Genomic DNA, 72,089 nt, shown 5'->3' with positions numbered 1-72,089 from the left:
AGCCTTGTCTCTGAGCTCTGAAGTTCTTTCTTCTACTTGTTCTAGACTGTTGTTGACACTTTGCAGTGCATTTTATATTTCTCTAAGTGTGTCTTTCATTTCCATATGTTCTGATTGTTTCTTATGATATCTATTTCTCTGGAAAATTCTTTATCAATAGCCTGTAATTTTTTTTTTAATTCTTTAAGTTGGTTTTTACCCTTCTCTGGTATATCCTTGAGTAGCTTAATGATCAACCTTCTGAATTTTTTTATCTAGCAATTCAGAGATTTCTTCCTGATTTGGATCAATTTCTAGTGAGCTAGTGTGATCTTTTGGGGGTTTTATAGAACCTTGTTTTGTCATTTTACCAGAATTACTTTTCTGGTTCCTTCTCATGTGGGTAGACTGTTTTGGTGGAAATATCTGGAATTCACAGCCTGATGTTCAGATTCTTTTGTCCGAACAGATCTTTTGGGATGATCCGTGGATGTGGTGCTCTCCCCCTTCTCCTTGGGATGGGGCTTCTTGAGTGCCATACTGCACTGATTGTTATTGCTCTTCTGGGTCTAGTCACCCAGTAGGGTTACCAGGCTCTGGGCTGGTGCTGGGGAATGTCTCCAAAGAGTCCTGTGATGTGATCCATCTTCAGGTCTCTGAGCCATGGATACCAGCACCTGCTCTGGTGGAGGTGGTAGGGAAATGAAGCAGACTCAGTAAGAGTCCTTGGTTGTAGATATGTTCAATGTGCTGGCTTTCTCAAATGCTGGTTATGCTATCAATGAAATTGTCCCATGGACAGACTCTGGACCTCTAGTTAGCCAGGATGTTGCAGAAAATGAATTAGCTGTCATTTTCTCCTTCCTTCGAGCAGGGTTATTCTGTCATGAGTTGCAGTAATGCCCTGAGTCCGTTGGCCTCCAGCCAAGAGGTAGCACTTTCAAGACTGCACCAGCTACAACAGTAGAAGGGGGATATAAGCTTGCCCTAAGTTGGCCAGTGTAAGTATTCAGGTTTCTCATGCAAGGGGCAGGGCCATAAAGTTCCCAAGAATTTATGTCTTTTGTGATTGGCTACCAGGGTAGGTAGAGAAAGACCATCAGGTGGGGGCAGGGTTAGGCAAGTCTGACTCAGACTCTCCTTGGGCAGGGCTTGCTGCAGCCACTACAGAGAATGGTGTTGGGAGGAGGGTGGTTCTTGGGCCAATGGGGTATGTTTCAAACAAGATTATGGCTGCCTCTCTCTCTAGGGAAGTTGGGGAAAGCCAGTAGCAATAGGCCTCACTCAGCTGAGATGCAGTGAGCAAGGCCGGTCTCACTCTTGCCATGCCCTGCTAACAGTGGCAAGTGCAGGCAGCCTGCACACCTTAAGGCATTTTTCCCTTACCAGTTGAGCGTTCCTAAAGGAAGGTCATATACCAGTTAAACTCCACCATTTTACCTCTTAAGGCACATGCTTGAGCCCACTTGCCCAACTCCTGAGACCTTATCAGGAAGCTGCTGATCACCAGTTTTAGGTGTTTTCTATTTATTGGGAGATTGCCTTTCCCTGGAGCTGGCTGTGACCTATTATTATTTTAGAAAGACAGTTTAACAACCATCTGACCATTGCCTGATGGTTGCCTGACATTCCTGGTTATGGGGTGGGGGCCTCTCTTGGCCTGCTTTTGCCTGCCTAATTTTCTTTCTAGAATCACTAAGAGTTTTGCGAGGGAATAATAAAGATAACCATCAGAATGGTATTTACCCTCAGTGGTGGGAGTGGAGATGAGGATTCCTATGGGGTAGGACACTGGCAGCGCGGAGAAAGCTGTTTATTATTCCATATACCTCGCAGTGTTGCGGGGGAGGGGTTGGCTTGCATGATATACTACCTAATTTTAAAAAGCAACTAAAAAAAGATGCTTTGTTTCTGGAATTTCTAGAGCATAAAGCATATGGACACATCTGTTTGGTATACTGAAGACATAATGCTTGCTTTGACTGGGAAAATCACAATAACTTGTTCTTGAACGTCACTTGCCATTTTCAAAAGTATCACCAGGTTGTTGTTAAATGGTAGTGTGAACTTGGAGTTGCCAGATATTCAGATCTTTACAAGAAAAGCTGGATATAAAAATTATTACATGTATGCAAGTAATTTAACTATTTGGAAACTGTAAATGAATCAATACAATAAAAGAATACAAATGATACAGTAAATGAATCAAACAAAAGCCATCCATTTGTAAGCTGCCAGGCTATGACCTCCATTCTAGACTCACAATCTCTTGGAGGCAGTCTTAGACCTCGAGTGAACAGGGTCATTCCTTGGAGATAGGACACGAGCTCTTCAGCATATTCCACAACTCCCTGTTCTTCTCACATCCTGTGATCTTCATTATTCTACATTTTCTGCCTGGCCCCAGAAGATGGCTGTTTGTAAACCAACCCCTCTTCCACATTCTATGACATTGATAGGAACCTATCTGCATTTCTCTCAATTCACCATCAGAGGGCAGGCATGGAAAACAAAAGATAAAAAAAAAACCATAGATTTTGCAACTACTGGTACTTTCAGAGAAAGGAATCCAGGGATCAACTATAAAAGTCATTTTGTGTTTTTCTGAGTTTAGAAGTATTCTGTAAACATAAAGTATGAGGGTGGGAGTATTCATGCTTTGCTATAGCTGACCTCTATAAGATTCTGCTCTAAGAATCAGAGCTTGGCATTGCTTAGGGGCCTAGCTCAGGACAACCAGGAACACCAGCTTATTTCAGAAATTCTTAAAAATAAGAGATTCCATACATTCTCTCATAGTCACACTTTTCTGCTGAACACATCTGTCAAAGGCAATCTCTTTGATAATCATACATTCTTTGGGGAGAGGCTATGGAGCAGAGCAGGGATAAGCCAGCCTCTGCCAGTGGGCAGTAGGCAATTTACAGTGTGCAGTGGCTGGAAAATGTTTACCAACCAGCTCTCAAAACAAACAAATGAAACAGCTCTGACTTGTAGCATTTGCCAATTTTTATAGTGCAAATACTCCTTCCTTGGCCGACTTTAAGCTGCCAGTATGGTGTCACTGAAGAAACACACAGTTGGGAATGTACACAATGGGCTCTTGCCAGCCACCACAAGCCCGCTTCACCACACCACTGACTCCCAGCCCCCAGCTCCATTTCAAAGTTACGGTCGAAGCAGGCCCATCCCTAATACCTGCAGGGTTTCGAATATGGGTACAAAGGGTGACCCACATACTCTATGTCTAGCTATCTAGGGTATAAATCAAACTAACAAACTGTTCGCTAAAATACATCTTATCCTGTCACTTTGACAAATATACCTTCATAACTACCTGGAAGGCCAGGTTTAAATTTAGAATTCTATGCCTGAACATGGTTACACAGAAGAAGCCATCTCTGGCCCTCCATCTCAGGCTAATTCCGCTTCTCTTCCCACACTCCACACACACAAGCCCTAGCCCTTGCTACCAAGCTCTAACCACACCCTATGCAATCATCTGCCCCTTGGCCATTTCTTAGGCCTAGGTGTGAGCAGTACAGCAGAATGGGCTGAGGGAAAAGGCCACACTCACCTAAAAGTGGACTGGTGGTTATTTGAGTGCCCGAAGCATGGAGGTGGGGGTTAGACTCCAAATGGGCATGTCCTCATTGTTCTGAGGATTCCTCATTCTATGGGGAGTGCAAAACCACACCAAGACCAACAGGGAACTTTTAAAGTACAGGACTCAGGGTAGAGTCCTTTCTCTCCTACTCCTGAGAGTGACTACTGTGCAAAAGTCTCTCCTCTATCAGGATCTTCTGATAAACATCCCTTGAGGCTTCTGAAATTCCAATCACTCAGACAGAGTATGCACTAGGTACTACAATGTGCTGCTTCTGAGCTAAGAGTAAAGGAAGGAAAAGATTGTTTCTGCCTCAACAGTTTGTTTTTTGTTTTTGTTTTTGTTTTTTTGAGATGGAGTCTCACTCTGTCACCTAGGCTGGAGTGCATTGGCATAATCTCGGCTCACTGCAGCCTCTGCCTACCAGGTTCAAGTGAGTCTCCTGCCTCAGCCTCCTGAGTAGCTAGGATTACAGGCACCCACCACCATGCCTGGCTAATTTTTGTATTTTTAGTAGAGACAGGTTTCACTATGTTAGCCAGGCTGGTCTCGAATCCCTAACCTCAGGTGATCCACCCACCTCAGCCTCCCAAAACTGGGAATACAGGCACGAGCCACCGCACTCGGGCTCTGCCTCAACATTTCCAAAAGGTTAGCCCATTATATTTGGGTCTTCACTTGTACTTTAGAGCAGGGGTCAGCAAACCAGGACCCACAGGCCAAATCCTGCCCACCTGTGTTTGTACAGCCATGACTTTAGAATGGTTTAGACATTTTGAAAGCGCTAATGAAAAAAAATCAAAAGAAGTATAATATTTCTGGATATGAGAAAATTATACAAATTCTAATTTCATTGTCCATAAAGAAAATTGTATTGGAACACAGCCCTGTTGGTTTACCTATTGTCTCTGGCTACAATGGCTGTTGACCGGTTGTGATGGAGAATCTGTGGTCCACAAAGCCTAAAATATTTACTCTCTCACCCACAAGAAAGTTTCCCAACCTGTACTGTAGAGTTAAGTTTCTTTCCTATGATCATACAAAGAAGCTTGATGGTATGTAGCGTAAGAAGGATGTGAGCCCCTGAGAAGGAAGGCCTGGGAGAGCACAAGGAAAGGTGGAAACCAGAATTTGGGACTGGACAAATTGCAGAACTTTGCCTCCTGAGAAAAGGGCTTGGGCATGTAAGGAAAGAAAGAGGAAGGAAAAATGGGCTTGGGACCCTGTCACACTTTATCAACACACAGGCCAGTCTTTGCCTTCGTTTCCCCCATTACAGTAATCCCATAAATAGTCTCCATTTGATTGGAACTTTAAATCTCCACTGTGGAAATCACCATAGTGCCTTTGCTGCGTTATTAATTAACTTTGGGGTTGAATGGCATTGGGGGCTCATCATTAAAACATCTAGAGCAGCTCTGCCTAGTATAAAGGTAATGAGAGCCAGCTAAATATGCCTACATTTTCTAATAGCTTCATTTTCAACAGTAAATAGAAACTGGCAATATAAATGAAGTATTTTACTTACTCCAATATATCCAAAATATTATCATTTCAATATGTAATCAATATAAAAATGACCGAGATAGTCTATATTTTTTTTTTTACACTAAGTTTTTAAACCTGGTAAATACTTTATACTTACAGCACATCTGTTTGGAAAATCTCACACTAAATTTTCACCAGTCATACTTGATCTGTATTCATATTTCCTAAAAGTAATGGTTGAAAAAGTAGATTACGGATCCTTTTCACAAGATGGTGCAGAAAGCGAGAAGCAAACTCCTGCCCCTCTTAAAGCCAAAGCCAAAGAGAAGACTTTGAAAAACAAGAAGGCAGTGTTGAAAGTTGTCCACAACCACAAAAAACAAGAAGATCCACACGTCACCCACCTTCCGGCGGCCCAAGACACTGCCAGTCCGGAGGCAGCCCAATATCCTCAGAAGAGCGCCCCCAGGAGAAACAGGCTTGACCACTATATGCTATCATCAAGTTTCCTCTTGAGTCCCCCATGAGGAAGACAGAAGACAACACACCTGTGATCATTTGGATGTTAACGCCAGCAAGCACCAGATCAAACAGGCTGTGTGACACTGATAGGGCCATAGTCAACACCCTGATTCAGCCTGAAGGAGAGAAGGCATACGTTCAACTGGCTCCTGATTACAAGAGTGTGGATGTTGTCAACAAAATTGGGATTATCTAAACGGAGCCCAGCTGGCTCATTCTAAATATATGTATATCTGTTCACCAGAAAAAAAAAAAGAAAAAGTAGATTACATACTCAAAATATTCTAAACATACTTAAGTATTTTCTAATATTGAATGAAGTTTCAGTTTTTAAATGTAAATTTAAATTTATTATCATTAATATTAAATAAAATTAAAAATTCAATTTAGTTGTTAAAGCCACATGCCGTTAGTGACTACCATATTAGACAGAGTGTCTCCAGATAAATTCATGGAAACTGAACTTCCAAGCATTGTTCTCTTTTACTACGTTCTGTCAACAACAGGACACTACTTAATATTTACAGGGCACTTATTCCCTGCCTTTAAGCTCTTCAAGTCACAAGGAACTGGCATAAGAATAGACATGTACAGTCATGTGTCACTTAGCAATAAGAATCCCTTCTGAGAAATGTGTTGTTAGGTGATTTTGTCATTGTGCAAACATCATAGACTATACTTCCACAAACCTAGATGGTACAGCCTACTAAATACCTAGGCTATATGGTACAGCCTATTATTCCAGGGACACAAACCTGCACAGCAAGTTATCCTGCTGAATACTGCAGACAATTACAGTACAGTGATAAGCATTTGTGTATAAAAATATATCTAAACTTGGAAAAGATAAAGAAAAAATACAGGACAAAAGATTTTAAAAGTGTGACACCTGGATAGGGCACGTACCATGAATGGAGTTCGCAGGACTGGAGTTGCTCTGGGTGAGTCAGTGAGTGAGTCGTGAGTGAATATGAAGGCCTAGAACATTACTGTATATTATTGTAGACTCTATAAAGACTGTACTCTTAGGCTATTCTAAATTTATTGAAAAACATTTTTCTTTCTTCAATAATAAATTAACCCTAGCTTACTATAACTTTTTTACTTTATAAACTTTTTTTTTTTAGTGACAGGGTTTCAACATGTTAGCCAGGATGGTCTCAATCTCCTGACCTCGTGATCTGCCCACCTCAGCCTCCCAAAGTGCTGGGACTACAGGCATGAGCCACCATGCCTGGCCAACTTTTTAATTTTTTTTAATTTTTTGACTCTGGTCATAACAGTTTAAAACGCAAACACACCGTATAGCCATGCAAAAATATTTTTCTTTCTTTATATCTTTATAAGCATTTTTTTTTTTTACTTTTTAATCTTTTTGTTAAAAAATAAGACACAAACAAACTCACTACTCTGGGCCTACAGAAGGTCAGGATCATCAATACCATTGTCTTCTACCTCCACATCTTGTCCCACAGGAAGGTCTTCAGGGGCAAAAACATGCATGGAGCTGTTACCTATAATAAGAAAGCCTTCTTCTGGCTGAGCAGGTGGCTCACACCTGTAATCCCAGCACTTTAGGAGGCTGAGGACAGCAGAACACTTGAGGTCAGGAATTTGAGACCATCCTGGACAACATGGTGAAACCCTGTCTCTACTTAAAACACAAAAAAATTAGCTAGGCACAGTGGTGCATGCCTGCGATCCTAGCTGCTCTGATGGCTAAGGTGGGAGAATTGCTTGAACCAGGGAGGTGGAGGTTGCAGTGAGCTGAGATCGCACCACTACACACCAGTCTGGGTGACAGAGCGAGAATCCGTGTCTAAATAAATAAATAAATAAATAGAATGCCTTCTTCCATAATATCTCCTGAAGGACTTGTATGAGACTGTTTTACAGTTAAAATTTTTTATTAGTAGAAAAATCACATTCTAAAATAACAGTAAAAATTATAGCAAAGTAAATACATAACCCAGTGACAGCCATTTTTATCATCAAGTATTATGTCCTCTGCATAACTGTATGTGCTACACTGTTGTAGGACTGGCAGAGCAGCCACAAATGTGTGAGTAGTTCATTGTGCTACAATGTTAGGATGGCTACAGGGTCACTAGGCAATAGGAAATTTTCAGCTCCATTATAATCTTATGGAACCACCTTAGTATGTACGGTCCGTTGTTGACTGAAACATCACTATGTGGCATAAGACTTACATACCTCATCAAGCTAAGAAGTTTACTTTTTAATCTAAGAACGATGGGAACTCATTGATGAGTTTCAGATTACCAGGTAAATCTGGTTTATGCTTCAAAAGGATCCCTCTGGGTGAAGGAAGGAAGGGAATGAGACAAGAGTGTAAGCAGAGAGGCTGGTTAAGTGGCTCTGGCAGTCATCCAGGCTCACTGTAACTTTTTTACTTTATAAACGTTTTAATTGTTTTAACTTTTTGACTCCTTTGTAATTGCACTTAGTTTAAAACACAAACACTTTATATAACCATACAAAAATATTTTCTTTCTTTATATCTTTATAAGCTTTTTTTTTTTTTTTTTACCTTTTTGTTAAAAAATAAGACACAAACAATAGGGTGGAGACAGTGGAGATGGTGAAAACTGGATAACGAAAATCTGCTTGGGAAGTGGAGAACACAATACTTGCATAGAGAAGCAGAAGTGAGAGAAAAATCAAAGATGAACTCTGAGGTCTTTTCCATGAGCCTGTGGTAGTTCCATTTACTGAGATGGAGAAGACAGAAGGCAAGCAGGCTGGAGTGGGAGCAGGAGGGAATCAAAAGTTTAGTTAAGAGAACATCAAGTTTGAGGCACTAAAAGGTCATCTCCGGTAGGCAGCTGCATATTCAAACCTGAGGCTCAGCCAGGAGGTAGAGGTTGGAGATGTCAGTTCGGGAGTTTGAGGGACAATTTTACAGGTCAAGTTGCCTGGGCTAGAGTCCCCAGTTAATCAAATATTAATCTAGGTGTTGCTGTGAAAATAATTCATTGCCGTGACTAAAGCTCATAATCAGTTGACTTTAAGTAAGGGAGATTATCCTGATTCAATCAATTGCAAGACCTTAGAAGTGGAACTAAGGCTTCCCTGAGAAGTTTTGCCTACGAATGGCAGTTCACCCCATGCCTAAGAATTGCTCCTCCTGACAGCCTGTGCTTTGTAAGAATCACATAAGAAATGCCTTGCAATACCTCTCTTAATATATATTCTTGCTTGCCCTTTCTCTGGTTGAACTCTGTCTGATATAGGAGTCCTCAATAAATACATAATACAGATGACATCTTATGCCAGGCTTGTCCAGCTTGGTCTGAGGGCTGCATGCCACCCAGAACGGCTTTGAATGAAGCCCAAAACAAATTTGTAAGTTTTTGTAAAACATTATGGGATTTTTTTTGCAATTGTTTTTAGCTCATCAGCTATTATCACTAGTGTTACTGTGTCCTACTTGCGGCCCAAGACTATTCTTCTTCCAGTGTGTTCCTGAGAAGCCAAAAGATTGCGTGCTCCTGTCTTATACCATGAGACTGTGAGACCTCCCAGGAAAAGAAAACAGAAGGGCCAGGGACAGAGCCCAGATGTGCCAACACTTAGAGGTCAGTTAAAGAGAAAAAGAAACTGAGAAGGAATAACCAATGGTGTGGGAGAAAACCCTTCTGAGTGTTTATTAGGTTTGGCAATACAGAAGTCATTGGCAAACTTAGCAAGAATGACCATTTCTGCAGAATAGCAAGACCAGAAGCCATACCCCTCACATGCCTTCATCTTTGAATCTTCACAGCAACCCTTAAAGCTAAGTTATCATTAACCACCTATAATGTTCAATATTAAGCGTGATGTTGAAGGCTGAAGCTCTGGAGCCCTGAGTGCCTGAGTTCAAAGCTTGTCCCCTCTGCCTACTGACTGTGTTACCTGGCACATTATTTAACCAGTCTGTACATCAGTTTCTCACCTGTAAAATGAAGATACTGATAAACCCTCCTTCATATCATTGCTTTGAGAACTGTATGACATACAGAAAGCCCATAGAAAGCTCCCTACATAGTAACTATCTACCTTATAACTCCCTTTGTACAGATGAAGAAACTGAGGCTCTCAGACCTATCTGTAGATTCCAAACTCATAGCAAGGGCAGAAATATGTCACCCTGTTGGTCTCTAGGACTTCACAGCCTTAGTTAGAATTCGAAGCATCATTCCCAGTCAGGGGGCAGTGGCTCAGAATCAGGTTCCTTTGAGAGAGAGAAGTTTCTTCCAGAGGATAAGTAACCCAAGCGAGCAGCAGGACCCAATAAACAAGTAGGACCCTTCTGGTACTTTTTGGTCCCTCACGTCCCCAGAGACTGAGCTGGTCATTTGCAGATAACATACACACACCTTAACCGTATAATATGAACATCACATCAAGTAGATAAAAAAACTAAACACCTACATACAGTAACCTGGGGGTTTGTCTCATGTTTCTGAACATGGTTATCATCTTCCCAACCTATTCATTCAACTTCTCTAAGTTCTCACTGTCAATCTAAGCAAGAAAGAGACTCTCTAAAAGAAGAGGTATTTATTTGGGAATAGAGAATTGCAATAGGAATCAGCATGCCATGATAAACTATGCCTGTATTCAGGGAGGGAAAGGAAGACAAAGATTTTTAAAGAATGAGAAGGATTACATAATTGCTTTGAAATGATTATCTTTGGCTACAAAGATCAATAACAAGGTTGAAAGCAGTCAGGTTAGACAGGCAGCTGCTGGGCAAACATCTTTGTAGGAGATTTCGCAGAACGGCCCTTGTGCCAGGTTGTGGTTTTTGTAGTCTTTTGCGAGTTTCTGTTAAAGGCATACAAGCATGAAAACCCTCACTTCATGGCTTTCCCCAGCTATATTTGTTAGCGCTTTCTTAACAAGACTGACTCCATTTTGATTCTGAAAACTTTCACACCACATTTCTCTTCAGCCTGGCAATTTCTTACCTTTATCAAGGTTATTCATTCTTTGTGAATGTTCCAATTATTTCCAGGATACTAAAAAATAAATTACAGCAGGCAAACATAATTACTATGAATAAACTCTTTAGGAAAGCAATAGGATGTTCTATATCCAGAATCAAAATCATGTTTGCCTATTGTGTTTACATCAAGCTAAATCATGTTTACCTTTTACCTATCAAATTCCATTTCTGGGAATTTATTGTGAGACAATAATTCAAGAGAAGGAAAGGAAGCAATAAGCATAAAGATGTGTTATTCAGTTAGATTTTCATGTTTCTGCAGCAATTTGAAAATTATTTTCTCTCTAATGTAAAATTTTTTACATCTCAAACTATGTCTGGACTTATCACATAACAGAAACTATACAAAAAAAATATGCATGCAAAGTGAAAGGAAATAACAAAGAACACTGTTTTGGGCCATCTTCTCTCAATGATAGCTTTGTTACCTTAGATGAGAACTTCATCTCTCTAAAACCCAGTTTTCTCATCCGTAATATGAGGCATATTTTAATACTAATCAATATCCATTAAGTATTTTTGTTTGTTTGTTTTGAGACAGAGACTTGCTCTGTCACCAGGCTAGAGTGCAGTGGCACGATCTCAGCTCACTGCAACCTCCACCTCCCAGGTTCAAGCAATTCTCCTGCCTCAGCGTCCCAAGTAGCTGGGACTATAGGCACGCACCACTACACCCAGCTAATTTTTGTATTTTTAGTAGAGACGGGATTTCATCATGTTGGCCAAGATGGTCTGGATCTCTTGACCTTGTGATCCGCCTGCCTTGGCCTCCCAAAGTACTGGGATTACAGGCGTATACCACCTCACTTGGCCCCATTAAGCATTTTCTATGTGCCAGGCACTATGTGTGCCAAGTGTTTAATTCTTCAGTGATCCTGTAAATGACTCTTATCTTCTTTTTCCAGATAAGGAAATTAAAGCTCAGATATGTCATGTGAAGCGACATATCCAAGATCACACAGTAAAGAGGAAGTCAGGTGCAGCGGCTCACACTTGTAATCCTAGCACTTTGGGAGGCCGAGGCAGGTGGATCACCTGAGGCCAGGAGTTGAAGACCAGCCTGGTCAACATGGGGAAACCCCATCTCTACCAAAAACACAAAAAATTAACCAGGCATGGTGGCTCATGCCTGTAATCCTAGCTATTCAGGAGGCTGAGGCAGGAGAATCACTTGAACTCGAGAGATGGAGGTTGCAGTGAACCGAGATAGCGCCACTGCACTCCAGCCCGGGTGACAGAGCGAGACCCTGTCTCAAATAAATAAATAAATAAATAGAAACCATATTAGTGCAATTAGGAGAACAGAAACCACTCTAGATATTTTAAACAAAGAGAAATACATACCATGAATTGGTTATAAACGTGTTGGAAGGAGAAAAACAAAAAAAGTCTCCAAACGATTAGCAATTACAGAAAGTCACTACTAACCCTGGGACTGAAGAGGGAAAATTCTGTCACCCGGAGCCCAAAAACATTGTGCCTCTGAGGCCGCCATATCCAGGCATCTACACCCGTGAGTCACAGCCTTTGCCTCCACACCCCAACCCCTGGAGGCCCTACTCCCATTCTGTGACTCCTAAAGGCATTACCAGAAACTGGGAATAAATGGCTTCTGCCTTTCTCTCACCTGCCAGTCTCCCGTCAGTGCCTCCTGTTGGAAGAGTCTACAGAATAAGCTGGAAAGGATTCTGGGAAATGTAGCTTGCAGGCTTTCAGCCTAGGGGCGTATAGACGGGCAACCTGATTGAGGACAGACATACCCAACTCATAGGCCTTTAGACAAAGTGATCAGAAAGAAAAAAGGAGCAGCAATGTGGGGGGAAAAGGAAGTTTTGAAACTCACGGGATTACTGTAAACATTTATTACCTTCTATCCAGTCATTGGCTGAACCGCCCATTACTAATCCATGGGATTATGTGGGGCTGTATCACCTATTCCACATGGGAGGACAAACCACCCAAACACATCAATCCCTATTTCCTGTTCCCTTGAGCAGTGATTGGTTCACTGGCAGGTATGCGATCTAAGCAGGACTATTCACAGCCAGTTTTAGGAAATGCTGGGGATAAAAAGTATCTCTTACTTTAAGAGATTATGAGCCATAAGAATCCTATAAGCTTGAAGCTGCTGGATCATATTCCTGCCGTGGAAAGAGTGCCTCATTAGGAAAAAATGTCAGCCTTTTTAGCCACTGTTTCAAGTACGGGTTAGTGTTGGACCTCAAATAAATTAAAAACCCTAAAACAGCTGCTTCTGCCTCTCTCTAAAATTTTACCTTCAAAACTTTCTCATGTGAAGTGTTGCTAATTTAGTTTGCCTCAATCTAACCCTACAGAGTGGAATTTTTCTTCACCCTAAATGCAGATTCAACAAGTTCAGTGATTTCCTTGCATAACCTTCTAGAGTTTCACTCAAGAGCTCCCCTCACAATATGAGTCGCTGCACTGTGACCCTATAATTATGTGCTTTGGGAACATCTGTAAATAATTACTTTGGATGGGGTTCAAGCAACCTCCTACTGAGTCCTGTTGTATACAGAAAGGTGTCTGTGTGATGTGCCAGTATGTTTGTTTGCTTAGTGATAACAGGGGTCACCAAAGCCTGAATAAAACCTAGAAACCACAGCCTCTCGCCCAACCACTAGGTGAAAATTAGGACACCTTGTATGCAACCAAATATTTTTGGAGTATCCTATGTCTGCAGTTTTTGATATGGTATTCATATAACTGGAACTCTTTCTGTTGCAGATAACAAAAACCCAAATCAAACCAGTTTAAGCACAAAGGGGAATTTGTTATCCGTTGTAAATGAACATTTGAGGAAATCCTGAGGTGTGATTAGATTCAGGTGGTCAACTTCCCCTAGCAGAAATCTCAGTCTCTCTCTCTCTCTCTCTCTCTCTCTCTCTCTCTCTCTCTCTCTATCTATCTATCTTAGAAGCCCCTATCTTCTTTTCTTCTTTATTTCTGAAGTCACTGTGTTGCAATTTTGTTCAAGCATCTCAGGCAAGCACGGGCCTGGTACTTGGTCAGAGCACACCCACAGAGTGATGTGCCATTCAGGAATTTATTCAAGCAAGAGGTGAAAAAAATGCAAGGGACATAGGTGGTGGCCTACCAAGGATGGCGCCACAGGAGCCATCTGCCCCAGCAGGAAGGGAACTTTTATCATCGACATTGTTTGGAATCACTTGCACTGATGATAATAAAGGGCATGCTGACTTTTGGTTAGGTTTATTGTTTTCTAAAGTTATCCACAGGCAATGCTCTCTTAATTCCTGCACTCAGTCTGTGGTTCCCACTACACTGTCTTTGACTGCACCACTATATACAGGAGTCCCTCCTCTCCCTCAGTACACCTACTGGAGGAGATTATCATCAACCACTGCTTTACCTACCACCTCCTGGCTAGTGGCTTCTGAACCTCTCTCTCTCTTCCTCAATGGGATCCTCCAGCTGTCTAAAGCACATTTCCATTTAAACATCCCACTATGTCTGATAATGGACTCTACCTCAGCTTCTCCCACTGTGATTCAGATCTCAGAAGATGCCTCTATATAACAAGCCACGAAGAGAGCTGTCAGGAATGTGTGAGATGCATCCTCATCTTTAAAACAAGTCCAAGGGCCTCCCTCAAACTGCTCCTGTTAGGGGCTTCTCAGAGACAAGGCTCTCTGCTGAATATGCTGTGGGGCTGACTGAATGTGACCTGGCACTGACATCAAGTTATTTATTCACAAAACCCCTTTGCAAATATCCAAGACACATGGAGCTTAAGTTTCCCTCACTGCTTCTCTGACAAGAAAATGAACAGAGCGCATCGTGTTCCTCACTTCTCGCCCTTTGTTCCTGCCTAGACTCTTGCCTTCCTGCTAATATGCAATATCCAGGCCTGGAGGATTCATTCAAGAATGCCTGCAGAGTTTCCCTAGAGGCCTCCTATGTATAGCTGGGAGGCCCTGAGGCCCATCCGGGGCAGTTGAGGCAGGACCTGGAGGTAGGAGAGCACCATGGTGTTCAATCACATCTGAAATCTCTCTCCATCCTGACCCCTAGATACCGGAATTTCAATAGAATTATTTTAAATTTGTTTCCACAGTCCCCCACCTCCAACCCACAACCCTAACAAGAGTACTTTGTGCATGATATTAATTAAAATATCTGCCAAATGCCCAACAGTTTCTTTCATATTTACACACTGGCCTATTCCTTCCAACTACACTTTGAAAATCGGAGGTTATTTCCCCCACTTTAGAGAACAGGAAATAAGTCTCAAAAAGATTTGTAAGACTTGGATGAGATCCCACAGCTGGTGACGGCGGGAACCAGGACCCAGAGGTGGATCTGGTACTCCAAGATCTCATGCTATCCTCATGGGCAAGGAGCACTGTCACCACCCTGCATGCAGCTACTCCATTCACAAACACCTCCCGACTCGGCTTGTCCCAGTAATCAAATTACCATCCCTGGAGAACCATCGCTTTGAGTAACAGAGTTGAGTTGTTATACACTGGCTGGTATGAATTCCTTTATCAGATTACCTCCTGAGACTACAGAACCAGGGATGTGAGCCTCTTGCTGAGGAGAAAAGGAAGACACAGGCAGCCTGCCATGCATGGAAAGAGGAGACTTGCAAAGAGCACCCCAATGAAGGCTGAGCCCCTTAGGGCACAGGAATTCCTGCAACAGTACAAGGACCAGCAAAAGAACGGTATGTTTACCTTCTGGCTTGTCTAAATCTCTACCCTCAAAGAGAGTCAAAATTAGGTGCAGGCATGACCCCCCACCCCTGCTCTGTCTGCATTTACCCGCCTGCAATCTTAAGGCCAACTGTGCTCAGCAGAAGGACAAACTTGAGGAAGGACAAAAGAGATCATGTTTGAGATTGTAACTTACACTGGTGTTCTTCCCTAAAGCCACTGGCCCATCTGATTCTGTCATGATGCTAGAGAAACATCAGCTCAAACCATGTTTTTGGCCATTCATTTATTCATCTGTATATGCCCTGAGCACTCCATGCTGGCTTCACCATCCAAAGCCTCCAGGCCATCACTGACTTCCCAGCTCCAGTTCCCTAGTGCTCAGACAGCCCTAGCCTCTTCCTAAAATACCGAACTCCTTGGTTAATTTGACCACAGATTAAAGTTGCTTAACCTAGGACCCAATGACTCTTGGAAGCAATCAGTGGAACATTTGTACATTTTTATTTATGACAATGAGGTTTTCTGGGAACAGCACCTTCCTTGGTTTCATCAATTACCCACAAAGTGACCAATTGCTTAGGTCATTACCACAGCAGTGTTGCAATATTATTCTTCTGCAGGGGCTTCCAACAATACACAGTGTATGACAGAATGCAACCCTTTAAGTTTGCAATGATGGGTACTATAAAAAGAATGGGTGCATAAATAAACCAACCCTTTAGTTTTGACCTTATAATAAGTTCATTTTTCAAATAAGGATTAATTTTATTCACATTTGGTAACAAGAAGTTGGAGCTGTCAACACAGGCGTTTATACATGTCATGAAAACTCTAAAATAGCCTTTGTAGCCAGCCACTAGATTCCATAAAACCAATGCCTTAATGGTACCATTTTTCCCTTATTGCAAAAACAGCCTCCACATTGATAAACATGTTGTCAACTGTGGCAAAGAAATGTAGGGTTTTTTTTTAAATAGTAACACTGCTGTTTTGTAGGAAGAACTGTTTATGTTTTCAGATTAATATTAGATTGGTCTATTTTAAGTAGAATTTTGAAGGGTGAAAGCCTGTTTTTCTCTGCAGAAGTAAGATTAATCCACACTGTTTTAAAGAAATGAATCCAATCTGGTGTGACAGCTTTCCTGCTGTGTGCTAGCAGCACTAAGGGTTTTAACAGTTAATTTGGAAACCCAACAAAATCACAGCAAGCAAAATAACATTCAACACTTTATATGCAGAGAAAATTGTGATATTATCTGTACTTAATTCTGCTTTGCCCATGTCTCTTCACTTTTCTTTCTTCCCTGATAGTTTTCTGAGCTCAGAGCAGGGAATCTACTCTCGGCCAGCTTCCCAAAAGTGCTTGATATCCTGAATAACCATCAAGTAATTATTGAGTGACTACTATATACCTTGATTTGCATTGGGTGGGTTATTAGAGGTACTTTAGGAAAGACAGTACTTATCTCCAGGGAATTGGTGACAAACATGAAATAAATAGAAAGCAATGTAATTTCATATCTAATTAAGCACTAAATTGTGAAGTGTTGACTCAAAGGGCTATTTAAATTTAGAGAACAGAGACGGTTTGATTCTTGGGGCAGATTTGAAGTAAAGGTAAAAATTAGGTTAGATATTGAAAGAAGATGGTAATGATAACAGTAAAACCAGTACCATTAACAGAAAATAAAGTACCCATTTTTACAACCTACTATATGGCAGCAACCACTTTGCATGAATAATCTCATTTATTCTTCAGAACAACCCGTTTCACAGATGAGGGAACAAGCTCAGAGAGGTTAACAACCTTGGTCAATGAGGAATTAGATTTGTCCGCAACATAAACACATCATGTTATTTCCAGCACGCTACACACACCACCTCCCCAAGATGTGGACAACAGCACTCTTCCTCTTCTCTTGATGAAAACTGTCTTTTAATAATTTGGAATTGTATAACTAAATAAAATTCAAGAAGAGCAAGACCCTGGCTGCACCTAGACTTGCAAATGGTACACTTGGTTTGTTAGCTGAGTTGGCGAAGATTGGTTCATTCACTTGGTTCAAAGTGTGCCCTAAATCCCCTAAGGCAGGTGTCCCCAAACTACGGCCCGCAGGCTGCATGCAGCCCCCTGAGGCCATTTATCCGGCCCCCCGCCGCACTTCAGGAAGGGGCACCTCTTTCATCGGTGGTCAGTGAGAGGAGCACAGTATGTGGCGGCCCTCCAACGGTCTGAGGGACAGTGAACTGGCCCCCTGTGTAAAAAGTTTGGGGACACCTGCCCTAAGGAGTGGAGTGAGAAGTAGGGGAATAGAAAGAAAACTAGAAACTAGAAACAAAATTGGGAGGTCAAAAGGAAAGTCCTGACTCCCAAAGTAGGAAGAGGCAAGGAAATGTTCAGCTTTCTAAGAGACCTGACCTATGCTAAGAACTCCAGGTAAAGAAAAGGGACCCCAATGACATCAGATGGACGTCTGGAAAGCCCAGTCTACATGCCATTATAGGTAGGATCACAGGTCATACAGTCTAGTTTCTCTATAGTGTATGTGATATCCAGCCTCCAAGATGGCCCCAATGACCCCCACTTCCTGGATTCAGACTTTTAGGTTATAAAAGACTTCTAAGGCTTTTGCTCGCTCTCGCTCTCACTCTCTCCCCTCCCCTCTCTTTCTCTTTCTCTCTCCTCCTCTCTCTCGCTCTCTCTCTCTCTCTCTCTTCTCTCCTCTCTCTCTCTCTCTCTCTTCCTCCTATCTCCCACACTAGCAGACACCAGCCAGCTACCATGTTATAAGCAGCCCTATGAAGAGGTCACGTGGTAAGAAACTGAAGCTTGTCAACAACCACACATGGGAGCTTAGAAGCAGATTCTCCAACCTGAGCTAATTCTTAAGACAACTGGCCCAGGTTTCACCTTAAATACAACCTCATGAGAGACCCTGAGCCAGAACAACCCAGCTAAGCTGCTTCTGAATTTCTGACCTCAGAAATTGTAGGAGATACTAAGTGTTTGTTGTACTAACCTACTAAATTTTTTACTTGATCTTAGTATGCTAATATAGGGTAGGATGGGCCTAAACCAGGCATCCCCAAACTTTTTACACGGGGGGCCAGTTCACTGTCCCTCAGACCATCGGAGGGCCGTCACATACTGTGCTCCTCTCACTGACCACCAATGAAAGAGGTGCCCCTTCCAGACGTGCGGAGGGGGGCGGATAAATGGCCTCAGGGGGCCGCATGCAGCCCGCGGGCCGTAGTTTGGGGACGCCTGGCCTAAACAATCGGAGCTGCTCTTGACAAATACAGCTCAGTGGAAGAAAATGAGCTATGTGAGTCTCTTTCTCATGCTCCTGTTTCATGATTCTACAGAGGCTATTCCTTCTGTCTGGGGCATCTTCCTCTGCCTGTCTACCTGTCTGCCTTGCAGGTGTGGCCTCAAACATTATGTCCTGTAGAAGTCTCCTCTGATCTCTCCTCAGCTGCGTAGTTCCTCTGTCTTCTAGGATCCCTCTGCTCCTCTCCACACCAGGCTTTGTTTTATCACAGTCATGATTCGTTAAGTCCCGTTTGCTTGTCTATCCACCCCACAAAACGGTGAGCAACACGAGGGCAGGGCTAATCCCAGCATCTAGCTAGGTACCTGGCATGTAGTAGGTGCCCAGCAAAGTGCAGGTGGATTTTCAGGAGCTCAGAGCCAAGGAAAGCTCTTGGAGAAGAAAAGCAACTGCAAAGCAAAGGACTACTAGCTAGAAGAGTAAGAGAATTTGGGGGCTATACAGAGAAGGAACTTCCGCTCAGAAAATCCAGGGTCCAGCACAGGGATCAAGGCACACAGGCCACCTGCCTCAGGACAGAAACCCAGTTCAGGCTGAGGAGGGTGACTTGGGGCCCATAGCCATACATGAGATCAGGAAGTTAGCTCTGGACAGGACGCAGCATCCAGCCAGGATGTTACGCCAACTCAATCGACCTTGACCTAGAAGCCAAGCTATATTTAATTAGGAGCCAGACAGAGCTGCCATAAGGGAAAGGAGCCCGGGGCCAGGTGTACGCTCAGCAGGGTCAGCTAGTCTAATCTGTGACTAGGCTTTGGTTAATCATAAACTAGGTTTCTAGAAGACACTCAGGTATAAGGCAAGGGAGAAGGAGATCAGCGCACAGTTTTCCATGTGTTTCCTTTTTAAGATTTAATTTGGGAAAACTTGGTTCAAACTCAGAGAAAAAGGATATTTTTCACATCTTCATCAAGACACATGGAGAGGGAAGGAGAGGATCAAAATTCTCTTGGATTCTAGTACCTCCCTTTTTAACCTGGAACTGCACAAATACCCTAAAAAAAACAGATATGTCAGGTCATTATCACCAGCAGTGGCCATAGCAGCAGCACACTAGTAGTCTGAAATCAAAGTTTGACGGTGAGTTTATCATGGTTGCATCTGTCAGTCCAAGGTAGGGAGACTGTCCAAATGGGATATGCCCTGTTATTATCAATCACTTCCTCCAGCAAGTCAACCTCCCCTCTCCATCATGATTAACCCAGCCGAACTCTAATCACCACCTGCAAACCTCAGAACTTATGTACATTTATATCCCTCACCAGGCTCCATTTGTAGAAAATAGGTTTGTATTTATACACTGTTTTAGCTAGAGCATTTTGGGAACAAGAGAATCTCAACTGTAAATATTTTCCTGTTTGTCACTTGTTTTTTCACTTTGCACATGGTATTTCTTTGCCATACAAGAAATTGTCATTTCTATAATCAGACTAATTAATCTTTTATTTCATGCTATCTAGGTTTTGTGTCATGTTTAAATAACCCTTCCTCATCCTAAAATTATATATTTTTAGAGTCTCTCATGTTTTCTTCTAAATTTTTTATGGGTTCATTTTTAAAATCAACTTTATTAAGGTATAAATTACAGGTAATAAAATGCACCTGTTTCAAGTATACACTCCAGTGAGTTTTGACAAATATATATAGCCAAGTAATGCATTGTAAGTTAGAGCATTCCCATCTGCTTAACAAATCTCCATTCCTTGCTGGGCACTGTGGCTCATGCCTGTAATCCCAGCACTTTGGGAGGCTGAGGCAGGTAGATCACTTGAGGTCAGGAGCTGGAGACCAGTGTGGCCAACATGGAGAAACCCCGTCTCTACTAAAAATGCAGAAATTAGCATCCGCAACCATTACAGGCGGATGCCTGTAATCCCAGCTACTCAGGAGGCTGAGGCTGGAGAATGGCTTGAATCTAGAGGCGGAGGTTGCAGTGAGCTGAGATTTGCACCATTGCACTCCAGCCTGGGCAACAAAAGCAAAACTCCATCTCAAAAAAATGAAAACAAGTCTCTATCCCTATATACTCAATCCCCACCCAAACCTCACTGCCAGGCAACCGTGGATCTGCTTTCTCTCCTTTTAGATTCCTTTTGCTTATTCTAGAATGTCTTACAGAATTGTACAATATGTGTTTTGTATCTGGCTTCTTTCACTAAACCTAATGTCAGTGAGGTTCATCTATGTTAGTGTATGTATCGTCTTTCTTTGTTATTGTTGAGTAGTATTTCATTGTATGGATAAACTACAATTTACTTGTCCCTTCACTTGTTGGATATTTCCCAGTTTGGGATTATTATGAATAAATCTACTTGGCTTCACTTTGTTTTGTTTTGTTTTCTGATGGCTTACTTTTTTAGTAGACTTTATTTTTTAGGTCAGTTTTAGGCTCACAGAATAACTGATAAGAAAGTAGAGTTCCCACATATGCCCCACCCCCACATGTGTATAGCTACCCCACTATCAACATTCCTCCTGCACCACAGTTGAATATTGTTAAAATCTGTGAACGTTTAGTGACACGTTATTGTCACTCAGAGTTCATAGTTTGCATTGGGGTTTACTCTTGGTGTTGTAAATTCTGTGGATTTTGACACATATATAATGACATGTAGCCACCATTATAGATTCATACAGAACAGTTTCACTGCCTTAAAAATCCTCTCTGCTCTTGCAAAACAAACAACCAACAGAGTAAATAGACAGCCTACAAAACAGGAGAGAATATCTGCAAACTATGCATCCAACAAAGGTCTAATATCCAGAATCTATAAGGAACTTGAATTAACAAAGAAACAAACCAAAAAAAAAACAATCTCACTAAAAACCGAGCAAAGGATGTGAACGGACACTTCTGAAAAGAAGACATACAAGCTGCCACCAAACATATGAAAAAATGCTCGGCATTGCTAATCATCAGAGATGCAAATCAAAACCACAAAGAGACACCTCACACCAGTCAGAATGGCTACTATTAAAAAGCCAACAAATAACAGATGTTGGCCAGGTTGCAGAGAAAAGGTAGTCCTTATACACTGTTGGTGAGAATATAAACTAGTTGAGCCACTGGGGAAAGCAGTTTGGAGACTTCTTAAAGAACCTAAAACAGAACCACCATTTGGCCCAGCAATCCCACTACTGGGTATAGACCCAAGGAAAAAATTTATTCTATCAAAAAGATACAGGCACTTGTATGTTCATTGCATGCTATTTACAATATCAAAGACATGGAATCAACCCAAGTGCCTATCAAGAGTGGACTAGATCAGGAAAATGTGGTACATATACATCACGGCATAGTATGCACCCATAAAAAAGAACAAAATCATGTCTTTTGCAGCAACATGGATGCAGCTGGAAGCTACTATTCTAAATAAATTCATACATAAACAAAACAAAATAACACATATTCTCACTTATAAATGGCAGCTAAACATTGGGGACACACTGACACAAAGATAGAACAATCGGCACTGCGGACTCCAAAAGGGGAGAGCGAGAGAGAAGAGCGAGTGTGGAAAACTACCTATGTTCACCATTAGGATGAACACCATTAGGATGACAGGATTAACAGAAGCCCAAGCCTCAGCGTCATGCAACATATTCATGTAACAAATGTGTACGTGTACCCCCTGAATCTAAAATTCAAACAAAATTAAGTATCTAGCAGGATACAGTGGCTCACGCCTATAATCCTAACACTTTGGGAGGCTGAGGCAGGTGGATCACCTGAGGTCAGGAAATTCAAAACCAGCCTGGCCAACATAGTGAAACCTTGTCTCTACTAAAAATACATAAAATAAGCTGGGTGTGGTGGTGGGCACTTGTAATCCCAGCTACTAGGAAGGCTGAAGCAGGAGAATCGCTAGAACCCGGGAGGCAGAGGTTACAGTGAGCTGAGATAGCACCACTGCATTCCAGGCTGGGGAGCAAGAACAAAACTCCATCTCAAAAAAAAAAAAAAAAACAGAAGAAGAAAAGAAAGAAATTAAGTATCTAAGACACAACATATCTCATCCATAAAAGAAATCCTGTGTTCTCTGCCGTCCCCCTTTGTTCTCCCCAGCTCCTAGCAACTGCTGATCTTTTTACTGTCTTCATAGTTTTGCCTTTCCAAGAATGTCATACAGTTGGAATTACCTAGTATGTAGTCTTTTCAGATTGGCTTCTTTCCTTGTTTCTTCATGGCTTGATAGTGGATATATTTTGCTGCTGAATAATATTCCACTGTCTGAAAGTACCTCCATAGTTTATTTATCCATTCACCTACTGAAGCGCATCTTGGTCTTCCAGGTTTGGACAGTTATGAATAAAGCTATTATAAACATCCATGTGCAGGTTTTGTGTGGACATAATTTTGTAGTTCATTTGTATAAATATGACATGGTAGAAGTAAGTTTAGTATGTAGGAAACGGTCAAACCATCTTTCCAAGTTGGCTGTGCAATTTTGCATTCCCACTAGCAGTGAACAAGAATTCCTGTTGCTCCACATCCTCGCCAGCATTTGGTATTGCCAGTATTTTCGATTTTGGTCATCCTAATAGGTGTGTAATGTAGTAATCATTGCTGATTTAGTTTGCAATTCCCTAATGATATGCGATGTTGAGCATCTTTTCATATGCTTATTTGACATCTGTATATCTCTTTAATGAGATGACCAGGTTTTTGCCCATTTTTAAACTCAGGTTGTTTGTTTTATTGTTGAGTTTTAAGAGTTCTTTGAATATTTTAGATAACAGTCTTCTATCAGATATTTTGTAAACAGTCTTTTACAAATATTTTGCCCTAGGCTGTGACTTGGTTTTTCGTTTGTTTGTTTTCTGAGATGAAGTCTTGCTCTGTGGTCCAGGCTGGAGTGCAGTGGCTTGATCTCAGCTCACTGCAACCTCCACCCCCTGGGTTCAAGCAATTCTCTGCATCAGCCTCCCAAGTAGCTGGGATTACAGGTGCCCGCCACCATGCCCGCCTAATTGTTGTATTTTTAGTAGAGATGAGGTTTCACCATCTTGGCCAGGCTGGTCTTGAACTCCTGACCTCGTGATCCACCTGCCTTGGCCTCTCAAAGTTCTGGGATTATAGGCGTGAGCCATCATGCCCAGCCTAACTTGTCTTGTTAGTCTCATGACTTGACTTCACTTTTTTTAAAATCTTTGACCCACCTGGAAATTATTTTGATCTAAAGAATGAGTCCAGGTATTGTTTGGTTTTTATAGGTGTGCTAATCCAGTTATCTCAACAGGACTTATTGAATAATTTATTTTTCCCCCAGTGATTTAAAATGCCACTTTATGCTGAATTCTCATATGTACTTAGATCTAAAAAACAGAATGCTTTTTAAAGTCTATATTTTGTGATTACTTAAAATAGAGAGCATCTATATATATCTAACATTTCTTCAAATCTGACAAGGTACATGAGCCATTTTCATACATGTGTTCACCATAACCTGCCGTTTATTATAAACCATTGTTGTGTTACTGCATTGGGCTGGAATTTCCCCAAGGACTTATTGGGGACTCCATGAGAACAGAGACCATTAGCCTGGGAGCTCCTTTAACTTGTCTTCTCTCTTAAACTGACCACTCCCCAAGGGCAGGAATCCAACTGCACCTATAAAAAGGCCTTCTCACAAAAAGATGTTCCTTCCCCGATTAGATGAAAGGGCCCTTTTGCTTCTACGAAGATGAGAATGCCAAAGGCAGAGGCTGTGGCCTTTGTACCATCTCCACAAACCACTGGATACCTGCCTAGAATACTGGCCATTCTCTCCTCTTTATTGATTGTCTCTCCATTTCTTAAAACTGTGTTCATGGCCATGGGGCCTTCTGAAGAGAAAGTAGCAAGGTATGCTGTGGACCAAGTAAAAGTAATGACCACCTCTGTTTGGTGTCCAGAGCTGACATTCCTCCTGGCCAGCAGAAAACCACTTGGGGAGATAGGGTGGCCTTCCCTGCAAAGCCAGGCATCTCAGGTTCACTTACCTCTTGGCCAGCTCAGTGGTCTCGGCAGGAAGAAAAGGTCTTCAGCTTTGTGACCTCTGCATGTCCCATTCCTCACCTCCTCCAGAGCGGCTTTGCTTTTCCCTGCATTGCCAGCTGCTGCCCTCCTTGCCCTGGGCTTCTTTCCTTTTGAATGTTTTATTTTCCTTTTCATAAAAGTAAGCTTGCAGCTTTCCTTGAGATCAGAAAGATGGAGTTGAGCAGAGAGTCCTCTAGGTGGAGTAGTTACCTATGGAGACCCAAAGAAGGGGCTATTGATGAACCCCTCACAGCCCCTTCTTTGTCTCACTATAGATAACTACTCAGGAACCTGAATTGGGGAAGTTTCAGTGTTTTCAAGAAATCCACATGTCAAAGTTACTCACTGCTGTCCAGACTGTGTTAGCAAAAATTCATGATTACTATTTCATAAGGAATAAATTAATAAAATCTGCAATTAACTTTTCCCTGTTAGCAACTCTCTCTTATTAAGGCCTGCAGGCTTGGGTCTCCACTGCTGAGCTTGCTCTGCAGGCAGATCTGAGACACAGGCTCAGCTGAGACACAGGTGAGATAGGGTAGCCAGCAGCCCGGCACTGAGCCCCACAGTAGGCAGTGGAGGGAGGGCCCAGGGCAGAGGACAGAAGGGCACTGAGGGATGTCAGGGAGGGGTTGGGAGGTTGGAGGGTACATGTCCAGCTCTGATACTCATCACTGCTTTCACTAGAGATGAAGATGTTTCTTCATCTCTAAGATGATGGTGGCAATTCCCTTTCACATGATCGTCATGAGGATGAAATGAAGCTGCATATAAAACAAGCATCTGGTACATAGGGACTTGAATGGCACTTACTGTTCCAATCAAGCCATTCAAGACTCATTAGAGTAGCCTTCCTGTAGTTGTGAAAAGTGTTCATAGGTGAACACCTCATACTGCAATGATGTATTTGGGTTGATAATTATATTTTTATAAAAGATGCCATGTATTTTTTCTTTTTGTTTTTGATTGGCTAAAACAGCAGAAGGTGCCGTGTACTTTCTTCCTCATCCCCACCCACTTACTCTCCCCATCGTGGTTGGCCCTCCTATCGTCTAGCAGAAAATTTGTATTCCTCTATGAATACTCTGTCTAAGCCACCACCTGCAATCACCCCTAACAGGTTTTGTTTCCTCTCTTGTCTGCCTCTTAGCTTCCATACAGTACCAGAATGATCTTCTGAAACTGAGAACTGGGTGCTCATACTACACTGCTTGAAACTTTCCAGTGAGTTTCTACTTCACTTAAAATAAAGTGATCATGACCCACTGGTGCCTACATAAGCCAGCCCTGGCTGCCTTTCCAACACCATCTCCAGCCCGCCTTTTCCTTCTCACTCTGCCTACCTTTGGTCCTGAACTCCCTCAGGGTCTTTGCATTTGCTATTCCTAGGAATGCCCCTCATCCCCGTTATCAACTAAATGACACCCTCTCCAAACTCATATGTTCTAACCCCCGTACTCCAGGATGTGACTGTATTTGAAGATACGGCCTTTAAAGAGGTAGTTAAGGTAAAATGAGCTTATTAGGGTGGCCCCTAATCCAATATGACTGATGTCCTTATAAGAAGAAGAGATCGGAACACAGACACACTGAGAGACAACCATCTGGTGGGGGCCCAATAAGAAGGCATCCATCTGCAAGCTATGGAGCAAGGCCTTAGAAGAAACCAAACCTCCCAGAATATTCATCTTGGGCTTCTAGCCTCCAAAACTGCAAGCAAATTTCTGTTGCTGAAGCCACCTGATATGTGGTACAGCAAACTCATACCACCCACCTCTTCACATGGCCGGCTCCTTCTCATCATTCTCTGTTCTCAACACGAATGTCATATCCTCAGAGTCTATCGCTAACCACTCAGCCTAAACAATACCCTCCTCTCAATTTTTTTTTCCGTAAAATTGTTTACATTGTAAAATTATTTTACTTACTGACCGGTGTATTGCCTGTTTTACAACAGAATATAACTTCAGTGACAGCTGTCACCTTGTCTGTCTTACTGCTCTGCTAGGACAGTACCTGGCACAGGGTAGGCATGTGGAAAATATTTCTTGGATGTCCATGTTGCCAAGCGCCAATGAGGTTACAGAGACAAATATGAGAAGGCTCCCAGCCTGGGACGGCACGGTGCCTGTTGTATGCCAGGGATCTTGGCACTCAGGAAGTACACGAGCCAGAGGTGTGGACAGAGCGTGGTCTGGAGAGGTCAGCACAGGACTGCGGAAGCCTAAAGTCAGGGAGGGAGATTTTCCAGAGGGAGGGACATGTGAAAGCCCAGAAAAATGAAACAACTCTGTGAGTATGCAAAACACCAGCAGCTCAGCAGGCCTAGAGTAACCCGTGCTTGTTCAAGGCAGGAGGGTGGGAGGCAGAGATAGACAGGGACTTCCCAGTGAAAGGCTTGAGTGCCAAGCTAAGGGATTTGAACCTTCTTTTATCTATTCCCACCCTTCCTCTCCCTTATAAGTAGAAAAGTGAATAAATCCAACCTACAATGTTTATCTCATATACTTATAAGTGAGATAATATGTAAAATCATCCACCGGCCAAGCACAGTGGCTCCCACCTGTAATCCCAGTACTTTGGAAGGCCAAGTTGGGTAGATCACGAGGTCAAAAGATCGAGACCATCCTGGCCAAGATGGTGAAACCCCGTTTCTACTAAAAATACAAAAATTAGCTGAGTGTGGTGGCATGTGCCTATAGTCCCAACTATTCGGGGCTCCAGAAACCTCGTGTTTGCACTGATCTTGAAGGAATCACTTGAAAAGGCACTCTGAGCAACAGCAATGAGGAAGGAAGGTTATAAAAGAGCTGGCACATAACACTTGCACTTCAGCAAGTGTGACAGCCAACTCAATCCTGGAATCCCAGCAAGAATGAAGAATAAGGCAACCACACCCAAGTGGGCAGTCCCCAGGGATACCAGCCAGAATGTACAGAGGGCAGAGTCGACTTCCACGGTGGCATCTGAATGAGGTTCAAAAGGAACCTGTCACATTAGGAATTGTATTGCCCACGGGAATAACTGTTACTGCACACAAGAACTCTGGCTCCTTTCTTACCAGTTTCAGAAACTTCATTAAGTATAATTACTGTGGCATTCACTATGTCACAAATATGAATGACAGCTATTATCTTAAATGAAATATACCTAAAATAGTGCAGCGACTTTGGAAAAGATTGGCAGCACTTCAAAAGATTAAATATAGGGTTATGTGACCCAGCAAGTCTACTCCTAGGTATATGCTCATGAAAATTGAAAACATATGCCCATGATAAAGCTTGTACAAGAATGTTCACAGCAGCATTATTCATTTAAGCAGATAACAAATAAGCAGAAACAACCTAAATGGCCATCAACTGAGAATGGATAAACAAAATGTGATATATACATATAGTGGAATGTTGTTCAGTCATAAAAGGGACTGAAGTACTGAAAAACACTACAACATGAATGAACCTTGAAAACACTATGTTTAGTGAAAGAAACTGGACACAAAAAATGCCTCATATTGTATGATTCATTTGTATGAAATGTCCAGAATAGGCAAAAGCAGAGAGTTAGAAAATAGATGAGTGGTTGCCAGGAGATAAAAGAGGGAAATGAAGTGGCTGCTTCAAGGTACAGGGTTGGTGTTTGGGTGAGAAAAATATTCTGGAATTAGATAGTGGTGATGGTTGCATAACCTTTAAATATATAAAATCCACGAAATCATACACTTCACATTGGTGAATTTTATGGTTTGTGAATTGTATCTCAATAAAGCTGGTATAAGAGAGAAATACCCCTCAAATGTTAATGCAATATGTTTTGGAAAGTATGGCCAGGAGTGCCCCAATTTTTATTTCTACTTTTCTGTTTTTGACAAATTTTGTCAAGTTTTTCCCTTCTAATGGCAGCTAGTTTACCAGCTGAAGCTAGGAAGTCAAACAGACTGGTGGATTCAAATCCAAGCTCTTCATGAATAAACTGAGTAATCATGAGCAAGTCACTTACTTATTCCAAACTCAGTTTACTCATGAGAAATTAAGGGGATTATATTGCTTATCTCATAGGGTAGTTGTGAGAGTTTAATGAGAAAATCTTATAGCTTTACATGGGGTTGTGTGCCTGTTGGGACAGTACTGCTAGTACTGGAAGTCCTAGACAGAGCCATCAGAAAAAAGAAAGAAAGAAAGGGCATATAAATTGGTACAGAGGAAGTCAAAAGGTCACTGTTTGCTGATTATATAAATATATACCTAGAAAACGCTAAAACCTTCTCCATAAAGCTCCTATAAATAAATGAATTCAGCAAAGATTCAGAATACAAAATTAATGTACACAAATCAGTAGCTCTGCTACATACCAACAGGGACCAAGCTAAGAATCAAATCAAGAACATCTGTAAAAAATAAAATAAAATACTTATGATCCAAAGTAGGGTGGGGGTTGCCTCACCCAGGAAATACAAGGGGTCAGGGAAATCCCTTTCCTAGCCAAGGGAAGCCATGAGGGACTATGCTGTGAGGAATGGTGCATTCTTGCCCAGATACTATGCTTTTTCCCACAGTCTCTGCAACCTGCAGACCAGAAGATTGGTGGCTATACCACCAGGGCCCTGGGTTCCAAGCACATAACTGGGCAGCCATTTGGGCAGACACCAAGACAGCTACAGGAGTTTTTTTTTAATCCCAGTGGTGCCTGGAACACCAGTGAGACAGAACCATTCACTTGCCTAGAAAAACGCTGGAGCCAGGGAGCCAAGTGGTATATAGCTCAGTGGATCCCATGCCCATGGAGCCCAGCAAGCTAAGATCAACTGGCTTGAAATTCTCGCTGCCAGCACAGCAGTCTGAAATGAACTTGGGATGCTTGAGGTTAGTGGGGGGAGGGGCATCTGCTATTACTAAGGCTTGACTAGGCAGTCTTCCCCTCACAGTGAAAACAAAGCCACCAGGAAGTTCAAACTGGACAGAGCCCACTCCAGCTCAGCAAAGCTTCTGTAGCCAGATTGCCTCTCTAGAGTCCTCCTCTCTGGGCAGAGCATCTCAAAAGAAAGGCAGCAGCCCCAGTCAGGGGCTTATAGATAAAACTCCAATCTTCCTAGGACAGAGCACCTAGGAGAAGAGGCGACTGTGGGCACAGCTTCAGCAGACTTAAATGTTTCTGCCTGCCAGCTTTGAAGAGAACAGAAGATCTCCCAGCACAGTGCTCAAGCTCTGCTAAGGGACAGACTGCCTCCTCATGTGGGTCCCTGATCCCGGTGCCTCCTGACTGGGAGACATCTCCCAGCAGGGGTAGACAGATACCTCATACAGGAAAGCTCCAGCTGGCATCTGGTTGGTGCCCCTCTGGGATGAAGCTTCCAGAGGAAGGAACAGGTAGCAATCTTTGCTGTTCTGCAGTCTCCACTGGTGATACCCAGGCAAACAAGGTCTGAAGTGGACCTACAGCAAACTCCAGCAGACCTGCAGCAGAAGGGCCTATTAGAAGGAAAATTAACAAACAGAAAGGAATAGCATCAACATCAACAAAAAGGATATCCACACAAAAACTCAATTCTAAGGTCAGCAACATCAAAGACCAAAGATAGATAAATGCATGAAGATAAGGGAAAACCAGTGCAAAAAGGCTAAAAATAGTAAGAGCTATTTATGACAAACTCAAGCCAATATCATACTGAATGGAAAAGCTGGAAGCATTCCCTTTGAAAACTGGCACAAGACAAGGATGACCTCTCACCACTCCTATTCAACATAGTATTGGAAGTTCTGGCCAGGGCAATCAGGGAAGAAAAGGAAATAAAAGGTATTCAAATAAGAAGTCAGATTGTCTCTGTTTGCAGATGACATGATTGTATATTTAGAAAACCCCATCATCTCAGTCAAAAAATCTCTTTAAGCTGATAAGCAACTTCAACAAAGTCTCAGGATACAAAATCAATGTGCAAAAAATCACAAGCATTCCTATACATCAATAACAGACAAACAGAGAGCCACATCATGAGTGAACTCCTATTCAAAATTAATACAAAGAGAATAAAATACCTAGGAATACAACTCACAAGGGATGTGAAGGACCTCTTCAAAGAGAACTACAAACCACTGCTCAAGGAAATAAGAGAGGACACAAACAAATGGAAAAACATTCCATGCTCATGGATAGGAATAATCAATATCATGAAAATGGCCATCTGCCCAAAGTAAGCTATAGATTCAATGCTACCCCTATCAAGTTACCATTGACTTTCTTCAAATAATCAGAAATAACTACTTTAAATTTCACAAGGAACCAAAAAAAGGGCTTGTATAGCCAAGACAATCCCAAGCAAAAAGAATAAAGCTGGAGGCATCACGCTACCTGACTTCAAATTATAGTACAAGGCTACAATAACCAAAATAGCATGGTACTGGTACCAAAACAGAAATATAGACCAATGGAACAGAACAGAGGCCTCAGAAATAACACTACACATCCACAACCATCTAATCTTTGAGAAACCTGACAAAAACAAGAAATGGGGAAAGAATTTCTTATTTAATAAATAGTGGTGTGGAAACTGGCTAGCCACAGGCAGAAAACTGAAACTGGACCCCTTCCTTACACCTTATACAAAAATTAACTCAAGATGGGGTAAAGCTTTAAACACAAGACCTAAAATCATAAAAACCCTAGAAGAAAACCTAGGCAATACCATTCAGGACAAAGGAAGGGACATGGATGAAGCTGGAAGCCATCATTCTCAGCAAACTAACACAAGAACAGAAGACCAAACACTGCATGTTCTCACTTATAAGTGGGAGTTGAACAATAAGAACACATGGACACAGGCAGGGGAACATCACACACACAGGAGTTGTCAGTGGGTGGGGGGCAAGGGAAGGGATAGCAATAGGAGAAATAACTAATGTAGATGACAGGTTGGTTGATTCAGCAAACCACCATGGTACATGTACACCTATGTAACAAACCTGCACGTTCTGCACATGTATCCCAGAACTTAAAGTATAATAATAATAATAAAAGGAACTGGTAAGTAACAAAGAAAATCTCAGAACATATTTTACTCTTTTCAGTTAACAAGAGAAGACATGGAACATGCGTAAATTTAAATTTATATAAACATTTTCCCCTAACTAAAAAAACTATCCATGAATTTCAAACTTTTTTGCACCAAAAAATCATATTTACTTGTTGTAACATATTTAAACAAGATCTAGTTTGAGACACAAAAAAGGATAAGACATCAGCTTGAAAATAGTCCCTATCAGAGCAGCATGAATTGAAGCAAGAACAAACATCAAATTTATGGTCAGGTTGGGTGGAAGAATGGTGAAATCAAGGATGCTTTACAATTTTGATGGGGAAAATTCCCCCAAAGAAATCTGAAGTTTACGAATGAATAACTTGTTTGCAGAAGGAATAAGATAATGTTGAAGAAGCCTAAAGTGGTAGACCATCCACATTGATTTTTGAGGAAAAGATTAATCCTGTGTGTGCCTTAATTGAAGAGGACTCACAGCTGACAGCACAAACAACCAGGCAATACCACAGACACCTCAACTGGTTCTGCTTACACAATTCTCACTAAAAAACTGAAGTTAAGCAAACTTTCCATGTGATGGGTGCAAAATTGTTGCACCTAGCTCAGCTGAAGATAAGAGCAGAGCTTTCAATGGAAATTGTAAACAAGCAGCTCAAGATGTTGAAGCATTTCGTCGAAGAATTTTAACAGGATATCAAACATAGCTTTCTCAGTATGATCCTGAATACAAAGCACAATCAAAGCAGTAGCTACCAAGAGGTGCAAGTGGTCCAGTCAAACCAAAAGTGACTGGTCAAGAGCTGAAGTCATAGCAGCAGCTTTTTGGAATGCTCAAGTTATTTTGCCTGTTGACTTTCTGGAGGGCACAACAATAGCATCTATTTATTATGGGAGAAAGTTAACCAAAGCTTTAGCAGAAAAACACCCAGGAAATCTTCACTGCAGAGTCCTTCTCCACCAGGACAATGTTCCGGCTCATTCCTCTCTGTAAATAAGGGCAATTTTCCAGAAGTTTTGATGGGAAATTATTAGGTATCCATCTTACATTCCTGACCTGGCTCCTTCTGACATATTTTTGTTCCCTAAACTTGAAAAATCTGTAAATGGCACCCACTTTTCTTCAGTTAATAATGTTAAAAAGCCTGCATTTTTATGGTTCAAGTCCCAGAACCCTCAATTCTTTACAGGTGGACTAAATAGCTGGTATCATCGCTTGAAGTGTCTTTAACTTGATGGAGCTTATGTTGCACAACAAAGTTTACATATTTAAATTTTATCTTTTAATTCCATTTTCCATGAACTTTTACTTTATTCTTTAAAAAATAAATCGAAGTGTTTTAATTCTACTTGCCTTTTTTACTTATTACACCTCAGGAGATTTTTTTGCCATATGGATTCACCTCATCCCTTGTCACGATTGCATTATCTTCCGTAGTTGGAATGTTCCATGTTTTATTTCTTCATTCCCCCACTGTTCAATTTTCTTCAACTGCAAGCATTGTTCATAATTCTGTACTGTTGGTGAGCCTGTACAGGAGTATCCAAGCACAAGCCTTTTTATGCATTGTGGGAGTGTTACTCTGAGATAAGACACCAGGGGAATTGCTGGGTCATAAATCCAGTTTTTTCAAAGTAACTCCGCTTGTGAACCCGGAACCAAGGCGGTTCTGCCCCGTCCCCTGTTCAGGAGCGCGCAGTAGTGACTGGCTAGTCCGCTCCGGCCAGGGGGTCGCCCTGGTCTCAGGTGCCAGGGCGGGGTGACCTACCACTCCCCCGGCACGCGCTCTGGCCACGCCTCGCGGCCCCTTTCATTGAAAAACCCCAAAGGGATCACGTGAAAGAGCCCTGCGGAGTGCGTGACGTCACGACGCTCAGACCAATGGTAACCTCTGTTTATGTCGGGAGCCACCAAATAGTCATTCCAGCCCCTCGAACCCCGCCCACCCTACGCCGCGTTGCGTCGCGCAGCTCTAGGGCACCGAGCTGAGGCCGGCGGCGGCGTGGCTGGAGCGCCGCGGGGAGAGCTGCGCCGGTTGCTCTCGGCAGCCGCGTCTCGGCCGGCTCTCCTCGCAGTCCCCGGGGCGCTGTGCGTCTCCAGTCCAGGACCAAAGCCGCCGGCTGTAGCGGGCGGCCAGATCCGCGTCCCGCCTCAGCGCCCGGAGGACATGCGGGAGAGAGAATGAGCCAGAGGGACACGCTGGTGCATCTGTTTGCCGGGGGGTACGGTCCAGGCTGGGCGTGCGCACTGGGGCTGACGGTGTTGGGACCCGAGACGCGGGCGAGAGGGAGTAGGGGGCTCCATGCTGGGGATAGGGGGCCGGTGGGGTGCGGCCTGGGCGGGGAGCAGCCCAGCCCGTGGTAGCGAGGGGAGTTCCGATTCTGGGAAGCGAGTAGGTGAGGCCCGGGCTCGAGGGCGAGACAGTGAGGCCTGGGCGAGGAGGGTTGAGGCATGAAACCCCGGCCGGGAGTGAGGCTTTGGGCCCGCGGGTCCGGGTGTGGCGGGGGCGGAATCCACGCGGCCGAGTAGACGCGGGCAGGGCTGGGGTCGATGCTTGATCCCCGGGCCGCCGCTGGACCCGGCCGCGTGTCGCAGTCTAGCGGATGTCGGGGATGCAGGGTCGCTTTGAGGAGCCTGGTTCCGAGTTCGTGTAGGTTGCACGGCCCAAAGGGAATGGGGCGGAAAGTGCGGAGACCGAGGACAAAATGGGCGCCGGGGCCTCTTCAGCCTTCGCTCCGTGCCGTGCGCGCAGCGGCCTCCGCACGTCACTCACGCCCCACCTCGGACCGCGGCCGCTCATTTCCGGGCTCGGCTCTGCAGGGTGGGTGGTAACGGGGCTACGGGCTCTAGCGGTGAAGGCTTTGGTATTCCCCAGGTGATTGCTGTACGGTGTTTCTAGCCTTTGAAAAATTTCTTGCCTGAGCTTTTCCAGGTGGTGAATGGGGTGCAAAGCTTTGCAGTGACTTTGGGGTCAGATTCCTTTCGAGAAAACCACCCCTCTTGCATACCGTTGCTTTTCTCCTGCTTAGGAGAAAGTAGGAGTGGAGAGGTCAAATTTTTTGACGATAGTGTTAATAGTTACTATGTGTGTGCAAGATTAGGACTAAGCCTAAAGTCTTGGTTCCCTGATTGCCCGCGTGAGTACTAGAGCTGCCAATTTAGCCTCGTGTTTAGATTTGTTTCTTCTAAATTATTTGGAGAATTATAGCAATTTTAAGAATTGCTTATTTGGAAGATTATAAAGAGTTTTCTTATCAAAAATGGCTTCGGTGAATTATACTGAGACTGTTCCCAGCATCTTCTTAAATCCTGCAGTTTTTAGATTGATCACTTTTAAGAATATGAAATATATACGCAGTTCTATTCACGACTTCTTGCTTTGAGTTGCACATAGGAACTCTTTTGAGCCAATGATGGCAATACTTTTTTTAGATTGGCACACTGTCATTCACCAGACATTCTTGCACACCAGTTATGGGCCAGCCACTGTTACGGCATAAAAGCAGTATCTTTCTATTAATCTGTGAGACCCAGTTTAGGCAGTTTGCTTTCCATATTTCTGCCGTGTTTACTGCCAGTAATCAGGCAAGTTAAATCTTTTTTTTTTTTTTTTTTTTTTAATTTCGTAGTTGTGTAGATGCTCTTGAAAAGTAAAGATGCCATGCAAATAATTGTAATTAGATCAGTATCACCTGAAGCGAGGAGACCACAGATGTTGTCTAACACTATTGTAATTTGGATGAGAAATGGACACTTTTATTTTGATTGTTTCATCTATAAAATTAAAGCCCATCTCTAAAGCCCATCTCTAGCTCCTAACATGATTACCTTGCATTGAGTTTTCATGTATCAATTTTTGTTAAAAATGGGGCATACTTATATTTGAAATGTTAGCTTGATTGCACCAATTTCCCACTTTGGATTAGGATCGTCATATTGTTATAAAAACCTGTAAATAGAGGTTTTCTGGTTAGCTTTTTCTTTAAGAACAGGAATGGGAGGTTTTTGTAGCATGTAAACACGTAGATTAGGTGTTTCATCCCCCGCCTTCTCCCCAGTTTAGCATATGTAGTTTATTTAGGATATTAAATGAGATTGGTATGTAGGATCTGATACAAGAGAGGTGCTCAGCCATGTAATTTCTCTTGCCTTGCACCTCGATTTTATTTTTATATGTGGTTACATAAGTGAGTTCGGTAAAACACACCTTTATAAAGAAAGTCCATTATATTTTAAAAGAACCAAGAGTAACATTTCACAATGGTATTTAATCTTAGGCAAGGGTTTTCAGAATATGGAGCCTTTGAGTTGTTTTTCTGATAAGTAAAATTGTAATATTCAAATATGTTTATCAGAATCCCAGATTTCTAATGGCCGTATTGTTAAAGCCGCAACATTTGAAACACTGGCACTGGACCTTGGTTCTGGGTTAAATACTCACATGCATATCTCGTGCTTTGTTTAAGACACCCTTTGATCCCATTCTGCTTTTGCCAGAGTTAATATTCAGAGTTTGTAAGGTCAGGGGTTAGGTTAATTGAGTTACGGAAGTATATCACGGTAACCTGTAAAAAAAAAAAAGTATATATGATTTAATTTTAGCTGTACCTCTAATACTGTATGTCTGTATATAGAGATGAAAGCAATATGAAATGTATTTTAAATAAATACTTTGATAGAATTGTACATTATCTAGTTGTATCAGCTGCATATATCTACAGAGGCAGCTCATTTTTTTCTATTGGAGGGAGTGATTTTCTCAAATAGGAGCTATATGCCTTCAGACTTTTAAGTGGATGAAGTTTCTTCTTTGTAGCCTCTATTACAGTGAGATAATATATGTACTAAGTAAAATCAGAGATTATGTAAGAACTGCCTACTTTATATTCTAGAGCTCATTCATTTGCTCACTCATTTATTCAGTAAGAAGCACCCATTTTGGTATAGTGAATGGTATTTGTTAAATTATTTCACCTGTTTTATTGAAGATCGAGACAGAAGTAGAATACTTAAAAGTATAATTCATGTGGTTTATGTCCATTTCTCAGTGTCCATATTTTTATTAGTCCCATTTCCTTAATTTTTACTACCTCTCTTTTTCCTCTGTCTTGCTCTGTTTAAGATGCTATTACAAAATACCAAAAACTGGTGGCTTATAATAGCAAACATTTCTAACAGTCCTGAAGGCTGCAAAGTTCAAACTTAAGGTACTAACAGGTTCTTTGTCTGTTGATGGTATACTTCCTCATAGAAGACACTCTCTTGCTGTGTCCTCATGTAGTAGAAGAGGCTAGCTAAGATCTCTGGTATCTTACAAGGATACTAATCCCAAATGTCAGGGCTATAGTCTCATGACCCAATCACCTCCAAAGTGTCTACTCACCTTGGGATGTGTGTAGGATTTCATCTTACGAATTCTGGAGGAGACAAAGATTCAGACACCATCTTCCCCCTTTTTTCCTTCTAAAAATGCATTCTGTCATTCTTACTAATAGATTGCAAAACTAAGGGAAGTTTCTTACCCTGTTGGAGAATATTCTCAAAGAAACCTTTTTTCTGTGAGTAGATAAGTGTCGCATAGCAGCTACCATTTTTCCGTAAATGGATCAGTGTAGCACAGCATTTGGGGTCAGGAACTCTTGGGAGTTCTTGAGACCGTTCTTGTGATCGGAGAGTTTAAAACTATTTTCATAAAAATACTAAGACATTATTTGCACAAATATGTTGACATTTATCCTGATGGTGCACAAGCAATGATGGATAAAATTGCTGATGCCTTAGCATGCATCAAGGCAGTGGCACCAGACTGTAGTCATTTCACCTTTAGGTACTTGCAATTAAAAAAAACGAAAAAGTCCAGTTTAACTTAAAGAATGTTCTTGAAGGAGTAAAACTTACTAATTTAATTAAATTACAAGCTTTGAATACGCTATTTAATATTCTGTGTGACAAAATGGGAAATAGGCATAAAGTAATTCTGCATGCTGAACTGTGGTTCTGCACTGTTTAAATTTCAGGCTGCGCTAGCTTCTCTTTTTCATGGAGACCCATTCTTACTTAAAAGAACAATTAATTGACTACTCAGACTTCTGTATTTAGCAGGCATGTTCTCAAAAACTGAAGGAAGTAAGCCTTGTAAAGGAAAACCACTGATAGCATTTGTTACCAATGATAAAATTCGAGTTTTCAAACTGAAATTATAATTTTTTAATTGACCCCTCTCCCCCACAATGACAGCCTTCCAATAACTAAGGATGTTTCTAATGAGATGGTGATAGTAAGTAAATGTAAGTTTCTTAATACTGTGTAATAAAATGTATTGGAAGACCTGCAAACCCAGTGAACCAGTATTTTTCAAATGACATATATATATGTGTGTGTGTGTGTGTGTGTGTGTGTGTGTGTGTATATATACATATATATGATGTCATAGAGTCAGTCATGGGTAAACGAGTCATTCAGATTTTAAAATAGACCAGTGGATCTTAATATAACAGTACAAAAAGTCTACTGGTATAGTTCAGATTCTACATTGCAACTAACCTTTAAGAACCTACCACTTGTCCAGTTTTAATACAGTATTGAAGAATATCGACAATTATCTAAAAAGGGACTGACTTGTCTAGTAAGTGTTACCATTACTTTTCACTTTCTAGTGAAGTACTCTTTACTAGTACATTCACTAGTAAATGTTAGGTGCTATGGGGGAAAAAAAAGTGGTGCACCTTAAAGTGCTGTGGTGAGAGGGCTCTCTAGTGCTAAATAGAATGATGATGAATCTTACTGGGAAGACATTTGAGCAAAGACTTGGAAGGAAGGGAATTAGTTATACAGAAGGAACTAGCCCCAGTAACAGTGAGATAATGAGGCAGGTATGACCAGAATGATAGAGCCTTTTTAGGCCTTTAATGGACTTTGACCTTTTCTGTTGAAATGGGAGGAGTCATCGTAGAATTTTTAAAGGCCATTTGGTCTCTGTTAGACTATGCATGGGACAGGGGCAGAAGTGGGGAGTTGATTTGGCTGTTTCAATAATCCACTTGATGGATAATGGTGATTCACACTAGGTTGGAAGCAATAGACATTGTGAGAAGTGGGTGAATCGTGGTTAGACTTTGAAATAGGAAGATAATAAGATTTTTGACATACTGATTGCAGAGTGTAAAAAAAAGAAGAGTCAAGAAAAACTCCAGGGTTTTTAGTTTGGGCACCTAGAAGGGTGAAATTGCTGTCAACTGAGATAGGCAAGGTTACAGATGGAACATAGTTGGCTCAAGGGGAGATCAGAAGTTCCCTTTTAGACGTGGTAAATTTGAGAAGTAGAGAGGTCAAGAAGCTGATAGTTTAAGTGATTGGATGGACTAGTCTGGAGTCCAGGAAAGAGGACTGGACTAGAAATATACATTTAGTAGTCTTTGGAATATATGCGGTGCCATGAGCCTAGTTGAGATCACTAAGGGGGTGAATATAGAAAAGAAGAAAAGACCACGAACTACCATCTGGGGACTTCAATAAAAGAGATCAGGAGGCCAGGCGCGGTGGCTCAAGCCTATAATCCCAGCACTTTGGGAGGCCGAGGCGGGTGGATCACGAGGTCAAGAGATGGAGACCATCCTGGTCAACATGGTGAAACCCCGCCTCTACTAAAAATACAAAACATTAGCTGGGCGTGGTGGCGCGTGCCTGTAATCCCAGCTACTCAGGAGGCTGAGGCAGGAGAATTGCCTGAACCCAGGAGGCGGAGGTTGCGGTGAGCAGAGATTGCGCCATTGCACTCCAGCCTGGGTAACCAGAGCGAAACAACGTCTCAAAAAAAAAAAAAAAAAGAGATCAGGAGAAGAGGAGGAACCAGCCAGGTAGACTTCATGGTGACCAAGAAAATACATGGTATCCTGAAATCCAAATGAAGCAAATATACAATGTCTAGAAAGGAGTAAGTGATCAACTGTCAAATGTTACTGTCATTTAAGATGTCTGAAAGCTGTTAACCACTGAATTTAATTGAGGACGTTTGGTCACTTTGATTAGTAATTTCCATAGTCAGGGAGTAAAAGTCTGATTGGAGTAGGAGAGAAATTAAAGACAACAAATAGACAGTTTTAAGGTTTGCTATAAAGGGTAGCAAAGAAACGGGGAAATTTGATAGGGGAAATTTACTTTTGTAGTAAATCTACCGCATTCCTTGAGCCTATTTTGTTCCTATAGTGGATTTTTTTTATTATTATTCCTCAGTCTGCTATCTTACTATTTTTCCTTAAAATAGTAAGCACTTTGGGGCCCCCAGCAAAGGCCTTGGTCTTTTTTTCAAGACCTGTTTGTACAGAGAGTTTTGTTTCTGTTTTTTTTATTTTTATTTTTTTTTTAAACCAGTCTCGGTTACATTGTACATAGCTTTACAAAAAACAAAAAAGACTCTAAAAGCAAAGCATATACAACTGCATCTTGGGCGGCTTGTTTCCATGCTTCCACGTTTATATAAGTTGGCTAAAATTTTCAGAATTACTAGTCTTGATTTTGCCTTATCATTCAAAATAAGAATAACCTGTTAATTTTTTCCTGCATCAGAAACACTTCCTGTACTTACAAAAAGCTGTTTTATTCCCAACCACGCATAGCTGACTTTTCATAAGTTAGTCTTTCAGGTATATAGATGTCCATCATCATTTCACAAACTTGTATTGTTTCTTACATTGTTTCTTGTCTAAACACTAAAGCTTCAGAGAAAATACTTACACAAATGTACTATCAGAGAAACAATTTTGAGTAAGACTTCCTTAATGATTTGCCTAGAATTTCAGGGACAGTCTACATGGTATTTTTTGTTTTGTTTTGAGACGGAGTTTTGCCCTTGTTGCCCAGGCTGGAGTTCAGTGGTATGATCTTGGCTAACTGCAACCTCTGCCTCCCAGGTTCAAGCAGTTCTCCTGCCTCAGCCTCCTGAGTAGCTGGGATTACAGGCGGCCACCACTATGCCCACCTAATTTTTTGTATTTTTAGTAGAGATGCAGTTTCACCATGTTGACCAGACCTCCTGACCACAGGTGATCCACCCACCTCGGCCTCCCAAAGTGCTGGGATTACAGGTGTAAGCCACCGCGCCTGGCCCAATCAACACGTTTTAAGATTGAAAAACTCCTTATGTTTGGCTGATATTTTAAAGAAACTTCATCTTTAGTGATTGATATTTCTTAATTTGACTAATGCCCTAAGTGGATCGCGGCAAGCAGAAAAATAAAATATTTTAACCTAGTCATCTTGCTTTATAAAACACTGCTTAACGTTAACAAAATGAATTCTAAAGTACCTTTTTAAATAATATGCACATACAAGCATGGTGGACCTTATCTGAAAATATTTTGTTTGTCTGTCTATGATCCATGCATGCTCAAGAGGTTAATATTGAGGACATATAATTAAAAGTCATGTCCTGGTATCCTAGTTCTTTTCCATGACACACCCTTTCCTGAGCAGTATCCAGAAGTGCCTTGGATTTTTCCCAACTATAGCTAGTAAAAGTCCTTTTAAAGCCGGGGAGCCTGATCTAGTGGCTCCGCAGCTTAGGACTATCCAGTTGATGGAGTTTTATGTCTGTGTATCTGTCCTAGGGATTGATGACTGGGTATGAAGGCTGAAATTCATATGCTTGCTATTCATATTCACTTAGTGAAAATTCTTTAGTGATAACCATGTTAAACAATTTTAAATATTTTATAAAATCAGTACATAGCTATATGATTATTTGACTCACCAAGCCATCTTGGCCTTCTCATATCTTTAAGATATAAGACGTTTACCTATAAAACTTTAAATGAGCATTAATCCAGGTAGTTCACTACGAACATAAAGAACATGTAGTTATTTCTAATCTGGATATACTAGGAGTATAGTGACATTTAACAATGTTACTAGATTCATAACCAAGAAACTCTCCTTTCTGGATTTTTGGTGTTCGGAGTAATGAACTTACGCCCTTCTACTACAGTGACTATTCTCTCTTTGGAATTCTTTGCTAATCAAGAAAGCATATAGAACAAATGAGTGACTGTTTTATAGAAATAACTTTGATTTGTAACTTTTTAAGCCTAGTAAAGCAACCATCCTTGAACTGTGTTATTAATAGCAAATTATATTGGCCACACCTTGCAACTGATGTCATTCACATCACTGATCAGAGGGAAGTAAGTAAGACCAGTAATGAGTACCTGCTTCCACTCCACCATTTTTTGCCTATTGCTTTTTCTTGGTTTTCAAGTTAATGTATTGTACATCATCTTTCCGTTCTGGTAGATGAGGATTTAGTTATATTGTACCACTCTATGTTTCCCCTTTCTTTACATCCTGTCAATATATAATTTGATGCAGTTTTTGTTAAATCAATAGTTAATGCTTACCTTATTGTGACAATACAAATATTGTTCACTGCAGAGCTAAATTGTCTATTATGTTGACCTTTTCTTTCTTGAATAACTTCATTACTCCCCACCCCATGCTGCCCCTGAAGTTGTTAATTGCCTCCATTTAAAAACTTTTGCTTAGTCATGTGAGTACTCGAACATTTGTTTTCATTTTTCCTGAAGATTTTTGTCCCACTGAATTCTGTCATCCTAATCCTATCTTGATTGTTTTGTTTTGTTTTTTTCCAGGTCTGACATTTGGCTATCATCTTAGAGCTTCTTTCTCTTTCTTGGGTTAGTCTGTTCCTACATTTGATTCCCTCCCCCACTTTCCTGCCATCTTCTTTTAGTTTACTCTCTTAATTAATTCATGGAATACATCTTTTAGTTAGCTATGTAAGAAAAGGGTATACAGTAGGCAATTTCTTAAATGCTGCTTTTTCCCAGATGTATAGTTCGGTTTGGTGTAGAATTTTAGGGTAAATAATCTGTAGTTGTCAAGAAGTCTGATGCTAATCTGGTCACTTTTTCTCTGTTATGTGACGTTTTTTCGTTCTGGAAGTTGCTGAAGTCCTTGAAAGATTGCAGTAGTGCATTTTGGTGTGATTTGTTTTTGCATCCTTTGTTCCTGCTAAACCTGAGCTCAGAAATGTTGAGTTTGTGTACTTCAAAGAATTAGCTTTCTGACCAGGGATACAGTTTTATCCAGCATATATCTCTGTGCGTGTGTGTGTGTGTGTGTGTGTGTGTAAAAGGCATAGACACTGGGCATCCTACCTTTGCCATACAGCCTGTGATAGCAGCCAGTCCTACTGTTTTCAGTTCTTTGCCCTTAGTCATTAGGCCTCACAGCGATTCTGCAGGGCAAAACTCTGCTGCTTTTTGGTATTTCCCTCTGCATGCCTTTCTTCCTCTTTATTATAGAAGTAATTCATGTTCATTGGATATATTTTTTAGAAGTAATTCATATTTAAGCATACTCTTAGGTTTTACAGAATATAAAATCAAAACATGTACATGTTTATTATAGATTTTGGGCCTATTGGGTTTTATGTTCAATAAATTACAAAGTAAATACACTAGACAGTTAAAAAGAAATCAGGCAAAGCCAAATTGAAATTATTATGGTTTGCCATAAATAGATCACTGTTGTAGTGTGAATATTGTATGAACCAACCCACAGGTTCTTCTGAGTTCTGCATTGCATATACTCCAAGTATACTGTGTGATGATGACTCATGTCTTTGACCACTTAGCCCTCAACTTTTATCATAAGTAAATTTATGGCTTCTATTTAAGATTCTCCTTGTGATTTTACATGTAATTAGGTTTTAAGTCTATTTTATGGCTGTTTGAAAATAACTTTTCCTTAAGTATTGAGGTCTCTTTAAGTTGTACTTAATTTTGTTTCAGATTTTCGAAATCTGACCATCTAATTGTGGTTTTGACATTTTCATTTTGGAGGTTAAATTTTTTTAACTGCCTGTTTAGAGCTGTCGGTGGAATTTTTTGAAATAATTAGCTTATTTATGATTGAGTGTTTCACATAAATATATTCAGCCCCAGGTAGTACATATATTAAGAATTCCTACTAGTTTTCACATATTTTTCAAGTCAGATTTGTCAAGGTATCATTTATATACAGTAAAATCTACCCTTTATTAAATATATACAGTTGATTGACTTTTGGCAGATTTATAAAGTCCTTTAAGCACTACTATAGTCAGGATATTGACTGGGCCCAGTGGTTCATGCCTGTAATCCCAGCACTTTGGAAGGCTGAAGTGGGAGGATTGCTTGAGGTTAGGTGTTGAAGACCAGCTTGTGCAACATAACAAGACCCTGTCTCAACAAAAAATTTAAAAATTAGCAGGGCATGTTGGTGTGTGCTCGTAACTCCAGCTACTAGGGAGGCTGAAGCAAGAAGACTGCTTGAACCCAGGAGTTCAAGGCTACAGTGAGCCATGCTGATGCTACTGCACTCCAGCCTTGATGACAGAGCAAGACTCTATCTCAAAAAAAAAAAAAAAAAAAAAAGATATTGAACATTTTTCATTATTCAAAGAATTCCCCCATGCCCCTTGCAGTCACTTTCTTTCCTCTCTCCTACCCTTTGGAAACCACTGATCTCATTTCTTTTCCTCTCATTTTGCCTTTCCTAGAATATCATAAAAACATCTGCTTCATGAAGGGGATAATTTTTTTAATGCCAAAAAATAAAAGCCTTTGGTACCTAGTAACAGCACCTATCAATTGAAGACGTCAGCAATTATTCTTGCCAGATAGTTACTAAGCTGTGTTCATTTTAGTTACTGAAGGTGTTGTATGTAATCAAATAGTGAAAACTCCTAAAAATTTGTTTAGTCATTTAACATTAAAAATTATAAATTTTAGTATGTTGGCAAAGCTCCAAATATCCATGTCAATTACAGTTCTGGGCATATATGTACTAACTTAAGAATTAAGTAGATAAGCTTCGTCCTTTTTTTTTTTATTTTTAGATGTGGTGGTACAGTGGGAGCTATTCTGACATGTCCACTGGAAGTTGTAAAAACACGACTGCAGTCATCTTCTGTGACACTTTATATTTCTGAAGTTCAGCTGAACACCATGGCTGGAGCCAGTGTCAACCGAGTAGTGTCTCCTGGACCTCTTCATTGCCTGAAGTGAGAGCATAGTATTCATGAGTCTTTGTCAGTTTGTTTGCCTAAGTGATTTCTAGATGTTTGTTTACTTATATTCTGCCACATTTAAAAAGGTTCTTTATAAACCTAATTACAGAAATTACTCTGAATTACACTCATAAGGAATGATAATCCCTAATGGAGAACAGTTAGATAATATAAAATGTAATTTTATTTCCGAGTTATTTGTATTTAGAATATTTCTTTTTTGTATTTTTAATAGAGACAGAGTTTCACCCATATTGGTCAGGCTGGTTTTGAACTCCCAACCTCAGGTGATCCGCCTGCCTTGGCCTCCCAAAATACTAGGATTACAAGTGTAAGCCACCTCACCCAGCCTGTTTTTAGAATATTTTTACATTTATCCAGCGAAATTTTTTCTAAGGCTATTATAAGTATTTTATTTTGGATTATTCATTTACTTTGGAAATGTCATAATGTTTAATGCTAACTCCTTTTGTGTATGTTTTTAATGTTCCAAGTACTCTGACAAGTAAGTATATTCAATTAATGATAATCTGTGATTTTTGTGTAACCTAAATACAACTGAGACTTACAGCAGGAGTTCTAATGCTATTCAGGATTTGTGTAACATTTCCTGATGGTTTGAAAAAGATTTGTTTTTACATTTTCCCATACTTTGTTATGTTGCAATTGGATTTGAAATTTCAAAACTATTAAAATCAGGTTTTGCATGTTTATACTTGTAAATAACTGAATGCCTGTGTGTGTGCCTTATCAGCTCACTGTTTGAACTTAGTTCAGTAGTGTTTATTTTGTAGTAACAAATAAACTCACTCTGTGTATTTACCTTCGTTACTAAAAGATTTCATCAGCCTTTTCTTTTTTAAAATTTGTTTACATAACTACATGAATAGGTATGAATAGGTAGAATAAAACTGATAACAGTTTCGGATTGAAATGTCATAGTTAGGCCGGATGCAGTGGCTTATGCTGGGTGGTGATTCCAGCCCTTTGGGAGGCTGAAGCAAGTGGATCACCTTGAGACCAACCTGGCCAACGTGGTGAAACCCCGTCTCTACTAAAAATACAAAATTAGTCAGGCATGGTGGTACACACCTGTAATTCCAGCTACTCAGGAGGCTGAGGCAGGAGAATCACTTAAACCTAGGAGCAGAGGTTGCAGTGAGCGGAGTTCGCGCCACCGCACTCCAGCCTTTGCGATACGATGAGACTTCAAAAAAAAAAAAAAAGAAAAAGCCATAGTTACAGATAAATACTTGTATCTAATTTATAATAGTAAAAGGATTTTAATGTTATGATTTTGATATTTACTACCACTGATTGCCTCTCTTTAAAATTCTTCTTTTGACCTCTGTAATATACTTATAAATTCTCTTTTTCAGTGGTTTTGCCTTCTTTTCACAGGAAGTTTAGTATTCCTTTTGGGCTGTGTTTTAATTCCTCAGCTTTCAGGCCCTCTTTTAAGCTCTTTATATATTAATTTACTTAATCCTCATGATAACCAGTAAGGGGGTACTGTTGTTTTTCATTTACTGCTGATAAAACTATGAGAGAAAAGTTATTTCATTGTCTTATAGAGTTATCAATTACCAACATTTGGCTTCATACCTGAGAAGTCTGGCCACTCAGTTCAGGCCTTAAATTAACCATTAGGCCCAACTTCTAGATCACTCTTAAGCAGATAAATGTTTGAGAACTACCTGGCCTAGTCTATTAACTCTGAATTGAAATACCTACTCTTCACTTTCCGTTCCTTCTCATTGCCAAAACTTTATTTCATAAATTACTCCAGGAAAACCTTCTGTGACTTAGACAAGGCTCTCTGTTCCTTTCTCTGCTGGGCATATTTGTATCTAGGTTGTATAGTATTTGCTTGTTAATATGGTCTGTTAATTTAGTTGTTTCGTTATAATTCTTTTTACCAAAACCGAACAGCAAATTTCTCAATGTCAGGGGCCTCACTTTCTTTTTTTTATCTACTTACTTTTTCTAGTTAAAAACAGCTAATTATATATACAGTTAAGTACTTGTATAGCAGGTGTTAACTGAGTGGCAGGAGAAATACCAGGCCAACCATTCTAGTACCCTAAGGGACATTAGGGTAATAGATTCTGCTACAGCATTTCAGTGGAATGGGGATGAGGTAATACTGCAGTACTAAGGAGTATTGTCCAATATTGAGTAAAAGACTTTAAAACCAGGAAGGAACTACATTTCTAACTGATGTGTAGTTATTAAGCTTTCAACTTGCTGGTAAAGATAGTAAAATTAAGGAACTCAAAGATAAGAGTAGCATGATCATATGAAAATAATGTAGAAGTCTTTATTATTGTGTCTTAATCTTTTCAGGAAAGAATCCAAACAGACTTTAAAAAAAATCATTACTAGTAAATCTATTATCAATATTAAACAATTTATGTTGTCATAAAAAAAAATGTGGTGTTTTGTTTTGTTTTCTTTTCTTTTCTTTTCTTTTCTTTTGAGGCACAGTTTCCCTTTGTCACCCAGGCTGGAGTGCAATGGTGTGATCTCGGCTCATTGCAACCTCTGCCTTCTGAGTTCAAACGATTCTTCTACCTCAGCCTCCTGAATAGCGATTACAGGCATGCGTCACAATGCCCAGCTAATTTCTGTATTTTTATTAATAATGAGGTTTCACCATGTTGGCCAGGCTGGTCTTGAACTCCTAACCTCAAGGAATCTGCCCGCCTCAGCCTCCCAAAGTGCTGGAATTACACTGCACCTGGCCACAAATTTTTAATAAATAAGGAAAACTCACCAGAGAAACATAACATTATAATACAAAATACCGGATTTAGACTCTAACTTTATTCATACAAAGTAAATAAATTACCAAACTTTGAAGGGTATTTCTAATACAATTTTTTTCTCTTTCAGGGTGATCTTGGAAAAAGAAGGGCCTCGTTCCTTGTTTAGAGGATTAGGCCCCAATTTAGTGGGGGTAGCTCCTTCCAGGTAAAAAAACCAAAAGTGTTAAGCAGATTATGGCAGTCTCTTTTGTTTCAGCATACCTGGATTTAATCATATACAGTTAAATTTATAAATGTGGTTTTCAGTGTTTATGGGATGTTAAAATACTTAATTTTCTTTTTAAGAATTTCAGATGCTACCCAGAACAAATTTATATAATAATGTTTGGTGATAGGAAATGGTACTGGATATTTTGAAGATAACAGTATTTCAATACTGTTAGAAATTAACAATAGTAATACAAAGGCTGTGTTTCATAATGTAAGGGAGAAGGTATAGTATTTGCATTAAATTATTGATGGTCTTTTAACTGGGGGAGAATAAAGAAGTATGGTATATTATAGCTAGAAGTTTAAGGAAAACTGTATTTATAGATAAGCATTTTAAATGTTCAAATTCTATAGGTGAACCTGAGATTTTTGGGGGAGATGTTGTAATCACAATAATGAAGATATTATATATCTTTATATTGCATAGATACAAAATTAGTAATATTTGCAAGCTAAATCTGGAAACACCCTTGTAGCTGGTGGTACTATATTGAGTCTTCTGGGGAAATGACAGTATAAGCAATACTCTCATCTGACCGTAGGAGTTAGAAGAATTTGGGGGTGCAGAATTGGAAATCTACACAGGGCTAAGCCTTATTTTGAGATAAGTGTTTGGTAGATTTGTGCATTTAACTAAACCAGCTTTTGCATCTCGAAAAATTTTGTCTCTAAGAAAAATAAGCATTCTTTTAAACAAGTATTTTCCTTGGGCCAAAAGGCATTTAGGGTATCTCAAATTTTTCTACTTTTCATAGCTATCCTGCTCTGTGCTCTGCCTGAAGTTAGTGCTCCTTTCTCACTTTCCATATAGAAATTAAACTTCAAAGAAACAAAATGGAAAAGTGGAACTAAAGGACTAGGAAAGATGTCAGGGCTTAGAAGAGGCTTGAAGAAAGGGACAAAAAGTCTGAAAACATGAGAATTTGTGTATCATTGAAGGGCAATATGTGATGCACGTGGCCTTTACCATAATAAAAAGGTAGCTAATCAAGGAAGATGTTGAAGAGATGTCAGGGTGCTAAGTATAAAGACCTGTGGTGTAACAAACAGGTATCAGTAACCATCTAAAAGGATGGGCATGGCACCATGTGTAGGCACAAAGGACCTCATAGTAAGATCATTGAGAAGCAGTTTTTATACAAAGTCAAAAGACAGAGAATAAGCAGAGGAACTAATAAAGGAACCAAAGGAACTAGCAGTAAGAAAGGGAAAGATCTGGAACTCTTAAAACTGTCATTTTTTGGCTTATGGGACAAACCAAACAGACAGAATGGTTCCATTCCCTGTGAAGGAAGCCAAAAGGACATGAAAACATCACTGTCATTTTTCTCTGACACTGTTACATCGTAGATTGTTAACCTCTTCCATGATAGAACACTCATATTTAGAGTGAAAATGCTTTCTATATCCAAACCTTGTGCCAGATCCATGTCTCGGTATTTATTAGGTTTCAACTTTTTATGGATTCTCTTCTCTAAGAAAATATCCAAAATTGCATCCTAATTATAAAAAAAAACTTAAAAGAATAAAAACACCAAATGCAGTGGCTCATGCACATAATACCATCTTTTTGGGAGGCTGAGGTGGGAGGATCATGTGAGACCAGGAATTCAAAACCAGCCTGAGCAACAAAGGAAGACTCTATGTCTTGTTTAAAAAAAAAAAATGTATAGCATAAAGTTTCTACCCTAAACACATCACCTCTCACCCTGTGTACCTTCCCAAACACACACACTTCTCATAGATAACCACCATTAATAGACAGTTCATGTATATTCTTCCAGTAATTTTTCTGGGTTATCATATACATAAAAATGTGTATGCTATTTATTATACCTTGCATAGACTCAATCATACTAAATGTTTAACCTAATTTAACTTGAGGTTTTTCCATGATAATATGTGTTTTTTAATTGTATAGTATTCCATCATTAATAAACATTTCCTTATTAACGTACATTTAGGTTTTTTAGATTTTCACTGTATAAAAAATGGTTCAATAACATACCTCAACCTTTAAACACTTTAGGAAATATATTTTCTTAGGCTCATTACCTGAAATTAGTATTTCTAGATAAAAAGGCATATGCATATTTAAGACTAATAAAAATTACCTTACTGTAAAAAGGCATACTAGATTTTTATTCTTTATCCACATCCTTACCAATGCTGGCTACTGTCCATCTTTTTTTAATACTTACCAAATGGACTGAAAGGGATTTTTTTCACTATTTTAATATGTATTTATTTAATTTTGGTAGAATCATACTTTGTTTCTTACAATTTGTCATTTGTATAAATCTCCTGTGAATTGCCTATATATATATATTTCATGGCCACCTTCTCATTAGGATTTCTTTTTTTCTTACTGATTTCTGGAAATGCATTCATTGTTTATTCCTCTTCCCAGTTTGGTACCAAGTGTAATTTATGTTTTTCTCTCTCATAAAGTAGAATGTTTGATTTTAAGTTATATCAATTTTCCTTTTTTCTTAAGCGCAATAAAAGTACAACAGTGAAATTCTCCTCATTTGTACTTGTCTACTCTGTTTCTTATTGGATGAGTAATCAGGATTGTTGGGGAAATAACATGGTATTTTATATAGCAAGCAAATAATTCAAAGTGTGAGAAGTTAACATAGAGGAGGTGGTGGGGATGCATAAAATCGTAATCAATAAGTTAACAATGAGGGAAATAATTTAATTTCATTCCGTGTTTACAGACATTGGAAAACATAGGCTGACACCAGATGGGTCTGATTTCTTTTTTTGTTTTGTCTCTTTAAAGATAATGTGAATTACTGCATGGGTAGAATGAATTAGAATATACCACAGTATGTTAAAGTTGTTGAGCATATACTTTAATCAATTGGATCTGCTTTACCTTCTTCTCCCCATCAAAAAATCATATGTTAAATGCTCATACCATATCTACTTATCTCCAGTAACTGTATTTAGCCTTAGCATTGCACCAGCTGTACAGCCTTATTCACTCATTTTAGTTTCTAAACATTGTAATCTTAAATTTTGTTTAAATTAGTTATTTTTATTTTCTTTTTAAAAAAATTTTCCTTTTTTTGTTTTATCTTCTTGGATAACAAGTTTCAGTGAGTTAAGTGGCTATCAGAATATTGGATGGGGTTCTGTTTGTGGATGAATGATAGGAACTTTATATTTGATGCTGTCTTATTTTAATAAGTCAATACAAAAAGTACTTCAGGGTATTTATGAAAAGTGTAAATCTAATGTTACATGAGAATATGGCTAAGACTTTGTTTATGATTTTTAAATTTCTCCATTCTAAAATTATGAAGTTCAATTTATATTTAAATCTTATGCATGAAGAACATGCTTATTGATAAATCTAAAATCTCTATTTTAGAGCAATATACTTTGCTGCTTATTCAAACTGCAAGGAAAAGTTGAATGATGTATTTGATCCTGATTCTACCCAAGTACACATGATTTCAGCTGCAATGGCAGGTATGAATGTATGATATTAAAAAACAAAAAACCTTCTGAAACCTAGAGGCTTAATATTGAATTATAAGTTTGTATTGAAAAATTGATGATTAATGTGCTTTTCATTATTAGATGGTTTTTACATTTATTGATATAAAACAAATTAGGTATATGTAAAGTCTTCATCAGGTGACATTTTTGTAGTTAGGAGTTTACATGCTAGGATACAAGTAAATATATTTATATTGCCTTGTGTACCTAACTGAATGTTTAGTGATGATTGCTAATAGTTTTAAGAATCCAACCATAATTACAATATAAATAAATTATGGAGCTATAAATTACACTTCTCTCCTCAATTTCTGTTAGTGCCTTTTCCCTTTTCGCTGCATGTTTTGGCTTCTGTCTGAAATGTGTCGGCAGTTCTTGGTAAAGTATTCATTTTGTCCTGTGCTCAAATGCTGAAATTTTTATGAGTGATATATTATTGATAATTCACTTACTATGTGTATATTTTTAAATTGTTTATTATTCCACGTAAATTACACTAGATAGTACCTGAAATTTAGACACTGGCTATGTGTACATGCTTACTATAGAAATGTTTCCAGGAACTCTGTTTCTGTCATCATTGATAAGTATATATGATTCTGAATTAAAATAACTTTAGTTTTAGGTCTTTGCACTGCCCTAAAGATAAGCAGTTGGAGGTTGGTTAGACCAGCCTCATTCTGGAATCATTTGCTATTATGCATGTTAGACAGAGCCATCCATCAACTTTGATTTCAAATAGAAAATTCTCTCCAATATCTAAGATTTATTGCGTATTTACCCATATCTCACATTTTCAAATTATACTGTGACTTTATAAACTGCAGCTGCTTTCATCAGCTATTGATCAGTAAATTGAGTGTCAATTATATACTTAATAATGAGTGCCTTAAACTGTTAAATACTTTTGGTTTAGAAATAAATTGAATCCATTTGACCTATGTATTTCATGAAGTAAGTTTGAAATACAAATTTCTGAAAGATCAATAGCCCTTATCATATTACAGATTGGTTTTAAGGCTTTTTATATTTAATGATTGTCGATTGACTGACTGAAGCTTTAAAACTTGAAGAGACAATCTAAAGGTCAAAATGGTGAAATACTCTGATTTACCAATAAAGAGACCTTTGACAATTTATGTAATTTACACAAACCTCTTAGCTTACCCATGGAATGAGTCAGGTGGTCTACATAGATACAGATTTTGAAAATTAGTTCTTTGATTTAGTGTCATAGAGACCATCTTGTTACAACTAGAATTTTAATTTTAATGTAATTTTTAATTACATTAAATTTTTAACATAATTTTTCCGATGTTGAATATTAATAGATAGGATTTTTCCCCTACAAATTTGATTGGATATAAGATAAAGGTTGGTGGCCAGTGACAAACCTTATAACCACTCTATCAGGTTCTTTAAAAATATATTTCTGAATTATCAGTGATTATGTTTTTGTCTCTTAACCTCAAATACTTATAAAGAAATGTTAATCCTATTTGAAAGAACTGAAATCTAGAAAGTAGATGAGCAACCATTTTAAATTTATATTTGTTATGTCAGTATTGCAAATGTAGAGGTTTAGAATATCTTTATTTCCACTGGAACATCTTATTTCATTAGAGTAGGTCATCAGAATGTATTACTGTGTTTGTATCGCATTGCAAAGAATTTCGGAATTGTCAGTTTGCACTTTTTTCTCAAATGTGTACAAATGTTGATATGTAGTTTGTTTTTATCTATACGTTAATACCATTTCCCAATTTGAATTCCTTGAGTTTTGGTAAACTGATAGTCTCAAACTTGTTCAGAGATTATACTGCTTGAATTTGTTTGCAGTTACATTGTTCCGAGAATTGTGCTTTCAGAGCTTCTATTCATGAGCATTAACATTTAGCTTTGCAGTTTTATACATAACTATATTGTTGGTAAAACTGAATGGTCCAATGCAGACTTATTAAGGTAGCCTTTTGCCCCCTTTGTTCTTGAAATAATCTAGACCAGATTGCTCGGGGGTTTTTTAGGATTATTTTTGTAGGTCTAAATATGAATGATTTGGGAGTATGAAGTACTTAAAGATAGTTCTGGGAAAATCATTTTTAACTGTCTATTTTAAAGGGAAAAAAATGCTAACCTTGTCACTTTAGTACACAAAAACAGACTAAAATAGACCGTTAATGATACTGCCTGCAAGACTGTAGCACACTAAATAGCACACCCATTAAGGATTTATAAGGCAGTGTATACATAATTTTTATTCCAAGTGACCTTTCAATTCATTTTGCATTTTATTCATATGAACTCATGTTTAAGTTAGATACTAAAAATTTACTTATTAAAAGGAGAGTTTATTTAAAGTGGGTCTTTTTATTTGTTGTAGTGCACACTATAGAATTTGTAAGCCTTTAAAATTGAGTTATAAATTTTTATGCATTGAAGTTTTTCCAATTGTGAGGATAATCAAATAATGTTGACTCTTAATATTTTGCCTGCCTGTTTTTCCTCCTACACATGACTTTTTGACAGACTAAGTAAATCTTAGCTATTGAGGATATCTGTTTTCTTGCCTGTATATTTTGTTTAAATTAACTTGTATATTCCTCTGTATACACACCTAGGCACAGATTTATGCAAAAAAAAATTTATTACTTCTTCCTTTATAGTAATTCCCAATTTTTAAAAGATTTATCTGGCATCTGTATACTTTTATATACATTATAAATGTACAGGGAATGAATTATGATTTTAATTGGATTATATATTCATACAGTTACTTTTCAGTTTTTAAAATACTTACATTTATTGAATATTTCCTACATACCTAGTGGGTTTGATTTGCTTACAGTATACACTGTTATTTTTCAATTTATGTTTTTCTATTAGACTTAAACTTCATTATAATAAAGGCTTTTACTCATTAAATACAGGTATTGTCTTGCATTTATGAAATATTTTTAAACAATATTTTATTTGTCCATGGCAGTTAATTCAACCAGATGGATGGTTGGACAGATGTTTTGTGTGTTTGTATGTAAACATTCTTCCTGTTTTTTGTTTTGTAGAACACAAGAAATTAAATACAAAATAATGCAAAATATTTCATAAGTATGGATGTGCAATATTACTGGCCATAGTGCAAAAGGTGAAAGGTACTATTGTAGCAATATATACTTTATTTTATTAAAAATTTATATAAATAGCTCCAAAATGAAATTACTTGAATATTCTGTTGGACTTTTTTTTTTTTTTTTTTTTTTTAAGATTTACTAAGTAGGCTGATTGTTAAAGAATAGAAATTGTGTTTTCAGCTCCTTAATCATAGTAGATAATAGTGGTAGGAAAATGGGACATGATGATCCCCTCTAAATATTCCCTTTGACAAGGTTAGCATTTTTTCTTTAAGGCAGAATTGATCTTCTTTTAGGTAAGTATTTAGATTCTGAAACTGCTGCAGATGGCAGGATTTTCAGTACTCGGTACATTTTTTTAAATTGCCCATTTTGATAATTTCTTTTTTTTAACTTAAAATTTTCAAAAAAGTTAGATCTCACAGTAAATATTTCTCAAATCCTTCCAATGGGATTCAGTTTGTACACATGTTTCTGATGAGGTCACTGCTTGTTGTTATGATACAGAAAAGCCTGTGTCTATTTTAGGCATTTACTGTACATTTCTCCCGAGAAAAGAGTGAGATCGTGTCATCTCATGCTCCCCATCCGCAGGTCACTTCCTGTAGAAATATGGACTAACTTAAACCTCGTGAGTACTGATCTGAGCATCTCTTGCAGCCTGTAGTATAAGAAACACACCCTGGGATTTTATAATAGCTGTGGAATTAGAAGGCGGGAAATTAACTTTTATTTCCTGAATTTGTGTGTGCATTACGTATTTTATAAAGGCCAAGTCTGATCCCATTATAATATTCCTTCTAGAAGGAAGAAAGATATTTTTCAGTCATCATGTAATAAAAGCCTGGGGTCTTCAGCTTGGCCATAACAGCCTTGACCCCCCCCCCAAATAATTTGATAACTATATATATATTGCTGTAAATGGTATTATACTATCTTAAAAGTTTTAGACAAAATCATAGTTCTCTTTGCTTAGCATAACATATTTAAAAGCCTAATACAATGCTTTCCATTCTTTTATCTGTTGATACTTGGCTTTCTTAGAGCTTTTTTGCAAAAAGAAATAAATAAATAGATTTTAATATCATTACTTTGCAAATAAATGCAGGATAAGAATATATGGGATCTTAGCTGTTTCAGTTTTAATTACTTTAAAGAGTAGTGTTAATACATTTCTCTTAGGAGGTTAGGTGGGCTTTGTTTTACAGAAGTTAGTTGAAATAAAAAGTACTGAAAATGCAACACTACAGGTATCACTCACTTAATGAAAACATTTTCAGCAAGTTTAAGGAGAATTTTTCTGTTCATCTGGTTTTTAATTGGTTCACAACTATCAAATTGAGTCTTACTTCAATAAAGCAAAACTTTTAAAATAGTTTGTTTTTTTTTTTTATGTTTTTTAAGCTTTCTAATACACTAACCACCCTACTAACAATATGGCCAGTATACTGGCACTTTGCTTTAACTGACTGTGGAACAATATTAGTTCTTCTTAACTTACAAATGGATCCCTCATGTCATCTTAAGTTCATTTTAATGTTTCACTGGGTGCTCAGAATCTTAATATAAATTAGCACGTTATCAAAATGTCACAAAATTAAAATGCAAAATAAAAAGTAATAGGCAATTTCTAAATTTCAGGGGCAGCATTCCCAGTATCTTTGTGTGTGTTCGTCTTATAAGTAGTAGGAAGAATGTTTAGCTTTGGCTAACTTCAAATTGCCTTACCATATATAATGCTAAGTTACGATAAATTTTTGTTTTATTCCATTGGCTTTATTTATTAGATTAGTAGATTATATTTATTAGATGTAATTAGCCTAGTAATGTCTATTTAGTTTGTTAAAGTGTCTTTGGTTAGGAGAAAATAATAGCATAAAATTCAAGGACCTGAGTTTTAAGTGGTAAAAGGCTAATAGTGTTTTCTGCCTAGATTATTTATCTAACCTATGGTTTGCTAGCATTTAGGCTAGTGTCTTTATTAAGAGCTAGCTCTCGTTAGGAGAGTTGAGCCAGAGCAACCATAGTAAACATAGCTTGCTGATAACAGCGATTACATAGGGATAAGATGACATTCTCTCACTTACCTAAATTTTAATGTGTCCTGTTACATGGGTTAATTTGTGCTTGGAAATGAATTTTAGTTAAGTGAGAAATACCTGTTGTTTGCTTTCTGACATTATACTAATATGTACAGAGAATAATTTATAATTTGGGGATCTTTATAAAGTTTTATTCCTAACATTTACAAAAATTTATTGTATTGTTGTAAAGTTTTTTATGTATGGGTTTTTTTCCAGCCTCAAAATCTTTTGTGACTTGGAAGAGTATTATGGACAGAAGCTTGGGTATTAACTTTATGTTTTTAGAAATAGAACTTTTATTTTAAAAAAAACTTAAGTGCTCATCTTCTTTTCACAAATAAGTATAATAAGATGAATGAGAACTTTCACCTAGATTGGCTGTCTTTTTTTTTTTTTAAGTTTGATGTAATGATTCCCATTTTTAAGCTTTTAAAATTCAATAAAAAGCACATTGTTTTTCTTAAGATTTCTACAAAATGATTAATAAAAATTATTGTGAGTAATGCAGAATATTTTGTTGGTTTATGCTGCTTAGCAGCTTTTTACTAATAAACCCTTAATTTTGCTGTACAGACATTCAGCTAATACAAATATTTAAGTTTATAAAACAAGAATCATTAAATTGGAGCTTGACCAGAATATTGATATCTGATTGCTTTAAAATATAATTTGAGTATCCTAGCCTTTTCACTTAGAAAAATGAAGTTCCAAAGAAGAAAAAAAATAATACTCTACAACTTTGTTCTCAGTTAAGCTAGAACCATGCAAGAAAAATATTTAAACTGGTCTGATAGTTTCATGTTTTTCTTTTCATTTCTTTTACCAAGAATAGATGCATGAAAAGAACCTTTTATTTAAAAAGATGTTTCTGGCAATCTGCTCAACACTTTAAATTTTATCAATTTAGTACCTGCTGATGCGTCCAAAATTGTTGGTCCCATTCTAGTTTTATACTTACGTATGTAGTATTAAAAGCACTTAAGAGAAATGTAGACTATATAATCTTTACAAAAGTATTAAACGAGTTATTTAAATGAAAGTTTTACTCTATCTTGCTTGCTAAATAGATTTAATTGGAGCATCCATCTGTGTAACATCTGGCTATTTCTACAGTGTTAAAACAGTGGGTTAAGGAAGTAAAATTTGAGTTAACTAGTTACTGACATAGAAAAGAACCTTGTGAGCCCAAATTAAGCTTTGTAAACAATTTAATCTAATTTTGCATATGTAGATAATACCTTTGAAAGCCAAGAAAGGTTTATGATTGGATCTGTATATTAATATTAATTTAAAAATAAATTACTCTTAAGTATATTATAGCAGTTCTGTTCCTGTAAGTACTCATCTTAAATATACTGATCATAAGCTTCCTTTATAAAAATAATGTGCTTGACCTGCTAGTATGTGATAGGAATATTAAAACAGTTAAGATCCTTAAACATTTCTGCATATAAGTTTTTATTGAATTTAAAGGCCAGTTGAATAAATATAGCTTAACGTGAGTAGTTATATGAAGTCTGTGTAAATTAAAACCCTGTTTTGTGTAGATACAGCAATCTTTGTAAGTTTCTGTCAAGACTGTATTTAGTGTGCTGTTTTTCCATAGGTAGGAAGGTGGCAAGTAAAACATACATACCAGCCTAGAAACAGACTGTTCCAGGTAGATCTTAATTTACTACCTGGAATGAGCCATCTTAGGTGACCACCATTTTGCACCAATACTTAGTAGTACATAGTACTTTACTTTTAAAGTAAACTAGAGCTGTCTTCTACCCTGAGTTTCTTTCTTCCATGTCTATAAAAGTAAGAGGGAGCTTCCAATTTGTAATTTTTTGAACTTTTGAGTTTTTGTATGTGTTCAGTAGATGAAAATAGGTCTGTCCTATTAACCCTAACAAAAATCTTACTTCTGTGATACCATTATTTTAACAGTATTAGTAAGTATATATGTAGAAAGTATTCATGGGCCAAACAACAGTCTTTTCTACTATATAATCAACTAAAGATCAAAATATTGGTAAAATTTGATATTTATGGAGAATTCATTTTGAATGTGGTGATTTGGGATGCTAATTGAATCCCAGGTAGCTGTTTTTCTAGCTGGTTTTTAGGATCCCAAGTGCATGCTTTTTAGCCTTAGAATACACAAAATGTCTATGTGTTTGTAGAGATGGATTTCTGAATTCAGCTTAGACAGTAGAGAGTACCCTAAAGGATATTATAAATTTTAAAAGCAATTTATATTCATTTTGCTCTTAAAAGAATCTGTTAAGGACAGAATTTGAGAATTCATATAGATTGGAAATGAAGACTAATGTTTGTCATTGTATGGATTTGTAAAATGAAAGTGTAACATACACACAAATTAATAGTTTAAATATTTATATACATTTTCTTTAATGTAGATTGATATAATTTTTAAAACCTTAAAGTTAATAGTGCATTCTTCATTTTTACCAGAGTTCATTTTAAACGTATTTGTTTAGGTTTTACTGCAATCACAGCAACCAACCCCATTTGGCTTATAAAGACTCGGTTACAGCTTGATGCAAGGTATGTTAATTCCTTAAAATGGTTAAAGTGGATTTAACTAATTTTTTTCTACAGATTTTTTTTTCTTACCTTTTGCTGCTGAAATTTGTTTTTTGTTGTTGTAGTTTAGTTTTGAAACTTGAGTCTGCCATCAGAAAAAAGATAATGTAATAGTTGACAATATGAGGTTTTCCAGGTGAGAAGAGTGTATTATTAGTATGTGGTGGTGTTTTTTTGTTTTGTTTTAAAAAGAGTGGCTAGAAAGATTCCATAGAGAAAAAAACAAGAAAGACCTAAATTAACCCAGCCCAAAAGGTAATAACTTCCCCCGCATGGGAATTTATACTTGGCCTCGCAGAAGCTAAATAAGCCACAAGGTCAGCTAGTCTAGACTGAATGTTTGAGGGTCATTGCTTAAATTTAGTGACCTTATGTATAGAGAACTCTAGGCTGAGAAATAGTGTGCGTATATCATCTGTTACCACAGACCACTTTACAATAGCAAGATTCATTTGTTCAACAAATCTGTATTAGCAAGTACTGCTGTGTTTTAGAGATGGCACTTGGAAACAGTGGGAACTAATTTTAAATGGAATAATCAAGGAATGGTTTTTTGAACCTAGAGAAACCAATTGGTGCAAACTTCAGAGGTTCTAAAGTGTAGGGCCTTTGGTGTTCTGGGAACTGAGAATAGGCCAAAAGCAATGTTGTGTAGAGTCTTGCCATCTTAACTCTCCTATTGACTTTACAGTAGAGACTGGGGAAGATAATACTTTTCAGTAGAGAGATGGTCCTATATTATATGTTACAATAATAATGGTTTTGAACTGTTTTAGACTTTTAGTCTGGAGTAGGTTCTGTTTATAACATGTTTCTTCTGTTTTTATATTTTGGTGTTTGAGAAATAGTGATACATCCAATAGGTTTAAAAGCTAACAAATCATTAACAATTATGCCTGCTAAGGTACCTGTTTTCCATCTTCTGTCATGTTGAACTATATACTGTTTGGAAACTTGAAAAGAAATATCTAAGTGTTTCATCTAAAATAGATCTTTTAATGAAATCTTTTTTTTTTTCCTTCATTTTATTTATTTATTTATTTATTATTTTTTTATTTTTTTGCTGATTCTCATCATATTCCCTTTTTTTTTATTTTATTTATTTTTTTATTGCATTGCATTTTAGGTTTTGGTTAATGAAATCTTAAGTGTTGTAGCAAAACTCCAAGTTTATTTCTTAAAGCCAAATATCTGAAAAGTAATGGTAACTAAGACTTACTCTAAAGCTTAGAAAGTACAAGATGCTAGTTTACTATTGTAAACTACCAGAGATAGGTTTCACTACGTTTAGGGTTGCTCTGTAAGGAATCTAGGAAAAGCATGACTTAAAACTCTTTTTCTTTTTTTTCTGAGGTGGAGTTTCGCTCTTGTTGCCCAAGCTAGAGTGTAATGGCACAATCTTGGCTCACTGCAACCTCTGCCATCTGGGTTAAGCAATTCTTCTGCCTCAGCCTCTCAAGTAGCTGGGATTACAGGCATGCGCTGCCACACCCAGCTGATTTTTTATTTTTATTTTTAGTAGAGATGGGATTTCTCCATGTTCGTCAGGCTGGTCTCAAACTCCCGACCTCAAGTCATCTGCCTGCCTTGGCCTCCAAAAGTGCTGGGATTACAGGCGTGACTTAAAACTCTTTAATACTATTTTTTTCCGACTTACAATTGTAGCACAAGCTAGCACAATTCTTATGCTTCTGAGGGTGGGGAATTGGTTAGGGATGGGGTAATAATGAAAGGTTGACTTGAGGATTCTAGTTTGTAGGGCTGAGGGCTGGGTGCAGTGGCTAATGCCTGTAATCCCAGCACTTTGAGAGGCCAAGACAGGAGGATTGCTTGAAGCCAGGAGTTTTGAGATCAGCCTGGGCAACATTGCAATACTTCATCTCTACAAAAAATGCATGTCTGTAGTCCTAGCTACTTGGGAGGCTGAGGAAGGAGGACTGCTTGAGCCCAGGAGTATGAGGCTGCCGTGAGCCATGACTGCACTACTGAGACTCCATCTGTAAAAAAAAAAAAAAAAAAAAAAAAAAAAAATAGGGCTTGTATGTCACCTTTTAGGATTTGTAACAAGGATCTCTAATGGCGGAAACTAGTTACAGTTGGTTATGTGTGTCATTTATCTAATAGGTGTTCAATATCTAAAGACAATCAGTTCATAAAACTGGTGGAATCTGTAGGTGATTAGGTGAGTGTTGTAGTTGTGGTTTTATGTCAGAAACAAGTTAGAAATAATTTACAAATAGGTAAATTTTATATTTCTTTTATAGGTAGCATTTAAACCTATCTCTTATAGATAAAGTCCTTTTGGTAGAACCAGTGTAAGGTAACAAATATTGTTAAAACTCAAAATTATATGCATGTGTAGGAGGAGATTTTGTATTCTATAAGAGTAAGTACTGCCCCCTTAAGTAGAACTAAAAAAATGGTCTTAGACAGATTACTGAATAAATACTTTATAACATTACAGGTTCTCATTCATATTCACCAGGGAGACTGACATGGCCATTGCCTTTAAATGATCACAGGGAGTTTGACTTATATTCACCCCATCACTTCTTGGGGAGATTATGAATGAGGTTGGAAGAGAATCCCTCATGTGCAGAGAATTTTAATTAATCATACTGCTTGCTTTATGATATGCTGTCATCATTAGTGTCTCAGTCATTCTGTTTGTGTTACTAAATGCAAAGGAAATTCAACTTAGAACTAGAATTTACATCACCCATTCAGTATGACAAATTTGGGACAAATGAATAGGAAATCTAAAATATGAATATTGTTTTAAAATTCTAATTTAATTCTTTATGAATTAAAGACCATTCTTTATTATTAGAGTGACATATTTTACCATACTTTACTTACTTTATTTAAAAACCCGTGCTATTTGATTTATCAGCGAGATATTTCTTTTTGCTTTTTAGGAACCGTGGGGAAAGGCGAATGGGTGCTTTTGAATGTGTTCGTAAAGTGTATCAGACAGATGGACTAAAAGGATTTTATAGGGGCATGTCTGCTTCATATGCTGGTATATCAGAGACTGTTATCCATTTTGTTATTTATGAAAGTATAAAACAAAAACTACTGGAATGTAAGACTGCTTCTACAATGGAAAATGATGAAGAGTCTGTGAGAGAAGCATCAGATTTTGTGGGAATGATGCTAGCTGCTGCCACCTCAAAAACTTGTGCCACAACTATAGCATATCCACATGGTAAGAACAGTTGAGTTTATATGAGTAATATTCTGTTAAATCAGAAATATTTTCCCACCCCAGCCAACAGCTCACTTATTAAAGATTTTTAATTTTACTGCATTCTGTCATAACAAAATACAGTTCTTGGGAATTCATAATGAAATTAAATCTGGTTAAGTAATGTAGGCTGTATTAATAGGTTAGTTTTATGCTTGCTATCAAATAGCATGGTGGTGATTGAGCATGAGCTCTGAAGTCAGTCAAATTTCACCCTTACTTACTTCAGCTTGGTGACTTTGGGGCAAGTTTCTAATTTTTGAAAAAAGCCTGTATGTATGTGCTCTGGTAGATAGTTTACATACATTAATACTAATCTGCATATAAAGTATCTATTTATTTTTCCTTTAATGCTAGAACATAACCAGAATTGTTCTCCTTTTCAAATGGAGTACGTAAACATTAAATAACTTCTATGTAATTTGTAAACATTAAATAAGTAGGTCACATACCTACTTAATGGTGAAACTCAAATTTGAATTAAAGTCTGTAATCCCAAAGACCAAGCTATATTTTACATTGTTTCATGTTGACAAATAAGTATATGTTAACAATTTCTTCTTTTATTTCTGTATTTAAGTTTTTATAATAGCCTATTTCATTAACAGCTAGGTAAATCACTTAAGAATTTATCTGCTACATGCTGAGGTTTTTTGGTAGCTTTTTTGATTATTTTGTTTTATTTAAATCTAGCTTTTGATTTTTGCATATTTAAGATTTGTTTTTTAATGTAAGCGCTTCATTTTTGTTCACTTAGCTGGTTAACATTTTTCTTCTCCATTGTATATCATATCAGGAAAAATGAGACAGGCCTAGAAAATGAGTATTTGCTCTAATAATAATTTATGAAACAAACTCTGACTAGGTTGGACTGTGAACTTATCTCAATTTCCTGAAGGAAGTTCCTGACTTTTCTAAAAGAAGTCAAAATAGGACAGTATCAGCAATATTGTTTAGGTACTGACCTCCTGTGGGTGGGTTAGGATGGTGGCCGCCAAGGTGTAAGGGATAATTTTAGAGTTTAAGCAGTCTTCTCCCTTGAAGTGAGAGAATGTCATTATAAGAAGAGGTACAGTTGATAAACAAGATACTTTGTTCTTTTTTATTAATAAACAGGATCTCACTCTGTCATCCAGCTTGAGTGTAGTGACATGATCACAGCTCACTGCATCCTTGAACGCCAAGGCTCAAGTAATCCTCCTGCCCCAGCCTCCCAAGTAGCTGCAACTATGAGCTCAGGCCACCATGCGCAGCTAATTTTTTTTGTTTTTAGTAGAGACAAAGTCTTGCTGGGTTGCCCAGGCTGGTTTCAGATTCCTGGGCTCAAGTGATTCTCCCACCTCGGTCTCCCAGAATGCTAGGATTACGGGCATGAGCCACCACACCTGCCAAACAGGACATTTTGGAGTCAAATATATAAATGGCATGAATCTTTAAGACAGGACAGATTTCAAGTAAATAATTACAATTGCTGTGGATTGTTTTAGACTATTTCCCCAGGCCCATCAGGAATATTTTGCTGAAAAAATTTGAGAAATCGTGGATGTAAAAAGAGTAGTTAGCTACATAGGAAGCTCTGAATTCCCATCCTCTACCCCCAACTGGCCAAAATCTCTCAGTATCTCATCTTTTAAAATGAGGAAAAATTGGGCTAACTAATCTTTAAGGTTCATTCAGCTTTTAAAAATTCATAATTTTTGCTTATTTGATTCCCAGGCTGGTTTTTATAGCTGGCAGCTACTGTTTTGAACATTTTCAGCTTTTTTGTCCACATGATGTTTCACATTCATATATATGGACTGTTTTGAATAGATTATTAATGCTACTGTTTCTTTGTACTTTCACTTTTTAGAAAATCTTTTCTGCTTCTCACTATATTCTTTTCATATTAATCCTGGATGCTACCTCTACTCTTTCCTGCTTCTTCACCTTTTTCTCCTTCTCATATCTGTCCTTCCTTTTATCTGTTTATCTAGCAGATAACTGATACTTTTGTTTTATTGTGTCTTTTTACATTCGAAGACTATAAAGTTTATGATTAATGTACATTATTTTGGCCATATTAGAAGTTTGGTGTTACTATAATGTGTCTGGTTGCAGTAAGCTACACGTTGGAAGCCACTCCTTTTTTATCCTGAGCTTATACTTACAGACTGATAAATGGGATGTGCTCAGTTAGAAGAAGAGTATAAAGATGTGAATAATGTTTAAGTAAAATGATTTTCTTTCTTTCCTAAACAGAAGTTGTAAGAACAAGACTACGTGAAGAGGGAACAAAATACAGATCTTTTTTTCAGACGCTATCTTTGGTTGTGCAAGAAGAAGGTTATGGGTCTCTTTACCGTGGTCTGACAACTCATCTAGTGAGACAGATTCCAAACACAGCCATTATGATGGCCACCTATGAATTGGTGGTTTACCTACTCAATGGATAGCAGCATGAGGGCTGCTGTAGTACAACGAAGAAAGACCAAAAGATGACAGTGGACCATGGAATATGGAAGCCAGCATGGTGGACAGAAGAAAAATAGTTTGGGAACATGTAACTATTCTAAGTGGAAGTTGTGTTGTAGGAATTATAATAATCACACCACATTACTTGGCCTTTCAGTAATGTGAAGAAAAAACAAAACAAAACAAAACCTCAGAGCCTCCAAGGAAATGCCTTTAGAAGCACTCCTCTCAAAATTGCCATTTTCTCTACCATGTCCACCGGACACAGTTGGGTTTTGTTGATTTATAGCAGTCTTCTAAACAAAGCCATCTTTAATTATATACTGTACTGTAACTCTCCAAAGATAGTATTGGCAGTCATAAATTTGTAACTTCTGGATTTTCTTTAATCCCATTAAAATAACAATCACAGTGAGATCATCAATATTATTTTCACATTTCCCTGAGAGGACCTGGCACAATATTTTAAATTTAATTATTTGGCAGTAGTCACTGTTTTTGACAGCCAATGAAATAGTGTCTAAATATCGTGTACATTTTTAGCATTAAAATGTTTCAGTTTCCACTGCTAACAGGTGCTTGTTGTTTAGCTTAATATGGATCTTTAAATTGTTAACATACCAAACACACATGGTAATAGTTTGGGACAAAATAGTAAAATGTTGATTCTTGGCTATTTCACTGACTGTGGCATGTCCTCATATATTCTCTAATTTTATGGTACATGAATGAATGCAGTTATCTTTTCAGTGACTTACTAATGAACTTGAATTGTCACCTGTTTGTCATACTTAAGAATTGTTTACATAAAGTGTAAGATTTTTCACTTTTGAACTTTTCTCTACTTGCTTTCACATTAAGAGTTTGAACTTTTTTGGATTTTTTCCTGGTTGATACATAATAGATTACTTTATTTTGTAGAGAAAATGGTAATTTAAAGTTTTGCCCTTTGAAGGTGACATTAATATTTGGGACAGTATAAATATTATAGACAAAGGCCCCCCTGCTATCTGCTTCAGCAGATAGTGACATTAATCGACTTCTAGTTTTGTTTACATGAGCAAACTGCTTTTGACAATAAATTTATTCTGTCCTCGTTTCCTGAGTGGTCAAGCATAGAAAGATTCAAGTTCATTTGGGATAAATGTGCTAACAGGATGTAGCTTTAAAATTTTGCTATTGAGTCAGCTGTACCTTTTTAATACTTTAAATGTGTTATAAGTATGGCCCTTATACAGATGTTTGCTATAATTCTGTTAAAAGACTTCGCCTGTGCTATACTGGTGTATAAAAACTGCTACGATTAAACACCAGTACCTGAACTGTACATTGTGTGCAATGGCTTTACCTTGAAGAATGACTCTTTGTGAAAGCACTCTGTGGCCTTTTTGGGGGGTGAGAGAGTAGGAGAGAATTCCATGTTAATATTTCTTTCTAGAAAAACATTGGTGTGTATTAGGCAGAAACAGTGTTCATAATATTTTTCCGAGTTTTAAGTATGTTGTTTTGGAGATCTTTAAATGTTTTAGGTATCCTGTACCCTGTAGTGCCCCCAACATTGTAGAATATTGCAGCATGTGATTGCAAGCTTTCTCTGCTGTCACCAATGAAACAGTGCCCTCTTAAATTCCCCCACCTTAACTTCCTTGCGGTCAACAATAAGTGGATGTTTCTGAGGTGCTCAGTTGGAATAAAAATATTCCAATCTATTTGGAGACCAAAGGTAAAATCAGTTTCTGACCTTTGGAATTATTAGTACCTTTAATGGTAAATTTTAGCTTGACATGTATTATGAGGAACATACCAAAAACACCCAAAAACGGTTTGTAACAAATCTGTAGAGAAGGTCTGAATCTATCGTGTTTGCCTTTTCAGGTGCCATTTCTACTGCCTAATACAGTGCCATTTGCCTTGTGAAGACTCATAAACATTCGTTGTGTTGAATGTAAGATAGACTCTCCCTAGTCTTACTGATCTCAGTACCCCACAAATGATTAAGAATGATAACGAAAACCAGCAGCTAAGGAACATCTTATTATTTAGTTGTAGCAAATTCATAACAAGTCAAGTGTCCTTCAAGGATGAACATATATTCTATTTCTATTTAGCAAATAAAACTTATGTTGACCTTTAGTGCATTATATTCAGCTTTTAAAAGTATTACGTATGTGCTGGAAAGAAAAGAAATCTTAGAGTCTTAGACATTGTTTATTTGTGCAACAACTGGAAAAGAGCAGTGAATTTTATTTCAGTTGTATTTTTCCCTAAGTACAATCTGCCATAGTTTACTTTTTGTGTGACAAAGATAATTCAAAAAGGAAAACCGTATATAAAAGTTGTATATAAAGTTTGTCTCTGAAATATTTCTTTGAAGTTTTTAAAAAAATTGGCTCATGTTTAAAAACAAAAACATATTCAAAGCATTGGACTTTTTAACTTGTTTTCATCTGTTTATCATAACTTTTATTTCTGTTGTAGAGGTAGTCCACATTATTTAGATTGTATGTACTTTTAAATTTCAAAGCTCAAATCTGAAGGATTACCAACCCTGTGATTTCGGGATACCATGCAGTGCTTTTAATCCTAGGAAGAAAACGATCGCCGAAAGTTGACTTGATTTTCAAGATGGGACTTTCTAGAACCATTCTTTCTAGATGGCCTCCCCTCCCCCACAATGGATTTGTAACTTTGAAGTCAGAACAGAATATCATTAGATTTTCTGTGCAATAGCATTATTATGCTAGGACCAGCAGAGTTTGGGTTGGTTAAAAATAATTTTATTATTACTAGATTACAGACACGCATTTTTAGATTAATTTTAAATCACTAAAAATATTTATTCAGATTTGAAGGATTTAAGTGCTAGAAATCAGTCCATTTCTTACCCTTCAAGAATGGTCCATGTCTGCCTTTTGTTGTTTACATGCTCTTCTACCCAGACCGTTAGTACTCTAGGGACCCCCTTGCAGCCGATAAAGTTCAGCCTTTTTTCCGCAAATACCTAATGACTTTAACATTCCTAAGAATATAGGTATTTCTGAATTTAAATTGGATGGACTTTAATATATAAAATACAATGTACAAACTTTCTGCCCACTCAGATCTCTTCCTTATCATGTGCTTGTATTTCCTATTAACCTACATGCTGATTTTCATGCTACTCCTTGTAGAAACCAAATTCTAGTTTGACTCAGCTTTTGTGTTTATAAACTTTTGGAATGTCTACCCCCTGTGTATGTGAACAATGATGACCCATCAGTCATAGCTAAATAATGAACTTCAAAAGTGTTTAAATTCTGACCATTCATGTGAGATTTGCTATCTTGCATTTATGTACATGGCTGTAAATTGTGTGCATTTACTCTGTATTTATGTTATCTAGCTGACTTCTACTTGAATTGTTCAAATTTTAAAAATTAAAATATGCTTATGAAAATATGGTGGTTTTTTTCTATAATATGTCAACATTTTATTGAGAATGTAATCACACTTAGAATCATCCTATGTATTGCCATTTTTATTAGGCTTGTTTGATTCAGTCAGCAAACCTTATCTTGAGCACTTTGTATCTATTAGACTTGGTGATGTCTATAGGACCCAGAAGGTCAAATAATCTAACTCCCTGATGGTGTACTAAGAAATCTTGCATATCTTCCACAGGTTTATTGACCTTTATCCAGTACTTTTCATGTTTTTATTTCAGCCTTTGTGAAAGTTGATATTAAAAATACAGAGGGAAGAACTTGTTAGAATAACTGAATGAATCCACGTATGTTAGGTGGAATTACAAATGACAGATAAAATGCTGTGTAGTGCCTACCCTCTTTACATTTTGTCAATTTTACTTAAAGTTTTCCTAAACTGTAGTTAGCATCAAACATTGCCCAGTCTTGTAGGTGAGGAAACCAGGACTAAATGTGTATTGTATCTCAACATTAACATAAAGCTGAAATTGTTGGCTCTACTGATAGTACTCTGCACTGAAGGCACTGGCAAAATAATGGTTAAGATGTGATTGAGCACAAGTGTTCCAAGTTGTGTGTGTGTGTGTGTGTGTGTGTTAACATTGGGAGCTGTGATAGAGGTAATTTGTGAGTTCATGATTTATAAGGTTCTAGTGTGACATCTATATAACTGATAAAACTCAGGCAAGCAAAGTGTAATTAAATGATTCCTCCCCCCACCTTTTATTGAGACAGAGCAGCTCTTGTTGCCCAGGCTGGAGCACAATGGCATGCATGATCTCAGGTCACTGCAACCTCTGCTTCCCGGATTCAAGCGATTCTCCTGCCTCAGCCTGATTTCCCTTTTGTTTTATTTGTTTGCACTGTATAGGATCAGCTGACTGCCTTAAGTATTGAATCAATTCAAGATTTATGTTCATAGAGTGCTGTGTTTATTCAATGATTTCATGTGATTTCTCAATAGCCTATAGATCCAATAAATACATACAGAGGAATATCAATCACAACTGGACTTTGTGGTTTGGGTGCTCTCAGTCCTGTGTTTTTTCATTTACTGCATAAAAATTCACCAGCACTTGACACTAGGATGATGTTTTAGAAACTTTATTTTAAAGGAAAGATGTATAGAAGTTGGCTCTGAATGAAACATTAGGAGTAATAAGCAATAGAGTTGAATACGTAAGTGAGAACAGTATATGAACTGTTTTGAAGCTAATGTCTATAGACCTTAGATTACATCCTGAGGCCAGTGGGGAACCTCTCTTTTTTTCTCCCAAAGAATATTTTACAAAGTCAGACTTAATAAATACTAGTTTGTCTTATGTAAGTTGCTCTTAATTATACTGTTTGTGAGCCTCTGGAGTATCACAAGATGATACATGTTCTCTGAAAGTGTTGTGTTAATTATTTTAGCAAAATCTGGTAGCAGGGAGAAAGTGGCATTTTAACTAGATCTTGAAACAAAAATTTACAGACTGACATGGGGAGGGGCATTCCTTGTTAAAGATTAGTGTTTTAGCCCAAGTAAGGAAAAATAACCCATTTTCTTTTGTTCTTTCCTGGGAATTGACTAAAAAGATGTAACTTTATTGAGATTTTAAAACCCAGGGATAGACCAGGATTCCAAATCCAATCTAACTCAGGAGCTTATCAAATCCAGCCAAGCAATTTAGTACTAGACCCCTGATTGTGTTTCCCAGTCCCTTCCCTGCTCTTCCAATGCACTGCAGAATTCCTTGAGGCTTTTCCTTGTCGAGGATAAACAGCCCTAACATTCTTCAACCATTACCTGTGAATCTTAGCTTTTAAGTTTCTCCAATATGATCGATCTCCTTAGTACGAACTTAACTGAGGTGTCTTTAGTCACCCAGACTATTTGATCTATGCTTTCCTAAATTCGATACTGATTTTTAGGGTGTGTTTTTAACTGGACATCAATATGAATTAAAATGAAGCATTATTTCACCCCCATGATCTAATCACCTCCCACCAGAACCAATCACAGATACCATGAAAGAGACTGTGGATATGGGCAAAACAGATAGGGGCTTAAGAGTTTTAAGATACAGATCTTGAAGAAATTCAAGAGCAAATAGACACCATATCAGAGGAATTAAGGTGACTTGACAGAGATAAGTGCTTCTAAACCAGTGCCAGATGATAAGAAGATGTAGAGGAAACAGTGACAGAAAACAACTTGACATTAAACAATCTGGCAGAAGGATTCTGATTATTCAAGACTACTTTTGACCATTCTGTGATACTGGCAATGAAACCAAAGCAAAAGGTGAAATGAGAATTGGGACCCCATATAGTTAGGATATTTGTGTGCTCCAAATCAGATGTTGAAATTTGACCCCTAGTGTTGAAGGTGAGGCCCAGTGAGAGGTGTTTGGGAGACAGGGTCCAATACCTCATGAATGGCTTGGTGCCCTCCCTGCAGTAGTGAGTGAGTTCTCATTCCATTCCATCATGAGAGCTGGTGGTTTAAGAGTGTGGCATCCATCGCCTTGCTTCCTCTTGCGTGCTCTCTCTTTCTCACTCCCTCTTCCTCTCCCTCTCGCCATGTAACACACTGGCCCTCCTTCCCCTTCTACCACAATTGGAAGCTTCCTGAGGCCCTCATCAGAAGCAGATGCTGATTCCTTGCTTCCTGTGCAGTCTGCAGGATCATGAGCCATATAAACCTTGTTTTCTTTATAAATTACCCAGCTCAGGTATTCCTTTACAGCAATGCAAAATGGACTGAGTGTCATACGGGAAAGTATTTCCACGGAAATGAAAAAACAAAAATGCTTGACAGAAATTATGATGTACTTCTTTAGAGTTTATATTGAATGTGCCAGTCTCTCCTGCCTCTCCTTCCATTCCCTCTACCTCTTGTGCCTCTGACACTTGAGACAGCAAGACCACCCCTCTTCTTTCTCCTCCTCCTCCTCATACTCAGCATCAAAATGACAAGGATAAAGACCTTTATGTTGATCCACTTTCACTTCATAGTAAATTTATTTTCTCTTCCTTATGGTTTTCTTTACTCTCTCTTACTTTGTTGTAAAACTACAGAATATAATATGACATCTGAAATGTGTGCTAACTGTCTATGTTATTGGTAAGTCTTCCAGTCAGGAGTAGATTGTAACTAGTTTGGGGAGTCAAAAGTTACACATGAGTGTTTAACTGTGTCGAGGGTTGGTGTCCCTAACCTCAACATTGCTCAAGGCCAAACTATAGTTACGTTAAGTGGGAATGGACCAAATGTTCTGATATAAAGATGATTAGACAGGATTTTGAAACTACGACAACCAACAGACTGTTTGTGAGAGACATGGCTAAAACCAAAAGGTACGTTGAAGTTGAAAATAAAGGAATTAAGGGAATAAGGCATGAAAATATTACCCAAAGGAAACAGTCATAACTATATTACTCTCAGATACAACTCACTTTAAGGCAAGAAAGCATTTATAAAATTCAAGGTCACCTCATGATAAATAAAACACTTGTTTCACCAAATATATAATGATTAAAAATTTTCATATATTTAAAAAATGTCCACAGTACATAGAGTCAAAATAGAAATTGAAAAGAACCGTAAGAATTGAAAGAATCACAAGCAGAACCTCAACCACAAGAATTGAAAGGACCTCAACAAATTCCGAAGAATTACAGTCATAGAGAGGTTGTTCTCTGCCCACAATACAACTAAGCTAGAAATCAACAAAGAGATAATTAAAGAACCACATACGTTTGGAAATTAAGACATTCTTCTAAATAACCCATAGGTCAGATAAATCAAGTGAAACAAATATTTTGAACTGAA

General features: G+C 38.3%; 1 protein-coding gene across 2 annotated transcripts; it reads left to right on the top strand.

Annotated features, from left to right (window-relative positions):
- The first annotated feature begins 33,649 nt into the window (after positions 1-33,649).
- On the top strand, positions 33,650-68,244 carry SLC25A36 (solute carrier family 25 member 36). Of its 2 annotated transcripts, none has more exons than XM_003942591.3 (7): positions 33,650-33,908; positions 44,582-44,746; positions 47,648-47,725; positions 51,173-51,273; positions 59,002-59,068; positions 62,026-62,315; positions 64,596-68,244. In XM_003942591.3, exons 1-7 carry the CDS (start codon positions 33,868-33,870, stop codon positions 64,787-64,789), a joined length of 936 nt encoding a protein of 311 aa, XP_003942640.1. In that variant the 5' UTR covers positions 33,650-33,867; the 3' UTR covers positions 64,790-68,244. The 2 variants fall into 2 exon arrangements, with proteins under 2 accessions (XP_003942640.1, XP_074261935.1); XM_074405834.1 differs by lacking the exon at positions 33,650-33,908 and adding an exon at positions 39,413-42,374.
- The last annotated feature ends 3,845 nt before the right edge of the window (positions 68,245-72,089 follow it).

This window comes from Saimiri boliviensis, chromosome 9 (assembly GCF_048565385.1).
Source record: "Saimiri boliviensis isolate mSaiBol1 chromosome 9, mSaiBol1.pri, whole genome shotgun sequence".
Lineage (NCBI taxonomy): Eukaryota > Metazoa > Chordata > Mammalia > Primates > Cebidae > Saimiri > Saimiri boliviensis.
Note: the sequence above shows the minus strand (reverse complement) of the source record. Positions and strands in the feature narration are given on the sequence as shown.

Coding starts and splice junctions, on each gene's coding strand:
- SLC25A36 (XM_003942591.3), top strand. CDS start 33,868: ATGAGCCAGAGGGACACGCTGGTGCATCTGTTTGCCGGGGG. Junction 47,726..51,172: donor GTGGGGGTAGCTCCTTCCAG/GTAAAAAAACCA, acceptor TCTCTATTTTAG/AGCAATATACTTTGCTGCTT. Junction 62,316..64,595: donor AACTATAGCATATCCACATG/GTAAGAACAGTT, acceptor TTTCCTAAACAG/AAGTTGTAAGAACAAGACTA.